Raw genomic sequence first — 72,089 nt, forward strand, 5'->3', positions numbered from 1 at the left:
ATATATATATATATACTCACACTCATTATCTGTACTATATATATATACTCCTCATACACTCATTATCTGTACTATATGTATACTCCTCATACACTCATTATCTGTACTAAATATATATATATACTCCTCATACAGTCATTATCTGTACTATATATACTCCTCATACACTCATTATCTGTACTATATATACTCCTCATACACTCATTATCTGTACTTTATATACTCCTTATAGTCATTATCTGTACTATATATATATATATATATATATATACTCCTCAGTCATTATCTGTACTATATATACTCCTCATACAGTCATTATCTGTACTATATATATACTCCTCATACACTCATTATCTGTACTATATATATATATATACTCCTCATACAGTCATTATCTGTACTATATATATATACTCCTCATACAGTCATTATCTGTACTATATATACTCCTCATACAGTCATTATCTGTACTATATATATACTCCTCATACAGTCATTATCTGTACTATATATATACTCCTCATACAGTCATTATCTGTACTATATATACTCCTCATACAGTCATTATCTGTACTATATATATATACTCCTCTTACAGTCATTATCTGTACTATATATACTCCTCATACAGTCATCTGTACTATATATACTCCTCATACAGTCATTATCTGTACTATATATACTCCTCATACACTCATTATCTGTACTATATATATACTCCTCATACACTCATTATCTGTACTATATATATACTCCTCATACACTCATTATCTGTACTATATATACTCCTCATACAGTCATTATCTGTACTATATATATACTCCTCATACAGTCATTATCTGTACTATATATATACTCCTCATACAGTCATTATCTGTACTATATATATACTCCTCATACAGTCATTATCTGTACTATATATATACTCCTCATACAGTCATTATCTGTACTATATATATACTCCTCATACAGTCATTATCTGTACTATATATATACTCCTCATACAGTCATTATCTGTACTATATATATACTCCTCATACAGTCATTATCTGTACTATATATATACTCCTCATACAGTCATTATCTGTACTATATATACTCCTCATACAGTCATTATCTGTACTATATATATACTCCTCATACAGTCATTATCTGTACTATATATACACTCCTCATACAGTCATCTGTACTATATATATACTCCTCATACAGTCATTATCTGTACTATATATACTCCTCATACACTCATTATCTGTACTATATATATATATATACTCCTCATACACTCATTATCTGTACTATATATATACTCCTCATACAGTCATTATCTGTACTATATATATACTCCTCATACAGTCATTATCTGTACTATATATATACTCCTCATACGGTCTTTATGACCTTTTGTTTTTCTCCAGAAACCAAAGAAGAACGTCTCAGAAAACAACTTGTACGAGAACTTCTGATGGATGACATACAGATGGGGCTCCAGAATCTCTGCTTGCAGTCAGTGAATGGCAGATTTTAACCTTTTATGGGGTAGCATGGGGGGTGTTGTTGGGACAAATAATACCCTTGAGACCTCCATAGTGCCCCACAGTTACGTAGCTTTCTCTGCGCCCCATCTGTATGTCATCTGCCGTGGCAAAACACCTGGGACACGACCCCCCGGTGACCTGTTCTGCCAACTCCGCTGCGAGGGTCACACAGAAGACAAATAATGAAACAGAAGTGCGCCATGTACCCCCACCTCTGTGCCCTGCACGGTGCCCGCTCAGATGGGGGAAATGTGCAGCCGCCTCCTGAATGAGCTTTATGGCTTCAAAATAAAAAAAACTCCTATAAGTGACTCTTCTATAGTGTAAGAGATATATATATATGTGTATTAGGAACGTTATACTCTGCGGACATTGTATGAAGCCAAATATAAAAATAAGACGAGTGTCCACTGCTTGTCCTCTTTATTATCTTCTTTACCCTGGTTGTGTTTGGGGCCGGATGATGGTGGTCCATCACCTCTCCCTGCTTCACCGCTGCCTGCACCTTCACCTCCACCTGCTTCACCGCTGCCTGCACCTTCACCTCCCCCTGCTTCACCGCTGCCATCACCTCACCCTGCTTCACCGCTGCCTGCACCATCACCTCACCCTGCTTCACCGCTGCCTGCACCATCACCTCCCCCTGCTTCACCTCCCCCTGCTTCACCGCTGCCTGCACCATCACCTCTCCCTGCTTCACCGCTGCCTGCACCTTCACCTCCCCCTGCTTCACCGCTGCCTGCACCATCACCTCCCCCTGCTTCACCGCTGCCTGCACCATCACCTCCCCCTGCTTCACCGCTGCCTGCACCTTCACCTCCCCCTGCTTCACCGCTGCCTGCACCTTCACCTCCCCCTGCTTCACCGCTGCCTGCACCTTCACCTCCCCCTGCTTCACCGCTGCCTGCACCATCACCTCCCCCTGCTTCACCGCTGCCTGCACCATCACCTCCCCCTGCTTCACCGCTGCCTGCACCTTCACCTCCCCCTGCTTCACCGCTGCCTGCACCATCACCTCCCCCTGCTTCACCGCTGCCTGCACCATCACCTCTCCCTGCTTCACCGCTGCCTGCACCTTCACCTCCCCCTGCTTCACCGCTGCCTGCACCATCACCTCCCCCTGCTTCACCGCTGCCTGCACCATCACCTCCCCCTGCTTCACCGCTGCCTGCACCTTCACCTCCCCCTGCTTCACCGCTGCCTGCACCATCACCTTCACCGCTGCCTGCACCATCACCTCCCCCTGCTTCACCGCTGCCTGCACCATCACCTCCCCCTGCTTCACCGCTGCCTGCACCATCACCTCCCCCTGCTTCACCGCTGCCTGCACCATCACCTCCCCCTGCTTCACCGCTGCCTGCACCATCACCTCCCCCTGCTTCACCGCTGCCTGCACCATCACCTCCCCCTGCTTCACCGCTGCCTGCACCATCACCTCCCCCTGCTTCACCGCTGCCTGCACCATCACCTCCCCCTGCTTCACCGCTGCCTGCACCATCACCTCCCCCTGCTTCACCGCTGCCTGCACCATCACCTCCCCCTGCTTCACCGCTGCCTGCACCATCACCTCCCCCTGCTTCACCGCTGCCTGCACCATCACCTCCCCCTGCTTCACCGCTGCCTGCACCATCACCTCCCCCTGCTTCACCGCTGCCTGCACCATCACCTCCCCCTGCTTCACCGCTGCCTGCACCATCACCTCTCCCTGCTTCACCGCTGCCTGCACCTTCACCTCCCCCTGCTTCACCGCTGCATGCACCATCACCTCCCCCTGCTTCACCGCTGCCTGCACCATCACCTCCCCCTGCTTCACCGCTGCCTGCACCTTCACCTCCCCCTGCTTCACCGCTGCCTGCACCATCACCTCCCCCTGCTTCACCGCTGCCTGCACCATCACCTCCCCCTGCTTCACCGCTGCCTGCACCATCACCTCCCCCTGCTTCACCGCTGCCTGCACCTTCACCTCCCCCTGCTTCACCGCTGCCTGCACCATCACCTCCCCCTGCTTCACCGCTGCCTGCACCATCACCTCCCCCTGCTTCACCGCTGCCTGCACCATCACCTCCCCCTGCTTCACCGCTGCCTGCACCATCACCTCCCCCTGCTTCACCGCTGCCTGCACCATCACCTCCCCCTGCTTCACCGCTGCCTGCACCATCACCTCCCCCTGCTTCACCGCTGCCTGCACCATCACCTCCCACTGCTTCACCGCTGCCTGCACCATCACCTCCCCCTGCTTCACCGCTGCCTGCACCATCACCTCCCCCTGCTTCACCGCTGCCTGCACCATCACCTAACCCTGCCTGCACCATCACCTCACCCTGCTTCACCGCTGCCTGCACCATCACCTCACCCTGCTTCACCGCTGCCTGCACCATCACCTCTCCCTGCTTCACCGCTGCCTGCACCATCACCTCACCCTGCACCACCGCTACCTGCACCATCACCTCCCCCTGCTTCACCGCTGCCTGCACCATCACCTCCCCCTGCTTCACCGCTGCCTGCACCATCACCTCCCCCTGCTTCACCGCTGCCTGCACCATCACCTCCCCCTGCTTCACCGCTGCCTGCACCATCACCTCCCCCTGCTTCACCGCTGCCTGCACCATCACCTCTCCCTGCTCCACCACTTCCTGCACCATCACCTCTCCCTGCTCCACCACTGCTTACACCATCACCTCTCCCTGCTCCACCACTGCTTACACCATCACCTCTCCCTGCTCTAACCACTGTCTGCACCATCACCTCTCCCTGCTCCACCACTGCTTACACCATCACCTCCCCCTGCTCCACCACTGCTTACACCATCACCTCTCCCTGCTCCACCACTGTCTGCACCATCACCTCTCCCTGCTCCACCACTGCTTACACCATCACCTCCCCCTGCTCCACCACTGCTTACACCATCACCTCTCCCTGCTCCACCACTGTCTGCACCATCACCTCTCCCTGCTCCACCACTGCTTACACCATCACCTCTCCCTCCACCATCCTGCCTCCTAGTTGCCACTCTACACACTGCAGGATCGGACGCGGCTCTGGGAGGAGGTGAAGCCGCCGGATGTGCAGTGAAGGAAACGGGGAGGAGACCGGAAAAGATCGTCCGAGGAGGAGACACCGGGGACTGCGCTGTGTACACAACATATATACTACGGACGGTATATACTCCTCTGCACACTATATACACGGTATATACTCCTCTGCACACTATATACACGGTAATCACTGCTCTGCACACTATATACACTGTATACACGGCGCTGTACCCACCCGGAGCTGAGATGTAATACCCGGAGCCTGCAACACACAACGGTGAGATACAGTATATGCTGGAGCCATTCATCTGTATAATACTCCCCTCTATATACCACCCCTGTATGATCACCCCTCTATATACCACTCCTGTATGATCACCCCTCTATATACCACCCTGTATGATCCCCCCTCTATATACCACCCTGTATGATCACCCCTCTATATACCACCCTGTATGATCCCCCCTCTATATACCACTCCTGTATGATCACCCCTCTATATACCACTCCTGTATGATCCCCCCTCTATATACCACCCTGTATGATCACCCCACTATATACCACTCCTGTATGATCACCCCTCTATATACCACTCCTGTATGATCACCCCTCTATATACCACCCTGTATGATCACCCCTCTATATACCACCCCTGTATGATCACCCCTCTATATACCACCCTGTATGATCACCCCTCTATATACCACCCTGTATGATCACCCCTCTATATACCACCCCTGTATGATCACCCCTCTATATACCACCCTGTATGATCACCCCTCTATATACCACCCTGTATGATCACCCCTCTATATACTGCCCTTCTATATACCACCCCTCTATATACCACCCCTCTATATACCACACCTGTATGATCACCTCTCTATATACCACCCTGTATGATCACCCCTGTATATACCACCCCTGTATGATCACCCCTCTATATACCACCCTGTATGATCACCCCTCTATATACCACCCCTGTATGATCACCCCTCTATATACCACCCTGTATGATCACCCCTCTATATACCACCCTGTATGATCACCCCTCTATATACTGCCCTTCTATATACCACCCCTCTATATACCACACCTGTATGATCACCCCTCTATATACCACCCTGTATGATCACCCCTCTATATACCACCCTGTATGATCACCCCTCTATATACCACACCTGTATGATCACCCCTCTATATACCACTCCTGTATGATCACCCCTCTATATACCACTCCTGTATGATCACCCCTCTATATACCACCCCTGTATGATCACCTCTCTATATACCACCCCTGTATGATCACCCCTCTATATACCACCCTGTATGATCATCCCTCTATATACCACCCTGTATGATCACCCCTCTATATACCACACCTGTATGATCACCCCTCTATATACCACCCCTGTATGATCACCCCTCTATATACCACCCCTGTATGATCACCCCTCTATATACCACCCCTGTATGATCACCCCTCTATATACCACCCTGTATGATCACCCCTCTATATACCACCCTGTATGATCACCCCTCTATATACCACCCTGTATGATCACCCCTCTATATACTGCCCTTCTATATACCACCCCTCTATATACCACACCTGTATGATCACCCCTCTATATACCACCCTGTATGATCACCCCTCTATATACCACCCTGTATGATCACCCCTCTATATACCACCCTGTATAATCACCCCTCTATATACCATCCCTGTATGATCACCCCTCTATATACCACTCCTGTATGATCACCCCTGTATGATCACCCCTCTATATACCACCCTGTATGATCACCCCTCTATATACCACTCCTGTATGATCACCCCTCTTTATACCACCCCTGTATGATCACCCCTCTATATACCACCCTGTATGATCACCCCTCTATATACCACCCTGTATGATCACCCCTCTATATACCACCCCTGTATGATCACCCCTCTATATACCACCCTGTATGATCACCCCTCTATATACCACCCCTGTATGATCACCCCTCTATATACCACTCCTGTATGATCACTCCTCTATATACCACCCTGTATGATCACCCCTCTATATACCACCATGTATGATCACCCCTCTATATACTGCCCTTCTATATACCACCCCTCTATATACCACTCCTGTATGATCACCCCTCTATATACCACCCCTATATGATCACCCCTCTATATACCACCCCTGTATGATCACCCCTCTATATACCACCCTGTATGATCACCCCTCTATATACCACCCCTGTATGATCACTCCTCTATATACCACTCCTGTATGATCACCCCTCTATATACCACCCTGTATGATCACCCCTGTATGATCACCCCTCTATATACCACCCCTGTATGATCACCCCTCTATATACCACCCTGTATGATCACCCCTCTATATACCACCCTGTATGATCACCCCTCTATATACCACTCCTGTATGATCACCCCTCTATATACCACCCCTGTATGATCACCCCTCTATATACCACCCTGTATGATCACCCCTCTATATACCACCCTGTATGATCACCCCTCTATATACCACCCTGTATGATCACCCCTCTATATACCACCCCTGTATGATCACCCCTCTATATACCACCCCTGTATGATCACCTCTCTATATACCACCCTGTATGATCACCCCTCTATATACCACCCTGTATGATCACCCCTCTATATACCACACCTGTATGATCACCCCTCTATATACCACACCTGTATGATCACCCCTCTATATACCACCCCTGTATGATCACCCCTCTATATACCACCCTGTATGATCACCCCTCTATATACCACCCCTGTATGATCACCCCTCTATATACCACCCCTGTATGATCACCTCTCTATATACCACCCTGTATGATCACCCCTCTATATACCACCCTGTATGATCACCCCTCTATATACCACACCTGTATGATCACCCCTCTATATACCACCCCTGTATGATCACCTCTCTATATACCACCCCTGTATGATCACCCCTCTATATACCACCCTGTATGATCACCCCTCTATATACCACCCTGTATGATCACCCTCTATATACTACTCCTGTATGATCACCCCTCTATATACCACCCCTGTATGATCACCCCTCTATATACCACCCCTGTATGATCACCCCTCTATATACCACCCTGTATGATCACCCCTCTATATACCACACCTGTATGATCACCCCTCTATATACCACCCCTGTATGATCACCCCTCTATATACCACCCCTGTATGATCACCCCTCTATATACCACCCCTGTATGATCACCCCTCTATATACCACCCTGTATGATCACCCCTCTATATACCACCCCTGTATGATCACCCCTCTATATACCACCCCTGTATGATCACCCCTCTATATACCACCCTGTATGATCACCCCTCTATATACCACCCCTGTATGATCACCCCTCTATATACCACCCCTGTATGATCACCCCTCTATATACCACCCCTGTATGATCACCCCTCTATATACCACCCCTGTATGATCACCCTTCTATATACCACCCTGTGTGATCACCCCTCTATATACCACCCTGTATGATCACCCCTCTATATACCACCCTGTATGATCACCCCTCTATATACCACCCTGTGTGATCACCCCTCTATATACCACCCCTGTATGATCACCCCTCTATATACCACCCCTGTATGATCACCCCTCTATATACCACCCCTGTATGATCACCCCTCTATATACCACCCTGTATGATCACCCCTCTATATACCACCCTGTATGATCACCCCTCTATATACCACCCTGTATGATCACCCCTCTATATACCACCCCTGTATGATCACCCCTCTATATACCACTCCTGTATGATCACCCCTCTATATACCACCCTGTATGATCACCCCTCTATATACCACCATGTATGATCACCCCTCTATATACTGCCCTTCTATATACCACCCCTCTATATACCACTCCTGTATGATCACCCCTCTATATACCACCCCTATATGATCACCCCTCTATATACCACCCCTGTATGATCACCCCTCTATATACCACCCCTGTATGATCACCCCTCTATATACCACCCTGTATGATCACCCCTCTATATACCACTCCTGTATGATCACCCCTGTATGATCACCCCTCTATATACCACCCCTGTATGATCACCCCTCTATATACCACCCTGTATGATCACCCCTCTATATACCACCCCTGTATGATCACCCCTCTATATACCACCCCTGTATGATCACCCCTCTATATACCACCCCTGTATGATCACCCCTCTATATACCACCCTGTATGATCACCCCTCTATATACCACCCCTGTATGATCACCCCTCTATATACCACCCTGTATGATCACCCCTCTATATACCACCCTGTATGATCACCCCTCTATATACCACACCTGTATGATCACCCCTCTATATACCACTCCTGTATGATCACCCCTCTATATACCACCCTGTATGATCACCCCTCTATATACCACCCCTGTATGATCACCCCTCTATATACCACCCTGTATGATCACTCCTCTATATACCACCCTGTATGATCACCCCTCTATATACCACTCCTGTATGATCACCCCTCTATATACCACCCTGTATGATCACCCCTCTATATACCACCCTGTATGATCACCCCTCTATATACCACCCCTGTATGATCACCCCTCTATATACCACCCTGTATGATCACCCCTCTATATACCACCCTGTATGATCACCCCTCTATATACCACCCTGTATGATCACCCCTCTATATACCACCCTGTATGATCACCCCTCTATATACCACCCTGTATGATCACCCCTCTATATACCACCCTGTATGATCACCCCTCTATATACCACCCTGTATGATCACCCCTCTATATACCACCCTGTATGATCACCCCTCTATATACCACCCCTGTATGATCACCCCTCTATATATCACCCTGTATGATCACCCCTCTATATACCACCCTGTATGATCACCCCTCTATATACCACCCCTGTATGATCACCCTCTATATACCACCCCTCTATGATCACCTCTCTATATACCACCCCTGTATGATCACCCCTCTATATACCACCCCTGTATGATCACCCCTCTATATACCACTCCTGTATGATCACCCCTCTATATACCACCCTGTATGATCACCCCTCTATATACCACCATGTATGATCACCCCTCTATATACTGCCCTTCTATATACCACCCCTCTATATACCACTCCTGTATGATCACCCCTCTATATACCACCCCTATATGATCACCCCTCTATATACCACCCCTGTATGATCACCCCTCTATATACCACCCCTGTATGATCACCCCTCTATATACCACCCTGTATGATCACCCCTCTATATACCACCCCTGTATGATCACCCCTCTATATACCACTCCTGTATGATCACCCCTGTATGATCACCCCTCTATATACCACCCCTGTATGATCACCCCTCTATATACCACCCTGTATGATCACCCCTCTATATACCACCCTGTATGATCACCCCTCTATATACCACCCCTGTATGATCACCCCTCTATATACCACCCTGTATGATCACCCCTCTATATACCACCCCTGTATGATCACCCCTCTATATACCACCCTGTATGATCACCCCTCTATATACCACTCCTGTATGATCACCCCTCTATATACCACCCTGTATGATCACCCCTCTATATACCACCCTGTATGATCACCCCTCTATATACCACACCTGTATGATCACCCCTCTATATACCACTCCTGTATGATCACCCCTCTATATACCACTCCTGTATGATCACCCCTCTATATACCACCCCTGTATGATCACCCCTCTATATACCACCCTGTATGATCACCCCTCTATATACCACCCTGTATGATCACCCCTCTATATACTGCCCTTCTATATACCACCCCTCTATATACCACCCCTCTGTATACCACACCTGTATGATCACCCCTCTATATACCACCCCTGTATGATCACCCCTCTATATACCACCCCTGTATGATCACCCCTCTATATACCACTCCTGTATGATCACCCCTGTATGATCACCCCTCTATATACCACCCCTGTATGATCACCCCTCTATATACCACCCTGTATGATCACCCCTCTATATACCACCCTGTATGATCACCCCTCTATATACCACACCTGTATGATCACCCCTCTATATACCACCCCTGTATGATCACCCCTCTATATACCACCCCTGTATGATCACCCCTCTATATACCACCCCTGTATGATCACCCCTCTATATACCACCCCTGTATGATCACCCCTCTATATACCACCCTGTATGATCACCCCTCTATATACCACCCCTGTATGATCACCCCTCTATATACCACCCTGTATGATCACCCCTCTATATACCACTCCTGTATGATCACCCCTCTATATACCACCCTGTATGATCACCCCTCTATATACCACTCCTGTATGATCACCCCTCTATATACCACTCCTGTATGATCACCCCTCTATATACCACCCCTGTATGATCACCTCTCTATATACCACCCCTGTATGATCACCCCTCTATATACTACTCCTGTATGATCACCCCTCTATATACCACCATTAGATCTCCTCTGTATACTCCTCCTGGTATTAGATCCCCTCTGTATACTCCTCCTGGTATTAGATCCCCTCTTTATTCTCCTCCTGGTATTAGATCCCCTCTGTATACTCCTCCTGGTAATAGATCCCCTCTGTATACTCCTCCTGGTAATAGATCCCCTCTGTATACTCCTCCTGGTAATAGATCCCCTCTGTATACTCCTCCTGGTAATAGATCCCCTCTGTATACTCCTCCTGGTAATAGATCCCCTCTGTATACTCCTCCTGGTAATAGATCCCCTCTGTATACTCCTCCTGGTAATAGATCCCCTCTGTATACTCCTCCTGGTAATAGATCCCCTCTGTATACTCCTCCTGGTATTAGATCCCCTCTGTATACTCCTCCTGGTATTAGATCCCCCTCTGTATACTCCTCCTGGTATTAGATCCCCTCTTTATACTCCTCCTGGTATTAGATCCCCTCTCATGCTCCTCCTGGTAATAGATCCCCTCTGTATACTCCTCCTGGTAATAGATCCACTCTGTATACTCCTCCTGGTATAGATCCCCTCTGTATACTCCTCCTGGTAATAGATCCCCTCTGTATACTCCTCCTGGTATTGGATCCCCTCTTATACTCCTCCTGGTATTAGATCCCCTCCTTTTACTCCTCCTGGTATTAGATTCCCTCTGTATACTCCTCCTGGTATTAGATCCCCTCTGTATACTCCGTCCTGGTATTAGATCCCCTCTGTATACTCCTCCTGGTATTAGATCCCCTCTGTATACTCCTCCTGGTATTAGATCCCCTCTTATACTCTTCCTGGTATTGGATCCCCTCTCATACTCCTCCTGGTAATAGATCCCCCTGTATACTCCTCCTGGTAATAGATCCCCTCTGTATACTCCTCCTGGTAATAGATCCCCTCTGTATACTCCTCCTGGTATTACATCCCCTCTGTATACTCCTCCTTGTATTAGATCCCCTCTTATACTCCTCCTGGTATTAGATCCCCTCCTTTTACTCCTCCTGGTATTAGATTCCCTCTGTATACTCCTCCTGGTATTAGATCCCCTCTGTATACTCCTCCTGGTATTAGATCCCCTCTGTATACTCCTCCTGGTATTAGATCCCCCTCTGTATACTCCTCCTGGTATTAGATCCCCTCTTATACTCTTCCTGGTATTGGATCCCCTCTCATACTCCTCCTGGTAATAGATCCCCCTGTATACTCCTCCTGGTAATAGATCCCCTCTGTATACTCCTCCTGGTAATAGATCCCCTCTGTATACTCCTCCTGGTATTACATCCCCTCTGTATACTCCTCCTTGTATTAGATCCCCCTCTGTATACTCCTACTGGTAATAGATCCCCTCCTTTTACTCCTTTTGGTAATAGATCCCCTCCTTTTACTCCTTTTGGTAATAGATCCCCTCCTTTTACTCCTCTTGGTATTAGATCCCCTCTTATGCTCCTCCTGGTATTAGATCCCCTACTTTTACTCCTCCTGGTATTAGATCCCCTCTGTATACTCCTCCTGGTATTAGATCCCCTCTGTATACTCCTCCTGGTATTGGATCCCCTCTTATACTCCTCCTGGTATTAGATCCCCTCCTTTTACTCCTCCTGGTATTAGATTCCCTCTGTATACTCCTCCTGGTATTAGATCCCCTCTGTATACTCCTCCTGGTATTAGATCCCCTCTGTATACTCCTCCTGGTATTAGATCCCCTCTGTATACTCCTCCTGGTATTAGATCCCCTCTTATACTCTTCCTGGTATCGGATCCCCTCTCATACTCCTCCTGGTAATAGATCCCCCTGTATACTCCTCCTGGTAATAGATCCCCTCTGTATACTCCTCCTGGTAATAGATCCCCTCTGTATACTCCTCCTGGTAATAGATCCCCTCTGTATACTCCTCCTGGTATTGGATCCCCTTTGTATACTCCTCCGGGTAATAGATCCCCTCTGTATACTCCTCCTGGTAATAGATCCCCTCTGTATACTCCTCCTGGTATTAGATCCCCTCTGTATACTCCTCCTGGTATTAGATCCCCTCTGTATACTCCTCCTGGTAATAGATCCCCTCCTTTTACTCCTTTTGGTAATAGATCCCCTCCTTTTACTCCTTTTGGTAATAGATCCCCTCCTTTTACTCCTTTTGGTAATAGATCCCCTCCTTTTACTCCTTTTGGTAATAGATCCCCTCCTTTTACTCCTTTTGGTAATAGATCCCCTCCTTTTACTCCTTTTGGTAATAGATCCCCTCCTTTTACTCCTCTTGGTATTAGATCCCCTCTTATGCTCCTCCTGGTATTAGATCCCCTCTTATGCTCCTCCTGGTATTAGATCCCCTCCTTTTACTCCTCCTGGTATTAGATCCCCTCCTTTTACTCCTCCTGGTATTAGATCCCCTCTGTATACTCCTCCTGGTATTGGATCCCCTCTGTATACTCCTCCTGGTATTAGATCCCCTCCTTTTACTCCTCCTGGTATTAGATTCCCTCTGTATACTCCTCCTGGTATTAGATCCCCTCTGTATACTCCTCCTGGTATTAGATCCCCTCTGTATACTCCTCCTGGTATTAGATCCCCTCTTATACTCTTCCTGGTATTGGATCCCCTCTCATACTCCTCCTGGTAATAGATCCCCCTGTATACTCCTCCTGGTAATAGATCCCCTCTGTATACTCCTTCTGGTAATAGATCCCCTCTGTATACTCCTCCTGGTATTAGATCCCCTCTGTATACTCCTGGTAATAGATCCCCTCTGTATATTCCTCCTGGTAATAGATCCCCTCTGTATACTCCTCCTGGTATTGGATCCCCTCTGTATACTCCTCCGGGTAATTGATCCCCTCTTATACTCCTCATGGTAATAGATCCCCTCTGTACACTCCTCCTGGTAATAGATCCCCTCTGCATACTCCTCCTGGTAATTGATCCCCTCTGTATACTCCTCCTGGTAATTGATCCCCTCTGTATACTCCTCCTGGTAATAGATCCCCTCTGTACACTCCTCCTGGTAATAGATCCCCTCTGTATACTCCTCCTGGTAATTGATCCCCTCTGTATACTCCTCCTGGTAATAGATCCCCTCTGTATACTCCTCCTGGTAATTGATCCCCTCTGTATACTCCTCCTGGTAATTGATCCCCTCTGTATACTCCTCCTGGTATTAGATCCCCTCTGTATACTCCTCCTGGTATTAGATCCCCTCTGTATACTCTTCCTGGTATTGGATCCCCTCTCATACTCCTCCTGGTAATAGATCCCCCTGTATACTCCTCCTGGTAATAGATCCCCTCTGTATACTCCTTCTGGTAATAGATCCCCTCTGTATACTCCTCCTGGTATTAGATCCCCTCTGTATACTCCTCCTGGTAATAGATCCCCTCTGTATACTCCTCCTGGTAATAGATCCCCTCTGTATACTCCTCCTGGTATTGGATCCCCTCTGTATACTCCTCCGGGTAATAGATCCCCCAGTATACTCCTCCTGGTAATAGATCCCCGCTTATACTCCTCATGGTAATAGATCCCCTCTGTACACTCCTCCTGGTAATAGATCCCCTCTGTATACTCCTCCTGGTAATTGATCCCCTCTGTATACTCCTCCTGGTAATTGATCCCCTCTGTATACTCCTCCTGGTAATAGATCCCCTCTGTATACTCCTCCTGGTAATAGATCCCCTCTGTACACTCCTCCTGGTAATAGATCCCCTCTGTATACTCCTCCTGGTAATTGATCCCCTCTGTATACTCCTCCTGGTAATAGATCCCCTCTGTATACTCCTCCTGGTAATTGATCCCCTCTGTATACTCCTCCTGGTATTAGATCCCCTCTGTATACTCCTCCTGGTATTAGATCCCCTCTGTATACTCTTCCTGGTATTGGATCCCCTCTCATACTCCTCCTGGTAATAGATCCCCCTGTATACTCCTCCTGGTAATAGATCCCCTCTGTATACTCCTTCTGGTAATAGATCCCCTCTGTATACTCCTCCTGGTATTAGATCCCCTCTGTATACTCCTCCTGGTAATAGATCCCCTCTGTATACTCCTCCTGGTAATAGATCCCCTCTGTATACTCCTCCTGGTATTGGATCCCCTCTGTATACTCCTCCGGTAATAGATCCCCCAGTATACTCCTCCTGGTAATAGATCCCCGCTTATACTCCTCATGGTAATAGATCCCCTCTGTACACTCCTCCTGGTAATAGATCCCCTCTGTATACTCCTCCTGGTAATTGATCCCCTCTGTATACTCCTCCTGGTAATTGATCCCCTCTGTATACTCCTCCTGGTAATAGATCCCCTCTGTATACTCCTCCTGGTAATAGATCCCCTCTGTACACTCCTCCTGGTAATAGATCCCCTCTGTATACTCCTCCTGGTAATTGATCCCCTCTGTATACTCCTTCTGGTAATAGATCCCCTCTGTATACTCCTCCTGGTATTAGATCCCCTCTGTATACTCCTCCTGGTAATAGATCCCCTCTGTATACTCCTCCTGGTAATAGATCCCCTCTGTATACTCCTCCTGGTATTGGATCCCCTCTGTATACTCCTCCGGGTAATAGATCCCCCAGTATACTCCTCCTGGTAATAGATCCCCGCTTATACTCCTCATGGTAATAGATCCCCTCTGTACACTCCTCCTGGTAATAGATCCCCTCTGTATACTCCTCCTGGTAATTGATCCCCTCTGTATACTCCTCCTGGTAATTGATCCCCTCTGTATACTCCTCCTGGTAATAGATCCCCTCTGTATACTCCTCCTGGTAATAGATCCCCTCTGTACACTCCTCCTGTAATAGATCCCCTCTGTATACTCCTCCTGGTAATTGATCCCCTCTGTATACTCCTCCTGGTAATAGATCCCCTCTGTATACTCCTCCTGGTAATTGATCCCCTCTGTATACTCCTCCTGGTATTAGATCCCCTCTGTATACTCCTCCTGGTATTAGATCCCCTCTGTATACTCTTCCTGGTATTGGATCCCCTCTCAATACTCCTCCTGGTAATAGATCCCCCTGTATACTCCTCCTGGTAATAGATCCCCTCTGTATACTCCTCCTCCATTATACAGTATTACATTATTTATTTCTATCTTATAGGGAGACAATATGTGGCCCCCGCAGCGTCTCCTCCTGGGATCCTTCCTATTACTTCTCTGCTGGGCCGCAGTATCTGAGGCCAGGATTTATGCGGTAAGAGGATGATATATGGGGGGGGCGGGGTCTCATGATATATGGGGGGGGCAGGGTCTCATGATATATGGGGGGGGAGGGTCTCATGATATATGGGGGGGGGGAGGGTCTCATGATATATGGGGGGGGCAGGGTCTCATGATATATGGGGGGGCAGGGTCTCATGATATATGGGGGGGGGGAGGGTCTCATGATATATGGGGGGGGAGGGTCTCATGATATATGGGGGGGCAGGGTTTCATGATATATGGGGGGGGGCAGGGTCTCATGATATATGGGGGGGCCGGGTCTCATGATATATGGGGGTGGGCAGGGTCTCATGATATATGGGGGGGGGCAGGGTCTCATGATATATGGGGGGGGCAGGGTCTCATGATATATGGGGGGGGGGGCAGGGTCTCATGATATATGGGGGGGCAGGGTCTCATGATATATGGGGGGGGGGCAGGGTCTCATGATATATGGGGGGGGGCAGGGTCTCATGATATATGGGGGGGGGCAGGGTCTCATGATATATGGGGGGGGCAGGGTCTCATGATATATGGAGGGGGGGAGGGTCTCATGATATATGGGGGGGGAGGGTCTCATGATATATGGGGGGGGCAGGGTCTCATGATATATGGGGGGGGGCAGGGTCTCATGATATATGGGGGGGCAGGGTCTCATGATATATGGGGGGGGCAGGGTCTCATGATATATGGGGGGGGCAGGGTCTCATGATATATGGGGGGGGGAGGGTCTCATGATATGGGGGGGGCAGGGTCTCATGATATATGGGGGGGGCAGGGTCTCAGGGTCTCATGATATATGGGGGGGGCAGGGTCTCATGATATATGGGGGGGCAGGGTCTCATGATATATGGGGGGGGGGGGGCAGGGTCTCATGATATATGGGGGGGGCAGGGTCTCATGATATATGGGGGGGGCAGGGTCTCATGATATATGGGGGGGGCAGGGTCTCATGATATATGGGGGGGCAGGGTCTCATGATATATGGGGGGGCAGGGTCTCATGATATATGGGGGGGGGCAGGGTCTCATGATATATGGGGGGGGGGCAGGGTCTCATGATATATGGGGGGGGGCAGGGTCTCATGATATATGGGGGGGGGGCAGGGTCTCATGATATATGGGGGGGCGGGGTCTCATGATATATGGGGGGGCGGGGTCTCATGATATATGGGGGGGCGGGGTCTCATGATATATGGGGGGGGCGGGGTCTCATGATATATGGGGGGCAGGGTCTCATGATATATGGGGGGGGCAGGGTCTCATGATATATGGGGGGGCAGGGTCTCATGATATATGGGGGGGCAGGGTCTCATGATATATGGGGGGGCAGGGTCTCATGATATATGAGGGGGGCAGGGTCTCATGATATTTGAGGGGGGCAGGGTCTCATGATATGAGGGGGGCAGGGTCTCATGATATATGAGGGGGGCGGGGTCTCAGGATATATGGGGGGGCGGGGTCTCATGATATATGGGGGGGGGCAGGGTCTCATGATATATGGGGGGGGCGGGGTCTCATGATATATGGTGGGGCGGGGTCTCATGATATATGGGGGGGGCGGGGTCTCAGGATATATGGGGGGGCGGGGTCTCATGATATATGGGGGGGCGGGGTCTCATGATACATGGAGGGGGCGGGGTCTCATGATATATGGAGGGGGCGGGGTCTCATGATATATGGGGGGGCGGGGTCTCATGATATATGGAGGGGGCGGGGTCTCATGATATATGGAGGGGGCGGGGTCTCGTGATATATGGAGGGGGCGGGGTCTCGTGATATATGGGGGGGGCGGGGTCTCGGGATATATGGGGGGCGGGGTCTCGGGATATATGGGGGGGCGGGGTCTCGGGATATAGGGGGGGCGGGGTCTCGGGATATAGGGGGGGCGGGGTCTCGGGATATATGGGGGGGCGGGGTCTCGGGATATATGGGGGGGCGGGGTCTCGGGATATATGGGGGGGCGGGGTCTCGGGATATATGGGGGGGCGGGGTCTCGGGATATATGGGGGGACGGGGTCTCGGGATATATGGGGGGGGCGGGGTCTCGGGATATATGGGGGGGCGGGGTCTCGGGATATATGGGGGGGCGGGGTCTCGGGATATATGGGGGGGCGGGGTCTCGGGATATATGGGGGGGCGGGGTCTCGGGATATATTGTGGCGGGGGGTGTGTGTGTAGATATATACATACAGACATGGCTGTAAATGTTGTCCCCCCTGAAATGTTTCTTTATAATGAAGTATTTCTCACAGGAAAGGATTGCAGTAACACAGGTTTATTCCCTTTGTGTATATATATATATATCTCCTCTCCTCTGTATATATATAGATCTCCTCTCCTCTGTATATATATATATATATATATATATATAGATCTCCTCTCCTCTGTATATATATATATATATATATATATATATATATATAGATCTCCTCTCCTCTGTATATATATATAGATCTCCTCTCCTCTGTATATATATATAGATCTCCTCTCCTCTGTATGTATATATATATTGCAGTAACACAGGTTTTGCTATACACATGTTTATTCCCTTTGTGTATATATATATATAGATCTCCTCTCCTCTGTATATATATATATATAGATCTCCTCTCCTCTGTATATATATATATATATATATATATATAGATCTCCTCTCCTCTGTATATATATATATATATATAGATCTCCTCTCCTCTGTATATATATATATAGATCTCCTCTCCTCTGTATATATATATATTGCAGTAACACAGGTTTTGCTATACACATGTTTATTCCCTTTGTGTATATATATATATAGATCTCCTCTCCTCTGTATATATATATATATAGATCTCCTCTCCTCTGTATATATATATATATATATATATATATATAGATCTCCTCTCCTCTGTATATATATATTGCAGTAACACAGGTTTTGCTATACACATGTTTATTCCCTTTGTGTATATATATATATATAGATCTCCTCTCCTCTGTATATATATATATAGATCTCCTCTCCTCTGTGTATATATATATATAGATCTCCTCTCCTCTGTATATATATATATATATAGATCTCCTCTCCTCTGTATATATATATAGATCTCCTCTGTATATATATATATAGATCTCCTCTCCTCTGTATATATATATATATATATAGATCTCCTCTCCTCTGTATATATATATATATATATATATATATATATATAGATCTCCTCTCCTCTGTGTATATATATATATATATAGATCTCCTCTCCTCTGTGTGTATATATATATTGATCTCCTCTCCTCTGTATATATATATATATATATATATATATATATAGATCTCCTCTCCTCTGTATATATATATATATATATATATATATAGATCTCCTCTCCTCTGTATATATATATATAGATCTCCTCTCCTCTGTATATATATATATTGATCTCCTCTCCTCTGTATATATATATATTGATCTCCTCTCCTCTGTATATATATATATATATAGATCTCCTCTCCTCTGTATATATATATATATATATATAGATCTCCTCTCCTCTATATATATATATATATATATATATATATATATATATATATATATATAGATCTCCTCTCCTCTATATATATATATATATATATATATATAGATCTCCTCTCCTCTATATATATATATATATATATATATATATATATATATTGCAGTAACACAGGTTTTGCTATACACATGTTTATTCCCTTTGTCTGTATTGGAACTAAACCAAAAAAGGAGGAAAAAAAGCCAATTGGACATAATGTCACCAAACTCCAAAAATGGTCCGGACACAATTATTGGCCCCTTTCATAATTGTGGATAAATAAGATTGTTTCCAGCATGTGATGTTCCTTTATACTCACCTGGGGCAAGTAACAGGTGTGGGCAATATAAAAATCACACTGAAAGCAGATAAAAAGGAGAGAAGTTCACTTAGTCTTTGCATTGTGTGTCTGTGTGGGCCACACTAAGCATGGACAACAGAAAGAGGAGAAGAGAACTGTCTGAGGACTTGGGAACCAAAATTTTGTAAAAATATCAACAATCTGAAGGTTACAAGTCCATCTCCAGAGATCTAGATTTGTCTTTGTCCTCAGTGCGAAACATTATCAAGAAGTTTACACCCCATGGCCCTGTAGATTATCTCCCTGGGCGTGGACGGAAGAGAAGAACTGATGAAAGGTGTCAGGATAGTCCGGATGGGGGATAAGCAGCCCCAAACAAGTTCCAAAGATATTCAAGCTGTCCTGCAGGCTCAGGGAGCATCAGTGTCAGCGCGAACTATCCGTCCACATTTATATGAAATGAAACGCTATGGCACCAAACTCCTTCTGGGAAAACGTCTTGTGGACAGATGAGGCCAAGATAGAGCTTTTTGGTAAAGCCCATCATTCTACTGTTTACCGAAAACAGAATGAGGCCTACAAAGAAAAGAACACAGTACCTACAGTGACATATGGGGGAGGTCAGTGATGTTTTGGGTTGTTTTGCTGCCTCTGGCACTGGGGGCCTTGAATGTGTACAAGACATCATGAAATCTGAGGATTACCAACGGATTTTGGGTCGCACTGTACAGCCCAGTGTCAGAAAGCTGGGTTTGTGTCCGAGATCTTGGGTCTTCCAGCAGGACAATGACCCCAAACATACGTCAAAAAGCCCCAGAAATGGATGACAACAAAGCGCTGGAGAGTTCTGAAGTGTCAGCAATGAGTCCAGATCTAAATCCCATTGATCACCTGTGGAGGGATCTTATAATTACTGTTGGGAAAAGGCGCCGTCCAATAAGAGACCGGGAGCCGTTTGTAAGGGAAGAGTGGTCCAACATTCCGGCTGAGAGGTGTAAGAAGCTTATTGATGGTTATAGGAAGAGTGGTCCAACATTCCGGCTGAGAGGTGTAAGAAGCTTATTGATGGTTATAGGAAGAGTGGTCCAACATTCCGGCTTAGAGTTGTAAGAAGCTTATTGATGCTTATAGGAAGAGTAGTCCAACATTCCGGCTGAGAGGTGTAAGAAGCTTATTGATGATTATAGGAAGAGTGGTCCAACATTCCGGCCGAGAGGTGTAAGAAGCTTATTGATGCTTATAGGAAGAGTGGTCCAACATTCCGGCTGAGAGGTGTAAGAAGCTTATTGATGCTTATAGGAAGAGTGGTCCAACATTCCGGCTGAGAGATGTAAGAAGCTTATTGATGCTTATAGGAAGAGTGGTCCAACATTCCGGCTGAGAGGTGTAAGAAGCTTATTGATGCTTATAGGAAGAGTGGTCCAACATTCCGGCCGAGAGGTGTAAGAAGCTTATTGATGGTTATAGGAAGAGTGGTCCAACATTCCGGCTGAGAGGTGTAAGAAGCTTATTGATGCTTATAGGAAGAGTGGTCCAACATTCCGGCTGAGAGGTGTAAGAAGCTTATTGATGGTTATAGGAAGAGTGGTCCAACATTCCGGCTGAGAGGTGTAAGAAGCTTATTGATGCTTATAGGAAGACACTGATTTCTCTTATTTTTTCCAAAGGGTGTGCAACCAAATATTAAATTATGGATGGCAATAATTTTGTCCAGCCCATTTTTGGAGTTTGGTGACATTGGCCCTCATTTACTAAGAGTGTCGGTTTAATCTCTGAGTTGTTTTCGCAGCAAAATCTCCATATTTACTAATCTGTTGCCCGACCCTTTTTTTTTTTTTTGGCGCACGGGTTTGGAAATGTGTCGCACGGGTTTCCTGAAAGTGTCGCATGTACTTGGAGTAAAAAAAAAAAAAAAAACCAAAAATCCACTCACACAAAACCCAGTGAGGGAAGAAGACTCAGACCCTTCAGTGCTGTGAGTAATGGATAGAGATGCCATGACGGCATTGTTATATAAACCCCCAATTGTATGTGACATTGTGATTGCAGGCTGTATGTTACATAATGTAGCCCAAAAACATCACATGTCTGACAAGAGACATCACAGCTACTGTAGCTAATCAAGAAGTGGATCAAGCACCTCAGGCTGTATGTTACATAATGTAGCCCAAAAACATCACATGCCTGACGAGAGAGATCACAGCTACTGTAGCTAATCAAGAAGTGGATCAAGCACCTCAGGCTGTATGTTACATAATGTAGCCCAAAAACATCACATGTCTGACAAGAGACATCACAGCTACTGTAGCTAATCAAGAAGTGGATCAAGCACCTCAGGCTGTACGGCAGCAAAGAGCGCAAACCTTTTTTGGATAATAGAAAAATGAAGTAGGCCAAAATGTTTGGGGGAAAAAAAAGGTCAAACATGGTCTAGTGCAGTGGTCCCCAAACTGTGGCCCTCCAGATGTTGCAAAACTACAATTCCCAGCATGCCTGGACAGCCGTTGGCTGTCCAGGCATGCTGGGAGTTGTAGTTTTGCAACATCTGGAGGGACACAGTTTGAGGACCACTGGTCTGGTGGGTTAAATTTTTGGACAATACTAAAGTTTGTCATTGATTTTTTTTGGTTAAAATAAAAATAATTATTTAAAGGGGTACTCCGCCCCTGGCATCTTATCCCCTATCCAAAGGACCCCGGGGATCACTGCTGCAGCACCCCGCTATCATTACTGCACAGAGCGAGATCGCTCCGCACGTAATGACGGGCGATGCGGGGGACGGAGCTGTGTGACATCATGGCTCCGCCCCTCATGACATCACAGCCCGTCCCCTTAATGCAAGTCTATGGCAGGGGGCGTGACGACCGCCACGCCCCCCTCCCATATACTTGTATTGACGGGGACGGGCCGTGACGTCACGAGGGGGCGGAGCCGTGACGTAACAATGCTCCGGCCCCTGTATTGCCCGTCATTACGTGCGGAGCGATCTCGCTCTGTGCAGTAATGATAGCAGGGTGCCGCAGCAGCGATCCCCGGGAGTCCCCAGCAGCAGGACCGCGGTGATCTGACATCTTATCCCCTATCCTTTTGGATAGGGGATAAGATGTCTAGGGGCGGAGTACCCCTTTAATAGCAAAAAATAAAAATAAATGTGGAGAAAACATTTTGATATTGCAATAATTTAACAACAGAACAGCAAATGGCTGACAAAGTGTTAATAGGGAGCCTTGTGACATGATGAAATGTAATGCTCTTCATAACTTACCTGTTTTCAAAAATTGTTAAAGGGGTCCTCCGGTGCTTACACATCTTATCCCCTATCCATAGGATAGGGGATAAGATGCCTGATCGCGGGAGTCCCGCAGCTGGGGACCCCCGTGATCATGCACGCGGCCCCCCCGTTTGTAATCAGTGCCCGGAGCGTGATCGCTCCGGGACTGATTACCGGCGACTACGGGAGGGGGCGTGATAGGCTTGCATTGAGGGGCGGAGGCGTGACGTCACACGGGGGCGAAGGCGTGACGTCACACGCCGGCGGCCCTGTAGTCGCCCGTAATCAGACCCGGACCGAACACGCTCCGGGGACTGTTTACTAACGGGGTGCCGCGTGCAAGATAACGGGGGTCCCCAGCGGCGGGACTCCTGCGATCAGGCATCTTATCCTCTATCCTTTGGATAAGGGGATAAGATGTCTAAGCACCGGAGGACCCCTTTAACAAGTGCTTGAGGGCCAGTCAGTATATGGCCTTTGCCAAATATAAAATATTTGTTTAATGTGAAATCTGTTTGAGCAACATAGAAGTAAAGATATAAAGAAGTCTTCTAGGCCTCAGATTTATCAAACTGTGTGAGAGGAAAAGTGGAGGGATATTTCCACGGCAACCAATCACAGCTCAGCTAAAGAGCTCTGGTAAAGTGAAAGCTGAGCTGTGATTGGTTGCTGCGGGGAAATCCCTCCACTTTTCCTCTCACACAGTTTGATAAATCTGAGGCCTATATAAAGTGTACAACATATGTCATAACTATACATAAAAAATAAAAAAGAGCAAAAAAAGGTTTAAAAAGATGAAAGCAATGCAGGAGAACATCCAAAGAAACAAAACCCTGCACTATCTCACCTTTCCCGACCGCTCTGAGGTGTAGGGGTTTTTTGTCCACAAAATCTCCACTTTCCTGGAGAGATATTTCACAAACTCGGAGTGTTTTTTTTTTTTTTCCTTTTGTCGGGACCACGCCCCTTTTTCTGGCAAACACGGCCATTTTGTAGGTTTGAAAAAACACTCCGAGTGAAGATTGATTTTGTCGGGGTTTTCCTGCAGCCGGAAGTGTCGCACGTGCCGCGCGACACAAATTTGGGCGCACGAGCCGACAAAAACTGTCGGATTCACTTTAGTAAATGAGCGCCATTATGTCCGATTTGCTTTTTTTCCTCCTTTTTTGGTTTAGTTCCAATACACAAAGGGAATAAACATGTGTATAGCAAAACCTGTGTTACTGCAATATATATATATATATATATATATACAGAGGAGAGGAGATCTATATATATATATACAGAGGAGAGGAGATCTATATATATATATACAGAGGAGAGGAGATCTATATATATATATATACACAAAGGGAATAAACATGTGTATAGCAAAACCTGTGTTACTGCAATATATATATATACAGAGGAGAGGAGATCTCTCTCTATATATATATATATATATATATATATATATACACAGAGGAGAGGAGATTTATATATATATACAGAGGAGAGGAGATCTATATATATATATATACAGAGGAGAGGAGATCTATATATATATATATACAGAGGAGAGGAGATTTATATATATATACACAGAGGAGAGGAGATCTATATCTATATATATATATATATATATATATACAGAGGAGAGGAGATCTATATATATATATACAGAGGAGAGGAGATCTATATATATATACAGAGGAGAGGAGATTTATATATATAGAAAGAGGAGAGGAGATCTATATCTATCTATCTATCTATATATATATATATATATATATATACAGAGGAGAGGAGATCTATATATATATATATACAGAGGAGAGGAGATCTATATATATATATATACAGAGGAGAGGAGATTTATATATATACACAGAGGAGAGGAGATCTATATCTATATATATATATATATATATACAGAGGAGAGGAGATCTATATCTATCTATATATATATATATATATATATATATATATAGGGAATAAACATGTGTATAGCAAAACATGTGTTACTGCAATCCTTTCCTGTGAGAAATACTTCATTTTATGGAAAAAATGTCAGGGGCGCCAACATTTACGGCCATGACTGTATATATTAGTGTGTCTGTAGTTATATAATATATAAATACAGACACACTAGCAGGGACTAGCAGTTTTGGGCGCCGGGCAGGTGAATTTGTCCGGCCCTTATCCCGGCTTCGGGCAAGCAGGGCCGGACCTGACAAGTGCGGCGGCGACCTGCAGTCTGTATGGAGCGGCTCCCGACTCCTGCCCGCTCCGTACTCTGCAGCCTGTGTCCTCCGAAGCAGGGGAGATGAGAAGCTGTGTATGTGTCTTCTCTCCCCTGCTCTGCAGACGTGCGGGGGAGATGAGGGGCGTGGCTTCTTGCTCTGCAGACGTGCGGGGGAGATGAGGGGGCGTGGCTTCTTGCTCTGCAGACGTGCGGGGGAGATGAGGGGGCGTGGCTTCTTGCTCTGCAGACGTGCGGGGGAGATGAGGGGGCGTGGCTTCTTGCTCTGCAGACGTGCGGGGGAGATGAGGGGGCGTGGCTTCTTGCTCTGCAGACGTGCGGGGGAGATGAGGGGGCGTGGCTTCTTGCTCTGCAGACGTGCGGGGGAGATGAGGGGGCGTGGCTTCTTGCTCTGCAGACGTGCGGGGGAGATGAGGGGGGGTCCGTGCAGACGTGCGGGGAGCGAAGACAGAGGACGCAGGTCTGCACGGGGAGACTGTATGCGGCGCTCACAGGGGAGTATGGAGCGGGCTCCGGACTCCTGCCCGCTCCATACTCTGCAGCCCCCGGCTGTTCTCAGTAGCCGGAAGCCGCCGCTAATAGCCAGCATGCGGCGATCGCCGCGGCTGGCTATTAACCCTTTAGATCGCCGCTGTCAAAGCTGATAGCGGCGTCTAAAGGGAGATGTGAACGCTCCCTGGTGGGCTAGTGGGGTGGATCGCCCCCCCCCCCAACACTCCCCCCCCCCCCCCCCCCCCCAACACTCCCCCCCCCCCCCCCCCAACACTCCCCCCCCCCCCCCCCCCGCAGCGTGATCGCAGGGGGGCGATCCACTATAGAGGTAGCCGGAGGACTTACCTCTGCTTCCTCCTGTCCCGCTCTGACATTGATAGATCCTGGCTGGACCAGGCTCTATCAATGGATCACAGAGCGCACAGATCAATGGAGTTCAATAGAATCTATTCATCTGTCTGAGGAATCGAATGATTCCTCCTATAAGTGTAATAAAGTGTAAAAAAAAATAAAAAAAAGTTTTAATAAAAGTTTGAAAGACACACATTAACCCAGAGGTCTTCAAACTGTGCCCCTCCAGATGTTACAAAACTACAATTCCCAGCATGCCAGGACAGCCGTTGGCTGTCCGGGCATGCTGGGAGTTGTAGTTTTGCAACATCTGGAGGGCCACAGTTTGAAGACCGCTGCATTAAAGAGAACCAATCATCAGATTTTACCTATATAACGCTTGGCAAAGCGTTTATATAGGGTAAAATCTTTATTTTCCCCATTCCCGGGGGACGCTCCTGCCCCCAGAGATGGTGAAGATATGAAGTTATAAACTAGTCACCTCCGCCGCTGCCGTAAGTAGTCACCTGGGCGGGAGCTCTTCTCATCTACTCCCGTTCTTCGTCCGGCAGCGACGCCCCCTCCGCTTGATTGATGGGCCGCGTCATCGTTCTGCTCCATCTGTTCAGTGAGCGGAACAATGACGCTGCCCATCAATCAAGCGGAGGGGGCGTCGCTGCCGGACGAAGAACGGGAGTAGATGAGAAGAGCTCCCGCCCAGGTGACTACTTACAGTGGCGGAGGTGACTGGTTTATAACTTCATATCTTCACCATCTCTGGGGGCAGGAGCGTCCCCCGGGAATGGGGAAAATAAAGATTTTACCCTATATAACTCTTTGCCAAGCATTATATAGGGTAAAATCTGATGATTGGTTCCCTTTAACCTCTTCCATGTAAAAAGTTCAAATCACCCCCCTTTTCCTATATAAAAACACGTAAACATAATAAAAATAAACATATTCGTTATCGCTTCGTGCGTAATTGTACAACCTATTAAAATATAACATTATGTATCCCGTACGGTAAATGTAAAAAAAATACCAAATCACAGAATTGCAATTTTTATAATATCCCAGAAAAAAAAGTTAAAAAGCGATTAAAAAGTCAGATCAATACCAAAATGTTACCGATACAAAAAACAGATTATGGCGCAAAAAATGAGCCCTCATACAGCCTGGTATGCGGAAAAAAATAAAGCTACAGGGGTTAAAAAAATGGCAATTAAAAAAATTAGTAAAACGTGACGTAAACGATACAAATCTGGTATCGCTGTAATCAGGCGCCTAAAGTATAAAACTAACATGTTATCTGACCACAAGGTAAATGGCGCAGAAAAGAAAAACCACCAAATCTGCTAAATTATCTTTTACTATTTCAATTTCACTTCCCTTAATATATATATATAAATTATTTTTTTGGGTTCGGAGAATATCCTTATAGTAGGTAGTTATGGCTTTAATAGGGCGAGGGGGAAAAAACGTAACATATTTGTAAATTACTTCTATTAAAAAATCTTAATCCTCCCAGGACTTATTAGCTGCTGAATGCTACAGATGAAATTCCTTTCTTTTTGGAACACTGATGACATCACGAGCACAGTGCTCTCTGCTGACATCTCTGTCCATTTTAGCAACCGTGCATAGCAGATGTATGCTAAGGGCAGCATGGTGGCTCAGTGGTTAGCACTGCTGCCTTGCAATGCTGGTGACTTGGGTTCAAATCCCACTAAGGACAACAATAAATAAAGTGTTATTATTATAATAACGTCAGCAGAGAGAACTGTGGTCGTGATGTCATCAGAGAGCATTCCAAAGAGAAAAGAATTTCCTCTGTAGTATTCAGCTAATAAATACTGGAAGGATTAAGATTTTTTAATAGAAATAATTTACAAATATGTTTAACTTTCTGGCACCAGTTGATTTTCCACCGGAGTACCCCTTTAACATCTCTGACATCTCACTATTTATACAGTAATACAGTCAATCATATATTAAACATTTCCTGCAGCGCAGAGTATTTCAGCTGCATGTTGCTCACTTGTTTTCCTGACCGGTATTTATCACAGCTGACATTCGGCACTTTGTATCGGTCGTTGGACTCTTCCTCCACACATCATATAATATATCCTTGGGCTGCGCAGTGATCTCTGGGGTCCGCTCCATCCCGCCATGTTATAATAGACTTGGTCTCCATTTAAAAGATCTCTGCTTGCTGTCAGTTTGTTGTGCTGCTAATATGAATACCTCCTAATGGATTCTTCAGATTATAACAAACCCTCAGCGCAGATACTGTGGCAGTGTTTTCCAAAGAGGGGGCCTCCAGCTGTTGAAAAACTACAACTCCCAGCCTTTGGCTGTCTGGGCATACTGGGAGTTGTAGTTTTGCAACAGCTGGAGGCTCTCTGGTAGAGAGAGACTATTCTATAGTATACAGGTTGTGGGGATACATTATAATGTTATTACAGCTCTGTGTCTTCTCTCAGTACTCAGATATAAATAGGACGGAGATGGAGGACTTCCCGGACCTTCCTGCCCAGTTCGGTTTTCCATTGTCCCTGGATGGACTGAGGGTAAGTGCTGCGCTGTACACCAGATACGTGGCGTCCTCGGCGGGAGGAGTGGCGTCCTCGGCGGGAGGAGTGGCGTCCTCGGCGGGAGGAGTGGCGTCCTCGGCGGGAGGAGTGGCGTCCTCGGCGGGAGCTGTAATGGCAGCGCCCAGATTAATCACCAACAAATAGAATTTCATGGACTTTATTTCTCCCTCAGGGTCATATCATCCACGCTCAACCAGAGACCGCCTGCTCACCCATCGCCCCTCCACCCGTAAGAGACAACTCCACCCTCTTCATCGCTCTCATTCGCAGATTTGAATGCAACTTTGATATCAAGGTGAGTCGGCCCCGCCCCCTTCAGGGTAAAACAGGAGCTATGAGCCTGCCCCCCCTCCTGCAGGGTGATACAGATAGGAGGAGCTATGAACCTGCCCCTCCTCCTGCAGGGTGATACAGATGGGAGGAGCTATGAGCCTGCCCCTCCTCCTGCAGGGTGATACAGATGGGAGGAGCTATGAGCCTGCCCCTCCTCCTGCAGGGTGATACAGATGGGAGGAGCTATGAGCCTGCCCCTCCTCCTGCAGGGTGATACAGATAGGAGGAGCTATGAGCCTGCCCCACCCTCTGCAGGGTGATACAGATAGGAGGAGCTATGAGCCGGCCCCTCCTCCTGCAGGGTGATACAGATAGGAGGAGCTATGAGCCGGCCCCTCCTCCTGCAGGATGATACAGATAGGAGGAGCTATGAGCCTGCCCCACCCTCTGCAGGGTGATACAGATAGGAGGAGCTATGAGCCGGCCCCTCCTCCTGCAGGGGGATACAGATAGGAGGAGCTATGAGCCGGCCCCTCCTCCTGCAGGGGGATACAGATAGGAGGAGCTATGAGCCTGCCCCTCCTCCTGCAGGGTGATACAGATAGGAGGAGCTATGAGCCTGCCCCTCCTCCTGCAGGGTGATACAGATAGGAGGAGCTATGAGCCTGCCCCTCCTCCTGCAGGGTGATACAGATAGGAGGAGCTATGAGCCTGCCCCTCCTCCTGCAGGGAGATAATGTTTTTCTTGTTCTCCAGGTCCTACATGCTCAGCAGTCGGGATATGACGCTGTTATAGTTTATAATGTGGATTCGGATGCATTGTTGAATATGGCCTGGAACGATGGTGAGTGAAAGGTCTCCTCCTCACTCCTCTGTCTCCTCCTCACTCCTCCTCACTCCTCTGTCTCCTCCTCACTCCTCTGTCTCCTCCTCACTCCTCCTCACTCCTCTGTCTCCTCCTCACTCCTCTGTCTCCTCCTCACTCCTCTGTCTCCTCCTCTCTCCTCTGTCTCCTCCTCACTCCCTCTCTCCTCTGTCTCCTGAGGTTCCTCACTCCCTCTCTCCTCCGTCTCCTCTGTCTCCTGAGGTTCCTCACTCCCTCTCTCCTCTGTCTCCTGAGGTTCCTCACTCCCTCTCTCCTCTGTCTCCTAAGGTTCCTCACTCCCTCTCTCCTCTGTCTCCTAAGGTTCCTCACTCCCTCTCTCCTCTGTCTCCTGAGGTTCCTCACTCCCTCTCTCCTCTGTCTCCTGAGGTTCCTCACTCCCTCTCTCCTCTGTCTCCTCAGGTTCCTCACTCCCTCTCTCCTCTGTCTCCTGAGGTTCCTCACTCCCTCTCTCCTCTGGTTCCTCACTCCCTCTCTCATCTGTCTCCTTTGGTTCCTCACTCTCTCTCTCCTCTGTCTCCTGAGGATCCTCACTCCCTCTCTCCTCTGTCTCCTGAGGTTCCTCACTCCCTCTCTCCTCTGTCTCCAGAGGTTCCTCACTCCCTCTCTCCTCACTCCCTCTCTTTTCTGTCTCCTAAGGTTCCTCACTCCCTCTCTTCTCTGTCTCCTCAGGTTCCTCACTCCCTCTCTCCTCTGTCTCCTCAGGTTCCTCACTCCCTCTCTCCTCTGGTTCCTGAGGTTCCTCACTCCCTCTCTCCTCTGGTTCCTGAGGTTCCTCACTCCCTCTCTCCTCTGGTTCCTGAGGTTCCTCACTCCCTCTCTCCTCTGGTTCCTGAGGTTCCTCACTCCCTCTCTCCTCTGTCTCCTGAGGTTCCTCACTCCCTCTCTCCTCTGTCTCCTCAGGTTCCTCACTCCCTCTCTCCTCTGTCTCCTCAGGTTCCTCACTCCCTCTCTCCTCTGTGTCTTCTAGTTCCCCACTCCCTCTCTCCTCTGTCTCCTGAGGTTCCTCACTCCCTCTCTCCTCTGGTTCCTCTCTCCTCTGGTTCCTCGCTCCCTCTCTCCTGAGGTTCCTCACTCCCTCTCTCCTCTGTCTCCTGAGGTTCCTCACTCCCTCTCTCCTCTGTCTCCTGAGGTTCCTCACTCCCTCTCTCCTATGGTTCCTCTCTCCTCTGGTTCCTCGCTCCCTCTCTCCTGAGGTTCCTCACTCCCTCTCTCCTCTGTCTCCTGAGGTTCCTCACTCCCTCTCTCCTCTGTCTCCTGAGGTTCCTCGCTCCCTCTCTCCTCTGGTTCCTCACTCCCTCTCTCCTCTGTCTCCTGAGGTTCCTCACTCCCTCTCTCCTCTGGTTCCTCACTCCCTCTCTCCTCTGGTTCCTCACTCCCTCTCTCCTCTGTCTCCTGAGGTTCCTCTCTCCCTCTCTCCTCTGTCTCCTGAGGTTCCTCACTCCCTCTCTCCTCTGTCTCCTCTGGTTCCTCACTCCCTTTCTCCTCTGTCTCCTGAGGTTCCTCACTCCCTCTCTCCTCTCTCTCCTGAGGTACCTCACTCCCTCTCTCCTCTGTCTCCTGAGGTTCCTCACTCCCTCTCTCCTCTGTCTCCTGAGGTTCCTCTCTCCCTCTCTCCTCTGTCTCCTGAGGTTCCTCACTCCCTCTCTCCTCTGTCTCCTGAGGTTCCTCTCTCCCTCTCTCCTCTGTCTCCTGAGGTTCCTCACTCCCTCTCTTCTCTGTCTCCTCTGGTTCCTCACTCCCTTTCTCCTCTCTCTCCTGAGGTACCTCACTCCCTCTCTCCTCTGTCTCCTGAGGTTCCTCACTCCCTCTCTCCTCTGTCTCCTGAGGTTCCTCTCTCCCTCTCTCCTCTGTCTCCTGAGGTTCCTCACTCCCTCTCTCCTCTGTCTCCTGAGGTTCCTCTCTCCCTTTCTCCTCTGTCTCCTGAGGTACCTCACTCCCTCTCTCCTCTCTCTCCTGAGGTTCCTCTCTCCCTCTCTCCTCTGTCTCCTGAGGTTCCTCACTCCCTTTCTCCTCCGTCTCCTCTCTCTCCTGAGGTTCCTCTCTCCCTCTCTCCTCTGTCTCCTGAGGTCCCTCACTCCCTCTCTCCTCTGTCTCCTGAGGTTCCTCACTCCCTCTCTCCTCCGTCTCCTCTGTCTCCTGAGGTTCCTCACTACCTCTCTCCTCTGTCTCCTGAGGTCCCTCTCTCCTCTCTCTCTCCCCTGAGGTCCCTCTCTCCTCTCTCTCCTGAGGTTCCTCACTCTCCTCTTCTCTGTGTCCTCCTCCGCAGTGCACATCCGCGATGAGATCATCATTCCCTCAGTGTTCACAGGAGCGAGCTCTGGAAAGAATCTGTCAGAGAAGTTCACCTTTTATAACAAGTAAGTCTTGGTGCCCGGGTGGGGTTGTCCTCTCCGGCCCCCGGTCTGACTCTTCTCCCTCTCTCTGCAGCACTCATGTCTTACTGCTCCCGGAATATCCCTTTAATATCGGTTATTACTTCATCCCTTTCATCATTGTGGTGGTGATTATCATCATCGTCATGTGCACCGTAATGGTGAGTACTCTGGTGCTCCCCCCCCGTGTTCAGTATAGTATAGTCTGGTGCTCCCCCCCCCGTGTTCAGTATAGTATAGTCTGGTGCTCCCCTATGTTCAGTATAGTATAGTCTGGTGCTCCCCTATGTTCAGTATAGTATAGTCTGGTGCTCCCCCTGTGTTCAGTATAGTATAGTCTGGTGCTGCCCCCTGTGTTCAGTATAGTATAGTCTGGTGCTCCCTGTGTTCAGTATAGTATAGTCTGTTGCTCCCCTGTGTTCAGTATAGTATAGTCTGGTGCTCCCCCTGTGTTCAGTATAGTATAGTCTGGTGCTCCCCTATGTTCAGTATAGTATAGTCTGGTGCTCCCCTATGTTCAGTATAGTATAGTCTGGTGCTCCCTGTGTTCAGTATAGTATAGTCTGGTGCTCCCCCTGTGTTCAGTATAGTATAGTCTGGTGCTCCCCTGTGTTCAGTATAGTATAGTCTGGTGCTCCCCCTGTGTTCAGTATAGTATAGTCTGGTGCTCACCCCTGTGTTCAGTATAGTATAGTCTGGTGCTCCCCCTGTGTTCAGTATAGTATAGTCTGGTGCTCTCCTGTGTTCAGTATAGTATAGTCTGGTGCTCCCCTGTGTTCAGTATAGTATAGTCTGGTGCTCCCTGTGTTCAGTATAGTATAGTCTGGTGCTCCCCTGTGTTCAGTATAGTATAGTCTGGTGCTCCCCCTATGTTCAGTATAGTATAGTCTGGTGCTCCCCCTATGTTCAGTATAGTATAGTCTGGTGCTCCCCTCGTGGTTCAGTATAGTATAGTCTGGTGCTCCCCCTGTGTTCAGTATAGTATAGTCTGGTGCTCCCCCTTGTGTTCAGTATAGTATAGTCTGGTGCTCCCCTGTGTTCAGTATAGTATAGTCTGGTGCTCCCCTATGTTCAGTATAGTATAGTCTGGTGCTCCCCTATGTTCAGTATAGTATAGTCTGGTGCTCCCCCTGTGTTCAGTATAGTATAGTCTGGTGCTCCCCCTGTGTTCAGTATAGTATAGTCTGGTGCTCCCCTATGTTCAGTATAGTATAGTCTGGTGCTCCCCCTGTGTTCAGTATAGTATAGTCTGGTGCTTCCCCCCCGTCTTCAGTATAGTATAGTCTGGTGCTCCCCTGTGTTCAGTATAGTATAGTCTGGTGCTGCCCCTGTGTTCAGTATAGTATAGTCTGGTGCTCCCCTGTGTTCAGTATAGTATAGTCTGGTGCTCCCCCTGTGTTCAGTATAGTATAGTCTGGTGCTCCCCCTGTGTTCAGTATAGTATAGTCTGGTGCTGCCCCTGTGTTCAGTATAGTATAGTCTGGTGCTCCCCCTGTGTTCAGTATAGTATAGTCTGGTGCTCCCCCTGTGTTCAGTATAGTATAGTCTGGTGCTCCCCCTGTGTTCAGTATAGTATAGTCTGGTGCTCCATGTGTTCAGTATAGTATAGTCTGGTGCTCCCCTGTGTTCAGTATAGTATAGGTCTGGTGCTCCCCTGTGTTCAGTATAGTATAGTCTTGGTGCTCCCCCCCTGTGTTCAGTATAGTATAGTCTGGTGCTCCCCCTGTGTTCAGTATAGTATAGTCTGGTGCTCCATGTGTTCAGTATAGTATAGTCTGGTGCTCCCCTGTGTTCAGTATAGTATAGTCTGGTGCTCCCCTGTGTTCAGTATAGTATAGTCTGGTGCTCCCCTGTGTTCAGTATAGTATAGACTGGTGCTCCCTGTGTTCAGTATAGTATAGTCTGGTGCTCCCCCTGTGTTCAGTATAGTATAGTCTGGTGCTCCCCTGTGTTCAGTATAGTATAGTCTGGTGCTCCCCTGTGTTCAGTATAGTATAGTCTGGTGCTCCCCTGTGTTCAGTATAGTATAGTCTGGTGCTCCCCCTGTGTTCAGTATAGTATAGTCTGGTGCTCCCCCTGTGTTCAGTATAGTATAGTCTGGTGCTCCATGTGTTCAGTATAGTATAGTCTGGTGCTCCCCTGTGTTCAGTATAGTATAGTCTGGTGCTCCCCTGTGTTCAGTATAGTATAGTCTGGTGCTCCCCTGTGTTCAGTATAGTATAGACTGGTGCTCCTGTGTTCAGTATAGTATAGTCTGGTGCTCCCCCTGTGTTCAGTATAGTATAGTCTGGTGCTCCCCTGTGTTCAGTATAGTATAGTCTGGTGCTCCCCCCTGTGTTCAGTATAGTATAGTCTGGTGCTCCCCTGTGTTCAGTATAGTATAGTCTGTTGCTCCCCTGTGTCAGTATAGTAAGTCTGGTGCTCCCCCCTGTGTTCAGTATAGTATAGTCTGGTGCTCCCCTGTGTTCAGTATAGTATAGTCTGGTGCTCCCCCTGTGTTCAGTATAGTATAGTCTGGTGCTCCCCCTGTGTTCAGTATAGTATAGTCTGTTGCTCCCCTGTGTTCAGTATAGTATAGTCTGGTGCTCCCCCTGTGTTCAGTATAGTATAGTCTGGTGCTCCCTGTGTTCAGTATAGTATAGTCTGGTGCTCCCCCTGTGTTCAGTATAGTATAGTCTGGTGCTCCCCTGTGTTCAGTATAGTATAGTCTGGTGCTCCCCCTGTGTTCAGTATAGTATAGTCTGGTGCTCCCCCTGTGTTCAGTATAGTATAGTCTGGTGCTGCCCCGTGTTCAGTATTGAATAGTCTGGTGCTCCCCTGTGTTCAGTATAGTATAGTCTGGTGCTCCCCTGTGTTCAGTATAGTATAGTCTGGTGCTCCCCTATGTTCAGTATAGTATAGTCTGGTGCTCCCCTGTGTTCAGTATAGTATAGTCTGGTGCTCCCCTGTGTTCAGTATAGTATAGTCTGGTGCTCCCCTATGTTCAGTATAGTATAGTCTGGTGCTCCCCCTGTGTTCAGTATAGTATAGTCTGGTGCTGCCCCTATGTTCAGTATAGTATAGTCTGGTGCTCCCCTGTGTTCAGTATAGTATAGTCTGGTGCTCCCCCTGTGTTCAGTATAGTATAGTCTGGTGCTCCCCCTGTGTTCAGTATAGTATAGTCTGGTGCTCCCCCTGTGTTCAGTATAGTATAGTCTGGTGCTCCCCTGTGTTCAGTATAGTATAGTCTGGTGCTGCCCCCTGTGTTCAGTATAGTATAGTCTGGTGCTCCCCCTGTGTTCAGTATAGTATAGTCTGGTGCTCCCCCTGTGTTCAGTATAGTATAGTCTGGTGCTCCCCCTGTGTTCAGTATAGTATAGTCTGGTGCTCCCCCCGTGTTCAGTATAGTATAGTCTGGTGCTGCCCCCGTGTTCAGTATAGTATAGTCTGGTGCTCCCCCTGTGTTCAGTATAGTATAGTCTGGTGCTCCCCCTGTGTTCAGTATAGTATAGTCTGGTGCTCCCCTGTGTTCAGTATAGTATAGTCTGGTGCTCCCCCTGTGTTCAGTATAGTATAGTCTGGTGCTCCCCTGTGTTCAGTATAGTATAGTCTGGTGCTCCCCCTGTGTTCAGTATAGTATAGTCTGGTGCTCCCCTGTGTTCAGTATAGTATATTCTGGTGCTCCCCTGTGTTCAGTATAGTATAGTCTGGTGCTCCCCTGTGTTCAGTATTGTATAGTCTGGTGCTCCCCCTGTGTTCAGTATAGTATAGTCTGGTGCTCCCCTGTGTTCAGTATTGTATAGTCTGGTGCTCCCCCTGTGTTCAGTATAGTATAGTCTGGTGCTCCCCCTGTGTTCAGTATAGTATAGTCTGGTGCTCCCCCTGTGTTCAGTATAGTATAGTCTGGTGCTCCCCCTGTGTTCAGTATAGTATAGTCTGGTGCTCCCCCTGTGTTCAGTATAGTATAGTCTGGTGCTGCCCCGTGTTCAGTATTGTATAGTCTGGTGCTCCCCTGTGTTCAGTATAGTATAGTCTGGTGCTCCCCTGTGTTCAGTATAGTATAGTCTGGTGCTCCCCCCGTGTTCAGTATAGTATAGTCTGGTGCTGCCCCTGTGTTCAGTATAGTATAGTCTGGTGCTCCCCTGTGTTCAGTATAGTATAGTCTGGTGCTGCCCCCGTGTTCAGTATTGTATAGTCTGGTGCTCCCCCTGTGTTCAGTATAGTATAGTCTGGTGCTCCCCCTGTGTTCAGTATAGTATAGTCTGGTGCTCCCCCTGTGTTCAGTATAGTATAGTCTGGTGCTCCCCCTGTGTTCAGTATAGTATAGTCTGGTGCTCCCCCTGTGTTCAGTATAGTATAGTCTGGTGCTCCCCCCGTGTTCAGTATAGTATAGTCTGGTGCTCCCCTATGTTCAGTATAGTATAGTCTGGTGCTCCCCTATGTTCAGTATAGTATAGTCTGGTGCTCCCCCTGTGTTCAGTATAGTATAGTCTGGTGCTCCCCTGTGTTCAGTATAGTATAGTCTGGTGCTCCCCCGTGTTCAGTATAGTATAGTCTGGTGCTGCCCCTGTGTTCAGTATAGTATAGTCTGGTGCTGCCCCCTGTGTTCAGTATAGTATAGTCTGGTGCTGCCCCCTGTGTTCAGTATAGTATAGTCTGGTGCTCCCCTGTGTTCAGTATAGTATAGTCTGGTGCTCCCCTGTGTTCAGTATAGTATAGTCTGGTGCTGCCCCCTGTGTTCAGTATAGTATAGTCTGGTGCTGCCCCCTGTGTTCAGTATAGTATAGTCTGGTGCTGCCCCCTGTGTTCAGTATAGTATAGTCTGGTGCTCCCCCTGTGTTCAGTATAGTATAGTCTGGTGCTCCATGTGTTCAGTATAGTATAGTCTGGTGCTCCCCTGTGTTCAGTATAGTATAGTCTGGTGCTCCCCCTGTGTTCAGTATAGTATAGTCTGGTGCTCCCCCCGTGTTCAGTATAGTATAGTCTGGTGCTCCCCTATGTTCAGTATAGTATAGTCTGGTGCTCCCCCTGTGTTCAGTATAGTATAGTCTGGTGCTCCCCCTGTGTTCAGTATAGTATAGTCTGGTGCTCCCCCCGTGTTCAGTATAGTATAGTCTGGTGCTGCCCCCTGTGTTCAGTATAGTATAGTCTGGTGCTGCCCCCTGTGTTCAGTATAGTATAGTCTGGTGCTCCCCCTGTGTTCAGTATAGTATAGTCTGGTGCTCCCCTGTGTTCAGTATAGTATAGTCTGGTGCTCCCCTGTGTTCAGTATAGTATAGTCTGGTGCTCCCCTGTGTTCAGTATAGTATAGTCTGGTGCTGCCCCCTGTGTTCAGTATAGTATAGTCTGGTGCTCCCCTATGTTCAGTATAGTATAGTCTGGTGCTCCCCCTGTGTTCAGTATAGTATAGTCTGGTGCTCCCCCTGTGTTCAGTATAGTATAGTCTGGTGCTCCCCCCCCCCCGTCTTCAGTATAGTATATTTTGTGGTTTCGGACAGTCTGGCTCTGCCTTTTAGTATATTTTGTGGTTTCGGACAGTCTGGCGCTGCCTTTGGATAGGGGTAACATCTTTTTTGCCAGGAGAGCCCCTATAAATCTTGGCCCAGGCTGGGGCAGATAATGTCACATAATTCAGTCTCCGCCCATATCATGTGACTTGTGTCTGCGCATGTCTGATGTTTAGCGATTGACTCTTTATTATTTCTTTGTTGAGCAGTGGAATTGTCTATAAGGATGATCTCTGTCCATAAGGTGGGGGATTGCTGTGACTTGTAGTCCCTCTGATTCATGTTGCATTGCTCCGCCCCTTTCCTTACAGATCATTCGCTGTGTGCAGCACAGAAAGAAGCTGCGGAAGAACCGTCTGACTAAGGATCAGCTGAAGAAAATCCCCATCCACAAGTTCAAGAAGGGTGAGTGTGCGGAGAGGGTGGTCGCTGACTACAGGGCGAGGTCACCTGATATACCGTCCTGTTGTACGTGGCGGGGGATGGGTGGCGTCTCGAGGTAGATGGCCAGATCCTTATCTCAGGTATTTTCTGCTCTTCGCTCTGTGAGCTCCATGTTTAGTCAGTGACCAGGGCCGACCAACAGATGGCGCTCACTGCACAATCTTATAATAATGCATGGTGAGTCATGTGATGCAGTGATGTCATTTATATCTGCCGACATTTTATAACACAATATATCTTACACATCGGCAGGTGACGAGTACGACGTGTGCGCCATCTGTCTGGAGGAGTACGAGGAGGGCGACAAGCTGCGCGTTCTTCCCTGTTCACATGGTGAGTCTGTGAGGAGTCTGCTGCACTGCATTGTGGGAGATGTAGGGTGTACATGATGGGTCTGCTGCACTGCATTGTGGGAGATGTAGGGTGTACATGATGGGTCTGCTGCACTGCATTGTGGGAGATGTAGGGTGTACATGATGGGTCTGCTGCACTGTATTGTGGGAGATGTAGGGTGTACATGACGGGTCTGCTGCACTGCATTGTGGGAGATGTAGGGTGTACATGATGGGTCTGCTGCACTGTATTGTGGGAGATGTAGGGTGTACATGATGGGTCTGCTGCACTGTATTGTGGGAGATGTAGGGTGTACATGATGGGTCTGCTGCACTGCATTGTGGGAGATGTAGGGTGTACATGATGGGTCTGCTGCACTGCATTGTGGGAGATGTAGGGTGTACATGATGGGTCTGCTGCACTGTATTGTGGGAGATGTAGGGTGTACATGACGGGTCTGCTGCACTGCATTGTGGGAGATGTAGGGTGTACATGACGGGTCTGCTGCACTGCATTGTGGGAGATGTAGGGTGTGCATGATGGGCCTGCTGCACTGCATTGTGGGAGATGTAGGGTGTGCATGATGAGTCTGCTGCACTGCATTGTGGGAGATGTAGGGTGTGCATGATGGGTCTGCTGCACTGTATTGTGGGAGATGTAGGGTGTGCATGATGGGTCTGCTGCACTGTATTGTGGGAGATGTAGGGTGTACATGATGGGTCTGCTGCACTGCATTGTGGGAGATGTAGGGTGTACATGATGGGTCTGCTGCACTGTATTGTGGGAGATGTAGGGTGTACATGATGGGTCTGCTGCACTGTATTGTGGGAGATGTAGGGTGTACATGATGGGTCTGCTGCACTGCATTGTGGGAGATGTAGGGTGTAAATGATGGGTCTGCTGCACTGTATTGTGGGAGATGTAGGGTGTACATGATGGGTCTGCTGCACTGTATTGTGGGATATGTAGAGTGTACATGATGGGTCTGATGCACTGCATTGTGGGAGATGTAGGGTGTACATGATGGGTCTGCTGCACTGCATTGTGGGAGATGTAGGGTGTACATGATGGGTCTGCTGCACTGCATTGTGGGAGATGTAGGGTGTACATGATGGGTCTGCTGCACTGCATTGTGGGAGATGTAGGGTGTACATGATGGGTCTGCTGCACTGCATTGTGGGAGATGTAGGGTGTACATGATGGGTCTGCTGCACTGCATTGTGGGAGATGTAGGGTGTACATGATGGGTCTGCTGCACTGTATTGTGGGAGATGTAGGGTGTACATGATGGGTCTGCTGCACTGCATTGTGGGAGATGTAGGGTGTACATGATGGGTCTGCTGCACTGCATTGTGGGAGATGTAGGGTGTACATGATGGGTCTGCTGCACTGCATTGTGGGAGATGTAGGGTGTACATGATGGGTCTGCTGCACTGTATTGTGGGAGATGTAGGGTGTACATGATGGGTCTGCTGCACTGCATTGTGGGAGATGTAGGGTGTACATGATGGGTCTGCTGCACTGCATTGTGGGAGATGTAGGGTGTACATGATGGGTCTGCTGCACTGCATTGTGGGAGATGTAGGGTGTACATGATGGGTCTGCTGCACTGTATTGTGGGAGATGTAGGGTGTACATGATGGGTCTGCTGCACTGTATTGTGGGAGATGTAGGGTGTACATGATGGGTCTGCTGCACTGTATTGTGGGAGATGTAGGGTGTACATGATGGGTCTGCTGCACTGCATTGTGGGAGATGTAGGGTGTACATGATGGGTCTGCTGCACTGCATTGTGGGAGATGTAGGGTGTACACGATGGGTCTTCTGCACTGCATTGTGGGAGATGTAGGGTGTACACGATGGGTCTGCTGCCCTGTATTGTGGGAGATGTAGGGTGTACATGATGGGTCTGCTGCATTGTATTGTGGGAGATGTAGGGTGTACATGATGGGTCTGCTGCACTGCATTGTGGGAGATGTAGAGTGTACATGACGGGTCTGCTGCACTGTATTGTGGGAGATGTAGGGTGTACATGACGGGTCTGCTGCACTGTATTGTGGAAGATGTAGGGTGTACATGACGGGTCTGCTGCACTGTATTGTGGGAGATGTAGGGTGTACATGACGGGTCTGCTGCACTGCATTGTGGGAGATGTAGGGTGTGCATGATGGGCCTGCTGCACTGCATTGTGGGAGATGTAGGGTGTGCATGATGAGTCTGCTGCACTGCATTGTGGGAGATGTAGGGTGTGCATGATGGGTCTGCTGCACTGTATTGTGGGAGATGTAGGGTGTGCATGATGGGTCTGCTGCACTGTATTGTGGGAGATGTAGGGTGTACATGATGGGTCTGCTGCACTGCATTGTGGGAGATGTAGGGTGTACATGATGGGTCTGCTGCACTGCATTGTGGGAGATGTAGGGTGTACATGATGGGTCTGCTGCACTGTATTGTGGGAGATGTAGGGTGTACATGATGGGTCTGCTGCACTGTATTGTGGGAGATGTAGGGTGTACATGATGGGTCTGCTGCACTGCATTGTGGGAGATGTAGGGTGTACATGATGGGTCTGCTGCACTGTATTGTGGGATATGTAGGGTGTACATGATGGGTCTGATGCACTGCATTGTGGGAGATGTAGGGTGTACATGATGGGTCTGCTGCACTGCATTGTGGGAGATGTAGGGTGTACATGATGGGTCTGCTGCACTGCATTGTGGGAGATGTAGGGTGTACATGATGGGTCTGCTGCACTGTATTGTGGGAGATGTAGGGTGTACATGATGGGTCTGCTGCACTGCATTGTGGGAGATGTAGGGTGTACATGATGGGTCTGCTGCACTGCATTGTGGGAGATGTAGGGTGTACATGATGGGTCTGCTGCACTGCATTGTGGGAGATGTAGTGGTGGACGATGTGTGTGGGGTTCCCTGGTGGGCGGTGTGTGTGGGGGTCCCTGGTGGGCGGTGTGTGTGGGGGTCCCTGGTGGGCGGTGTGTGTGTGGGGGTCCCTCGTGGGCGGTGTGTGTGTGGGGGTCCCTCGTGGGCGGTGTGTGTGTGGGGGTCCCTCGTGGGCGGTGTGTGTGTGGGGGTCCCTGGTGGGCGGTGTGTGTGTGGGGGTCCCTGGTGGGCGGTGTGTGTGGAGGTCCCTGGTGAGCGGTGTGTGTGGGAGTCCCTGGTGAGCGGTGTGTGTGGGGGTCCCTGGTGGGCGGTGTGTGTGGGGGTCCCTGGTTGGGCGATGTGTGTGGGGGTCCCTGGTGGGCGGTGGGTGGGGGTCCCTGGTGGGCGGTGGGTGGTAGTCCCTGGTGGGCGGTGGGTGGTAGTCCCTGGTGGGTGGTAGTCCCTGGTGGGCGGTGTGGGTGGTAGTCCCTGGTGGGCGGTGTGTGTGGGGGTCCCTGGTGGGCGGTGTGTGTGGGGGTCCCTGGTGGGCGGTGGGTGTGGGGGTCCCTGGTGGGCGGTGGGTGTGGGGGTCCCTGGTGGGCGGTGGGTGGTAATCCCTGGTGGGCGGTGTTCTCACCTTGTCTCTCCCGGCAGCCTATCACTGCGGCTGTATCGATCCCTGGCTGACAAAGACCAAGCGGAGTTGCCCGATCTGTAAGCACCGCGTCCTGCGCACTGAAGACGACTCTGACTCCGATGATGGCGGACGGGAGGCGGGGGACAGTGAGCGCGGCGGGGAGGAGGAGAGTGACAACGAGCGGACGCCCCTCCTGAGACCGTCTTCGACGTTTGGAAGCATGGAGGATTCCCCTCCCCCGATGACACAGGAGACAACTACCACCACTGCGGTTGTGGTGTGAGGTCACATGACCAGTACCCATAATCCACTGCTCTGACTGACACACTACACCCCTCCTCTTAATATTCTGTGTGATGATGATGGTGGTTGTTGTCTCCCTCACCCCTTTTGCGGTGTGTGATTCAGTGTTTTTTCCCATCAGCCATTGCTGGCGGCCATCTTTGGATGTTAATGACAGGATGAGGCCCCTCCCCCTCTGTAATTAATCTTTCTCTAATTATCCTGTACAGGTTTTATATAAATGAGATTTCCTAATGATCTGTGTATCGGCTGCTTTTGTCTCGAACGCGTCATGTGACCACAAATCAACATGGCCGCCCCTGGCTGCTCCTCAGGGCTGATCTCCAGGAGATCCTCAGTGTGTGACAACCAGGGCCGAGCCGAGACTGAGTCACCGCCGTAATATCAGGCGTCCGCACCCGGAATAATAACAGTCTCCTCACACCGCACCTACTCGTGTCTACTACTCCAGTCACCACCAGAGCCGCCCCAACACTGTCATATCATGGGTCCCCTCACACCGCACCTACTCGTGTCTACTACTCCAGTCACCACCACAGCCGCCCCAACACTGTCACCTCATGAGTCTCCTCACACCGCACCTACTCGTGTCTACTACTCCAGTCACCACCAGAGCCGCCCCAACACTGTCATATCATGGGTCCCCTCACACCGCACCTACTCGTGTCTACTACTCCAGTCACCACCACAGCCGCCCCAACACTGTCACCTCATGTGTCTCCTCACACCGCACCTACTCGTGTCTACTACTCCAGTCACCACCACAGCCGCCCCAACACTGTCACCTCATGTGTCTCCTCACACCGCACCTACTCGTGTCTACTACTCCAGTCACCACCAGAGCCGCCCCAACACTGTCACCTCATGTCTCCTCACACTGCACCTACTCGTGTCTACTACTCCAGTCACCACCAGAGCCGCCCCAACACTGTCATATCATGGGTCCCCTCACACCGCACCTACTCGTACTGCTACTCCAGTCACCACCACAGCCGCCCCAACACTGTCATATCATGGGTCTCCTCACACCGCACCTACTCGTGTCTACTACTCCAGTCACCACCAGAGCCGCCCCAACACTGTCATATCATGGGTCCCCTCACACCGCACCTACTCGTGTCTACTACTCCAGTCACCACCACAGCCGCCCCAACACTGTCACCTCATGAGTCTCCTCACACCGCACCTACTCGTGTCTACTACTCCAGTCACCACCACAGCCGCCCCAACACTGTCACCTCATGTGTCTCCTCACACCGCACCTACTCGTGTCTACTACTCCAGTCACCACCAGAGCCGCCCCAACACTGTCATATCATGGGTCCCCTCACACCGCACCTACTCGTACTGCTACTCCAGTCACCACCACAGCCGCCCCAACACTGTCATATCATGGGTCCCCTCACACCGCACCTACTCGTGTCTACTACTCCAGTCACCACCACAGCCGCCCCAACACTGTCACCTCATGTGTCTCCTCACACCGCACCTACTCGTGTCTACTACTCCAGTCACCACCAGAGCCGCCCCAACACTGTCACCTCATGTGTCTCCTCACACCGCACCTACTCGTGTCTACTACTCCAGTCACCACCAGAGCCGCCCCAACACTGTCACCTCATGTGTCTCCTCACACCGCACCTACTCGTGTCTACTACTCCAGTCACCACCAGAGCCGCCCCAACACTGTCACCTCATGTGTCTCCTCACACTGCACCTACTCGTGTCTACTACTCCAGTCACCACCAGAGCCGCCCCAACACTGTCACCTCATGGTCTCCTCACACCGCACCTACTCGTGTCTACTACTCCAGTCACCACCACAGCCGCCCCAACACTGTCACCTCATGTGTCTCCTCACACCGCACCTACTCGTGTCTACTACTCCAGTCACCACCAGAGCCGCCCCAACACTGTCATATCATGAGTCTCCTCACACCGCACCTACTCGTGTCTACTACTCCAGTCACCACCAGAGCCGCCCCAACACTGTCACCTCATGTGTCTCCTCACACTGCACCTACTCGTGTCTACTACTCCAGTCACAACCACAGCCGCCCCAACACTGTCACCTCATGTGTCCCCTCACACCGCACCTACTCGTGTCTACTACTCCAGTCACCACCACAGCCGCCCCAACACTGTCACCTCATGAGTCTCCTCACACCGCACCTACTCGTGTCTACTACTCCAGTCACCACCACAGCCGCCCCAACACTGTCACCTCATGTGTCTCCTCACACCGCACCTACTCGTGTCTACTACTCCAGTCACCACCACAGCCGCCCCAACACTGTCACCTCATGGGTCTCCTCACACTGCACCTACTCGTGTCTACTACTCCAGTCACCACCACAGCCGCCCCAATACTGTCACCTCATGGGTCTCCTCACACTGCACCTACTCGTGTCTACTACTCCAGTCACCACCAGAGCCGCCCCAACACTGTCACCTCATGTGTCTCCTCACACCGCACCTACTCGTGTCTACTACTCCAGTCACCACCAGAGCCGCCCCAACACTGTCACCTCATGTGTCTCCTCACACTGCACCTACTCGTGTCTACTACTCCAGTCACCACCACAGCCGCCCCAACACTGTCACCTCATGGGTCTCCTCACACTGCACCTACTCGTGTCTACTACTCCAGTCACCACCAGAGCCGCCCCAACACTGTCATATCATGTGTCTCCTCACACCGCACCTACTCGTGTCTACTACTCCAGTCACCACCACAGCCGCCCCAACACTGTCACCTCATGTGTCTCCTCACACTGCACCTACTCGTGTCTACTACTCCAGTCACCACCACAGCCGCCCCAACACTGTCACCTCATGAGTCTCCTCACACCGCACCTACTCGTGTCTACTACTCCAGTCACCACCACAGCCGCCCCAACACTGTCACCTCATGAGTCTCCTCACACCGCACCTACTCGTGTCTACTACTCCAGTCACCACCAGAGCCGCCCCAACACTGTCATATCATGGGTCCCCTCACACCGCACCTACTCATGTCTACTACTCCAGTCACCACCAGAGCCGCCCCAACACTGTCACCTCATGTGTCTCCTCACACCGCACCTACTCGTGTCTACTACTCCAGTCACCACCAGAGCCGCCCCAACACTGTCACCTCATGGTCTCCTCACACCGCACCTACTCGTGTCTACTACTCCAGTCACCACCACAGCCGCCCCAACACTGTCACCTCATGTGTCTCCTCACACCGCACCTACTCGTGTCTACTACTCCAGTCACCACCAGAGCCGCCCCAACACTGTCACCTCATGTGTCTCCTCACACCGCACCTACTCGTGTCTACTACTCCAGTCACCACCAGAGCCGCCCCAACACTGTCACCTCATGTGTCTCCTCACACCGCACCTACTCGTACTGCTACTCCAGTCACCACCAGAGCCGCCCCAACACTGTCACCTCATGTGTCTCCTCACACCGCACCTACTCATGTCTACTACTCCAGTCACCACCAGAGCCGCCCCAACACTGTCACCTCATGTGTCTCCTCACACCGCACCTACTCGTGTCTACTACTCCAGTCACCACCACAACCGCCCCAACACTGTCACCTCATGGTCTCCTCACACCGCACCTACTCGTGTCTACTACTCCAGTCACCACCACAGCCGCCCCAACACTGTCACCTCATGTGTCTCCTCACACTGCACCTACTCGTGTCTACTACTCCAGTCACCACCACAGCTGCCCCAACACTGTCACCTCATGTGTCTCCTCACACCGCACCTACTCGTGTCTACTACTCCAGTCACCACCAGAGCCGCCCCAACACTGTCACCTCATGTGTCTCCTCACACTGCACCTACTCGTGTCTACTACTCCAGTCACCACCACAGCCGCCCCAACACTGTCATATCATGGGTCCCCTCACACCGCACCTACTCATGTCTACTACTCCAGTCACCACCACAGCCGCCCCAACACTGTCACCTCATGTGTCTCCTCACACTGCACCTACTCGTGTCTACTACTCCAGTCACCACCAGAGCCGCCCCAACACTGTCACCTCATGTGTCTCCTCACACCGCACCTACTCGTGTCTACTACTCCAGTCACCACCACAGCCGCCCCAACACTGTCACCTCATGAGTCTCCTCACACCGCACCTACTCGTGTCTACTACTCCAGTCACCACCACAGCCGCCCCCAACACTGTCACCTCATGGGTCTCCTCACACCGCACCTACTCATGTCTACTACTCCAGTCACCACCACAGCCGCCCCAACACTGTCACCTCATGTGTCTCCTCACACTGCACCTACTCGTGTCTACTACTCCAGTCACCACCACAGCCGCCCCAACACTGTCACCTCATGAGTCTCCTCACACCGCACCTACTCGTGTCTACTACTCCAGTCACCACCAGAGCCGCCCCAACACTGTCACCTCATGTGTCTCCTCACACCGCACCTACTCGTGTCTACTACTCCAGTCACCACCAGAGCCGCCCCAACACTGTCACCTCATGGTCTCCTCACACCGCACCTACTCGTGTCTACTACTCCAGTCACCACCAGAGCCGCCCCAACACTGTCACCTCATGAGTCTCCTCACACCGCACCTACTCGTGTCTACTACTCCAGTCACCACCAGAGCCGCCCCAACACAGTCACCTCATGTGTCTCCTCACACCGCACCTACTCATGTCTACTACTCCAGTCACCACCAGAGCCGCCCCAACACTGTCACCTCATGTGTCTCCTCACACCGCACCTACTCGTGTCTACTACTCCAGTCACCACCACAGCCGCCCCAACACTGTCACCTCATGGTCTCCTCACACCGCACCTACTCGTGTCTACTACTCCAGTCACCACCACAGCCGCCCCAACACTGTCACCTCATGTGTCTCCTCACACTGCACCTACTCGTGTCTACTACTCCAGTCACCACCAGAGCCGCCCCAACACTGTCACCTCATGGTCTCCTCACACCGCACCTACTCGTGTCTACTACTCCAGTCACCACCAGAGCCGCCCCAACACTGTCACCTCATGAGTCTCCTCACACCGCACTTACTCGTGTCTACTACTCCAGACACCACCAGAGCCGCCCCAACACTGTCACCTTATGTGTCTCCTCACACCGCACCTACTCGTGTCTACTACTCCAGTCACCACCAGAGCCGCCCCAACACTGTCACCTCATGTGTCTCCTCACACTGCACCTACTCGTGTCTACTACTCCAGTCACCACCAGAGCCGCCCCAACACTGTCACCTCATGAGTCTCCTCACACCGCACCTACTCGTGTCTACTACTCCAGTCACCACCAGAGCCGCCCCAACACTGTCACCTCATGTGTCTCCTCACACTGCACCTACTCGTGTCTACTACTCCAGTCACCACCAGAGCCGCCCCAACACTGTCACCTCATGTGTCTCCTCACACCGCACCTACTCGTGTCTACTACTCCAGTCACCACCAGAGCCGCCCCAACACTGTCACCTCATGGTCTCCTCACACCGCACCTACTCATGTCTACTACTCCAGTCACCACCACAGCCGCCCCAACACTGTCACCTCATGTGTCTCCTCACACCGCACCTACTCGTGTCTACTACTCCAGTCACCACCACAGCTGCCCCAACACTGTCACCTCATGTGTCTCCTCACACCGCACCTACTCGTGTCTACTACTCCAGTCACCACCAGAGCCGCCCCAACACTGTCATATCATGGGTCCCCTCACACCGCACCTACTCATGTCTACTACTCCAGTCACCACCAGAGCCGCCCCAACACTGTCACCTCATGTGTCTCCTCACACCGCACCTACTCGTGTCTACTACTCCAGTCACCACCAGAGCCGCCCCAACACTGTCATATCATGGGTCCCCTCACACCGCACCTACTCATGTCTACTACTCCAGTCACCACCACAGCCGCCCCAACACTGTCACCTCATGTGTCTCCTCACACTGCACCTACTCGTGTCTACTACTCCAGTCACCACCACAGCCGCCACAACACTGTCACCTCATGGTCTCCTCACACCGCACCTACTCGTGTCTACTACTCCAGTCACCACCACAGCCGCCCCAACACTGTCACCTCATGAGTCTCCTCACACCGCACCTACTCGTGTCTACTACTCCAGTCACCACCAGAGCCGCCCCAACACTGTCACCTCATGTGTCTCCTCACACCGCACCTACTCGTGTCTACTACTCCAGTCACCACCAGAGCCGCCCCAACACTGTCACCTCATGGTCTCCTCACACCGCACCTACTCGTGTCTACTACTCCAGTCACCACCACAGCCGCCCCAACACTGTCACCTCATGTGTCTCCTCACACCGCACCTACTCGTGTCTACTACTCCAGTCACCACCAGAGCCGCCCCAACACTGTCACCTCATGTGTCTCCTCACACCGCACCTACTCGTGTCTACTACTCCAGTCACCACCAGAGCCGCCCCAACACTGTCACCTCATGTGTCTCCTCACACCGCACCTACTCATGTCTACTACTCCAGTCACCACCAGAGCCGCCCCAACACTGTCACCTCATGTGTCTCCTCACACCGCACCTACTCGTGTCTACTACTCCAGTCACCACCACAGCCGCCCCAACACTGTCACCTCATGGTCTCCTCACACCGCACCTACTCGTGTCTACTACTCCAGTCACCACCACAGCCGCCCCAACACTGTCACCTCATGAGTCTCCTCACACCGCACTTACTCGTGTCTACTACTCCAGACACCACCAGAGCCGCCCCAACACTGTCACCTTATGTGTCTCCTCACACCGCACCTACTCGTGTCTACTACTCCAGTCACCACCAGAGCCGCCCCAACACTGTCACCTCATGTGTCTCCTCACACTGCACCTACTCGTGTCTACTACTCCAGTCACCACCAGAGCCGCCCCAACACTGTCACCTCATGAGTCTCCTCACACCGCACCTACTCGTGTCTACTACTCCAGTCACCACCAGAGCCGCCTCAACACTGTCACCTCATGTCTCCTCACACTGCACCTACTCGTGTCTACTACTCCAGTCACCACCAGAGCCGCCCCAACACTGTCACCTCATGTGTCTCCTCACACCGCACCTACTCGTGTCTACTACTCCAGTCACCACCAGAGCCGCCCCAACACTGTCACCTCATGTGTCTCCTCACACCGCACCTACTCGTGTCTACTACTCCAGTCACCACCAGAGCCGCCCCAACACTCACCTCATGAGTCTCCTCACACCGCACCTACTCGTGTCTACTACTCCAGTCACCACCAGAGCCGCCCCAACACTGTCACCTCATGTGTCTCCTCACACCGCACCTACTCGTGTCTACTACTCCAGTCACCACCAGAGCCGCCCCAACACTGTCACCTCATGTGTCTCCTCACACCGCACCTACTCGTGTCTACTACTCCAGTCACCACCAGAGCCGCCCCAACACTGTCACCTCATGTGTCTCCTCACACTGCACCTACTCGTGTCTACTACTCCAGTCACCACCAGAGCCGCCCCAACACTGTCACCTCATGTGTCTCCTCACACCGCACCTACTCGTGTCTACTACTCAAGTCACCACCAGAGCCGCCCCAACACTATCACCTCATGTGTCTCCTCACACTGCACCTACTCGTGTCTACTACTCCAGTCACCACCACAGCCGCCCCAACACTGTCACCTCATGTGTCTCCTCACACTGCACCTACTCGTGTCTACTACTCCAGTCACCACCAGAGCCGCCCCAACACTGTCACCTCATGTGTCTCCTCACACCGCACCTACTCGTGTCTACTACTCCAGTCACCACCACAGCTGCCCCAACACTGTCACCTCATGTGTCTCCTCACACCGCACCTACTCGTGTCTACTACTCCAGTCACCACCAGAGCCGCCCCAACACTGTCACCTCATGTGTCTCCTCACACCGCACCTACTCGTGTCTACTACTCCAGTCACCACCACAGCCGCCCCAACACTGTCACCGTGTCTCCTCACACCGCACCTACTCGTGTCTACTACTCCAGTCACCACCAGAGCCGCCCCAACACTGTCACCTTATGTGTCTCCTCACACCGCACCTACTCGTGTCTACTACTCCAGTCACCACCACAGCCGCCCCAACACTGTCACCTCATGTGTCTCCTCACACCGCACCTACTCGTGTCTACTACTCCAGTCACCACCAGAGCCGCCCCAACACTGTCACATCATGTGTCTCCTCACACCGCACCTACTCGTGTCTACTACTCCAGTCACCACCACAGCCGCCCCAACACTGTCACCTCATGTGTCTCCTCACACCGCACCTACTCGTGTCTACTACTCCAGTCACCACCACAGCCGCCCCAACACTGTCACCTCATGAGTCTCCTCACACCGCACCTACTCGTGTCTACTACTCCAGTCACCACCAGAGCCGCCCCAACACTGTCACCTCATGTGTCTCCTCACACCGCACCTACTCGTGTCTACTACTCCAGTCACCACCAGAGCCGCCCCAACACTGTCACCTCATGTGTCTCCTCACACCGCACCTACTCGTACTGCTACTCCAGTCACCACCAGAGCCGCCCCAACACTGTCACCACACGAGTCTCCTCACACCGCACCTACTCGTGTCTACTACTCCAGTCACCACCACAGCCGCCCCAACACTGTCACCTCATGTGTCTCCTCACACCGCAACTACTCGTACTGCTACTCCAGTCACCACCAGAGCCGCCCCAACACTGTCACCTCATGTCTCCTCACACCACACCTACTCGTGTCTACTACTCCAGTCACCACCACAGCCGCCCCAACACTGTCACATCATGTGTCTCCTCACACTGCCCCTACTCGTGTCTACTACTCCAGTCACCACCAGAGCCGCCCCAACACTGTCACCTCATGTGTCTCCTCACACCGCACCTACTCGTGTCTACTACTCCAGTCACCACCACAGCCGCCCCAACACTGTCACCTCATGTGTCTCCTCACACCGCACCTTCTCGTGTCTACTACTCCAGTCACCACCAGAGCCGCCCCAACACTGTCACCTCGTGTCTCCTCACACCGCACCTACTCGTGTCTACTACTCCAGTCACCACCACAGCCGCCCCAACACTGTCACATCATGTGTCTCCTCACACCGCACCTACTCGTGTCTACTACTCCAGTCACCACCACAGCCGCCCCAACACTCACCTCATGTGTCTCCTCACACCGCACCTACTCGTGTCTACTACTCCAGTCACCACCAGAGCCGCCCCAACACTGTCACCTCATGTGTCTCCTCACACCGCACCTACTCGTGTCTACTACTCCAGTCACCACCACAGCCGCCCCAACACTGTCACCTCATGTGTCTCCTCACACCGCACCTACTCGTGTCTACTACTCCAGTCACCACCAGAGCCGCCCCAACACTGTCACCTCATGTCTCCTCACACTGCACCTACTCGTGTCTACTACTCCAGTCACCACCAGAGCCGCCCCAACACTGTAACCTCATGTGTCTCCTCACACCGCACCTACTCGTGTCTACTACTCCAGTCACCACCAGAGCCGCCCCAACACTGTCACCTCATGAGTCTCCTCACAATGCACCTACTCGTGTCTACTACTCCAGTCACCACCAGAGCCGCCCCAACACTGTCACCTCATGAGTCTCCTCACAATGCACCTACTCGTGTCTACTACTCCAGTCACCACCAGAGCCGCCCCAACACTGTCACCTCATGAGTCTCCTCACACCGCACCTACTCGTGTCTACTTCTCCAGTCACCACCACAGCCGCCCCAACACTGTCACCTCATGTGTCTCCTCACACCGCACCTACTCGTGTCTACTACTCCAGTCACCACCAGAGCCGCCCCAACACTGTCACCTCATGTGTCTCCTCACACCGCACCTACTCGTGTCTACTACTCAAGTCACCACCAGAGCCGCCCCAACACTGTCACCTCATGTGTCTCCTCACACTGCACCTACTCGTGTCTACTACTCCAGTCACCACCACAGCTGCCCCAACACTGTCACCTCATGTGTCTCCTCACACCGCACCTACTCGTGTCTACTACTCCAGTCACCACCAGAGCCGCCCCAACACTGTCACCTCATGTGTCTCCTCACACTGCACCTACTCATGTCTACTACTCCAGTCACCACCAGAGCCGCCCCAACACTGTCACCTCATGTGTCTCCTCACACCGCACCTACTCGTGTCTATTACTCCAGTCACCACCACAGCCGCCCCAACACTGTCACCTCATGTGTCTCCTCACACCGCACCTACTCGTACTGCTACTCCAGTCACCACCACAGCCGCCCCAACACTGTCACCTCATGTGTCTCCTCACACCGCACCTACTCGTGTCTACTACTCCAGTCACCACCAGAGCCGCCCCAACACTGTCACCTCATGTGTCTCCTCACACTGCACCTACTCGTGTCTACTACTCCAGTCACCACCACAGCCGCCCCAACACTGTCACCTCATGTGTCTCCTCACACCGCACCTACTCGTGTCTACTACTCCAGTCACCACCACAGCCGCCCCAACACTGTAGCCTCATGTGTCTCCTCACACCGCACCTACTCGTGTCTACTACTCCAGTCACCACCAGAGCCGCCCCAACACTGTCACCTCATGTGTCTCCTCACACCGCACCTACTCGTGTCTACTACTCCAGTCACCACCAGAGCTGCCCCAACACTGTCACCTCATGTGTCTCCTCACACCGCACCTACTCGTGTCTACTACTCCAGTCACCACCACAGCCGCCCCAACACTGTCACCTCATGTGTCTCCTCACACCGCACCTACTCGTGTCTACTACTCCAGTCACCACCACAGCCGCCCCAACACTGTCACCTCATGAGTCTCCTCACACCGCACCTACTCGTGTCTACTACTCCAGTCACCACCAGAGCCGTCCCAACACTGTCACCTCATGGGTCTCCTCACACTGCACCTACTCATGTCTACTACTCCAGTCACCACCACAGCCGCCCCAACACTGTCACCTCATGTGTCTCCTCACACCGCACCTACTCGTGTCTACTACTCCAGTCACCACCACAGCCGCCCCAACACTCACCTCATGTGTCGCCTCACACCGCACCTACTCGTGTCTACTACTCCAGTCACCACCAGAGCCGCCCCAACACTGTCACCTCATGTGTCTCCTCACACCGCACCTACTCGTGTCTACTACTCCAGCCACCACCAGAGCCGCCCCAACACTGTCACCTCATGTGTCTCCTCACACCGCACCTACTCGTACTGCTACTCCAGTCACCACCAGAGCCGCCCCAACACTGTCACCTCATGTGTCTCCTCACACCGCACCTACTCGTGTCTACTACTCCAGTCACGACCAGAGCCGCCCCAACACTGTCACCTCATGTGTCTCCTCACACCGCACCTACTCGTGTCTACTACTCCAGTCACCACCAGAGCCGCCCCAACACTGTCACCTCATGTGTCTCCTCACACCGCACCTACTCGTGTCTACTACTCCAGTCACCACCACAGCCGCCCCAACACTGTCACCTCATGTGTCTCCTCACACCGCACCTACTCGTGTCTACTACTCCAGTCACCACCAGAGCCGCCCCAACACTGTCACCTCATGTGTCTCCTCACACCGCACCTACTCGTGTCTACTACTCCAGTCACCACCACAGCCGCCCCAACACTGTCACCTCATGAGTCTCCTCACACTGCACCTACTCGTGTCTACTACTCCAGTCACCACCAGAGCCGCCCCAACACTGTCACCTCATGTGTCTCCTCACACCGCACCTACTCGTGTCTACTACTCCAGTCACCACCAGAGCCGCCCCAACACTGTCACCTCATGTGTCTCCTCACACCGCACCTACTCGTGTCTACTACTCCAGTCACCACCAGAGCCGCCCCAACACTGTCACATCATGTGTCTCCTCACACCGCACCTACTCGTGTCTACTTCTCCAGTCACCACCACAGCCGCCCCAACACTGTCACATCATGTGTCTCCTCACACCGCACCTACTCGTACTGCTACTCCAGTCACCACCACAGCCGCCCCAACACTGTCACCTCATGTGTCTCCTCACACCGCACCTACTCGTGTCTACTACTCCAGTCACTACCACAGCCGCCCCAACACTGTCACCTCATGTGTCTCCTCACACCGCACCTACTCGTGCCTACTACTCCAGTCACCACCACAGCCGCCCCAACACTGTCACCTCATGTGTCTCCTCACACCGCACCTACTCGTGCCTACTACTCCAGTCACCACCACAGCCGCCCCAACACTGTCACCTCATGAGTCTCCTCACACTGCACCTACTCGTACTGCTACTCCAGTCACCACCAGAGCCGCCCCAACACTGTCACCTCATGGGTCTCCTCACACCGCACCTACTCGTGTCTACTACTCCAGTCACCACCAGAGCCGCCCCAACACTGTCACCTCATGTGTCTCCTCACACCGCACCTACTCGTGTCTACTACTCCAGTCACCACCACAGCCGCCCCAACACTGTCACCTCATGAGTCTCCTCACACCGCACCTACTCGTGTCTACTACTCCAGTCACCACCACAGCCGCCCCAACACTGTCACCTCATGGGTCTCCTCACACCGCACCTACTCGTGTCTACTACTCCAGTCACCACCACAACCGCCCCAACACTGTCACCTCATGTGTCTCCTCACACCGCACCTACTCGTGTCTACTACTCCAGTCACCACCAGAGCCGCCCCAACACTGTCACCTCATGAGTCTCCTCACACCGCACCTACTCGTGTCTACTACTCCAGTCACCACCACAGCCGCCCCAACACTGTCACCTCATGTGTCTCCTCACACCGCACCTACTCGTGTCTACTACTCCAGTCACCACCACAGCCGCCCCAACACTGTCACCTCATGTGTCTCCTCACACCGCACCTACTCGTGTCTACTACTCCAGTCACCACCACAGCCGCCCCAACACTGTCACCTCATGTGTCTCCTCACACTGCACCTACTCGTGTCTACTACTCCAGTCACCACCAGAGCCGCCCCAACACTGTCACCTCATGAGTCTCCTCACACCGCACCTACTCGTGTCTACTACTCCAGTCACCACCACAGCCGCCCCAACACTGTCACCTTATGTGTCTCCTCACACCGCACCTACTCGTGTCTACTACTCCAGTCACCACCACAGCCGCCCCAACACTGTCACCTCATGTGTCTCCTCACACCGCACCTACTCGTGTCTACTACTCCAGTCACCACCAGAGCCGCCCCAACACTGTCACCTCATGGGTCTCCTCACACCGCACCTACTCGTACTGCTACTCCAGTCACCACCAGAGCCGCCCCAACACTGTCACCTCATGTGTCTCCTCACACCGCACCTACTTGTGTCTACTACTCCAGTCACCACCAGAGCCGCCCCAACACTGTCACCTCATGTCTCCTCACACCGCACCTACTCGTGTCTACTACTCCAGTCACCACCACAGCCGCCCCAACACTGTCACCTCATGTGTCTCCTCACACCGCACCTACTCGTGTCTACTACTCCAGTCACCACCAGAGCCGCCCCAACACTGTCACCTCATGAGTCTCCTCACACTGCACCTACTCGTGTCTACTACTCCAGTCACCACCACAGCCGCCCCAACACTGTCACCTCATGTCTCCTCACACCGCACCTACTCGTGTCTACTACTCCAGTCACCACCACAGCCGCCCCAACACTGTCACCTCATGTGTCTCCTCACACCGCACCTACTCGTGTCTACTACTCCAGTCACCACCACAGCCGCCCCAACACTGTCACCTCATGGGTCTCCTCACACCGCACCTACTCGTACTGCTACTCCAGTCACCACCAGAGCCGCCCCAACACTGTCACCTCATGTGTCTCCTCACACCGCACCTACTCGTGTCTACTACTCCAGTCACCACCAGAGCTGCCCCAACACTGTCACCTCATGTGTCTCCTCACACCGCACCTACTTGTGTCTACTACTCCAGTCACCACCACAGCCGCCCCAACACTGTCACCTCATGGGTCTCCTCACACCGCACCTACTCGTGTCTACTACTCCAGTCACCACCAGAGCCGCCCCAACACTGTCACCTCATGTGTCCTCACACTGCACCTACTCGTGTCTACTACTCCAGTCACCACCAGAGCCGCCCCAACACTGTCACCTCATGTGTCTCCTCACACCGCACCTACTCGTGTCTACTACTCCAGTCACCACCAGAGCCGCCCCAACACTGTCACCTCATGTGTCTCCTCACACCGCACCTACTCGTGTCTACTACTCCAGTCACCACCACAGCCGCCCCAACACTGTCACCTCATGAGTCTCCTCACACCGCACCTACTCGTGTCTACTACTCCAGTCACCACCAGAGCCGCCCCAACACTGTCACCTCATGTGTCTCCTCACACTGCACCTACTCGTGTCTACTACTCCAGTCACCACCACAGCCGCCCCAACACTGTCATACCATGGGTCCCCTCACACCGCACCTACTCGTGTCTACTACTCCAGTCACCACCACAGCTGCCCCAACACTGTCACCTCATGGGTCTCCTCACACCGCACCTACTCGTGTCTACTACTCCAGTCACCACCACAGCCGCCCCAACACTGTCACCTCATGTGTCTCCTCACACCGCACCTACTCGTGTCTACTACTCCAGTCACCACCAGAGCCGCCTCAACACTGTCACCACACGAGTCTCCTCACACCGCACCTACTCGTGTCTACTACTCCAGTCACCACCACAGCCCCCCCAACACTGTCACCTCATGAGTCTCCTCACACTGCACCTACTCGTGTCTACTACTCCAGTCACCACCACAGCCGCCCCAACACTGTCACCTCATGTGTCTCCTCACACCGCACCTACTCGTGTCTACTACTCCAGTCACCACCACAGCCGCCCCAACACTGTCACCTCATGTGTCTCCTCACACCACACCTACTCGTGTCTACTACTCCAGTCACCACCAGAGCCGCCCCAACACTGTCACCTCATGAGTCTCCTCACACCGCACCTACTCGTGTCTACTACTCCAGTCACCACCAGAGCCGCCCCAACACAGTCACCTAATGTGTCTCCTCACACCGCACCTACTCGTGTCTACTACTCCAGTCACCACCACAGCCGCCCCAACACTGTCACCTCATGAGTCTCCTCACACTGCACCTACTCGTGTCTACTACTCCAGTCACCACCACAGCCGCCCCAACACTGTCACCTCATGTCTCCTCACACCGCACCTACTCATGTCTACTACTCCAGTCACCACCACAGCCGCCCCAACACAGTCACCTCATGTGTCTCCTCACACCGCACCTACTCGTGTCTACTACTCCAGTCACCACCACAGCCGCCCCAACACAGTCACCTCATGTGTCTCCTCACACCGCACCTACTCGTGTCTACTACTCCAGTCACCACCACAGCCGCCCCAACACTGTCACCTCATGAGTCTCCTCACACCGCACCTACTCGTGTCTACTACTCCAGTCACCACCAGAGCCGCCCCAACACTGTCACCTCATGTGTCTCCTCACACCGCACCTACTCGTGTCTACTACTCCAGTCACCACCACAGCCGCCCCAACACTGTCACCTCATGTGTCTCCTCACACTGCACCTACTCGTGTCTACTACTCCAGTCACCACCACAGCCGCCACAACACTGTCACCTCATGAGTCTCCTCACACCGCACCTACTCGTGTCTACTACTCCAGTCACCACCAGAGCCGCCCCAACACTGTCACCTCATGTGTCTCCTCACAATGCACCTACTCGTGTCTACTACTCCAGTCACCACCACAGCCGCCCCAACACTGTCACCTCATGTGTCTCCTCACACCGCACCTACTCGTGTCTACTACTCCAGTCACCACCACAGCCGCCCCCAACACTGTCACCTCATGTGTCTCCTCACACCGCACCTACTCGTGTCTACTACTCCAGTCACCACCACAGCCGCCCCAACACTGTCACCTCATGGTCTCCTCACACCGCACCTACTCGTACTGCTACTCCAGTCACCACCAGAGCCGCCCCAACACTGTCACCTCATGTGTCTCCTCACACCGCACCTACTCGTACTGCTACTCCAGTCACCACCAGAGCCACCCCAACACTGTCACCTCATGTGTCTCCTCACACCGCACCTACTCATGTCTACTACTCCAGTCACCACCACAGCCGCCCCAACACTGTCACATCATGTGTCTCCTCACACGGCACCTACTCATGTCTACTACTCCAGTCACCACCAGAGCCGCCCCAACACTGTCACCTCATGTGTCTCCTCACACCGCACCTACTCGTGTCTACTACTCCAGTCACCACCACAGCCGCCCCAACACTGTCACCTCATGTGTCTCCTCACACCGCACCTACTCGTGTCTACTACTCCAGTCACCACCAGAGCCGCCCCAACACTGTCACCTCATGTGTCTCCTCACACCGCACCTACTCGTGTCTACTACTACAGTCACCACCACAGCCGCCCCAACACTCACCTCATGTGTCTCCTCACACCGCACCTACTCGTGTCTACTACTCCAGTCACCACCACAGCCGCCCCAACACTGTCACCTCATGTGTCTCCTCACACTGCACCTACTCGTGTCTACTACTCCAGTCACCACCAGAGCCGCCCCAACACTGTCACCTCATGGGTCTCCTCACACCGCACCTACTCGTGTCTACTACTCCAGTCACCACCACAGCCGCCCCAACACTGTCACCTCATGAGTCTCCTCACACCGCACCTACTCGTACTGCTACTCCAGTCACCACCACAGCCGCCCCAACACTGTCACCTCATGTGTCTCCTCACACCGCACCTACTCGTGTCTACTACTCCAGTCACCACCACAGCCGCCCCAACACTGTCACCTCGTGTCTCCTCACACCGCACCTACTCGTGTCTACTACTCCAGTCACCACCAGAGCCGCCCCAACACTGTCACCTCATGTGTCTCCTCACACTGCACCTACTCATGTCTACTACTCCAGTCGCCACCAGAGCCGCCCCAACACTGTCACCTCATGAGTCTCCTCACACGGCACCTACTCGTGTCTACTACTCCAGTCACCACCACAGCCGCCCCAACACTGTCACCTCATGTGTCTCCTCACACCGCACCTACTCGTGTCTACTACTCCAGTCACCACCACAGCCGCCCCAACACTGTCACCTCATGTGTCTCCTCACACTGCACCTACTCATGTCTACTACTCCAGTCACCACCAGAGCCGCCCCAACACTGTCACCTCATGTGTCTCCTCACACTGCACCTACTCATGTCTACTACTCCAGTCACCACCAGAGCCGCCCCAACACTGTCACCTCATGAGTCTCCTCACACCGCACCTACTCGTGTCTACTACTCCAGTCACCACCACAGCCGCCCCAACACTGTCACCTCATGAGTCTCCTCACACCGCACCTACTCGTGTCTACTACTCCAGTCACGACCAGAGCCGCCCCAACACTGTCACCTCATGTGTCTCCTCACACCGCACCTACTCGTGTCTACTACTCCAGTCACCACCACAGCCGCCCCAACACTGTCACCTCATGTGTCTCCTCACACCGCACCTACTCGTGTCTACTACTCCAGTCACCACCACAGCCGCCCCAACACTGTCACCTCATGAGTCTCCTCACACCGCACCTACTCGTGTCTACTACTCCAGTCACCACCAGAGCCGCCCCAACACTGTCACCTCATGAGTCTCCTCACACTGCACCTACTCGTGTCTACTACTCCAGACACCACCAGAGCCGCCCCAACACTGTCATACCATGGGTCCCCTCACACCGCACCTACTCATGTCTACTACTCCAGTCACCACCACAGCCGCCCCAACACTGTCACCTCATGGGTCTCCTCACACCGCACCTACTCGTGTCTACTACTCCAGTCACCACCAGAGCCGCCCCAACACTGTCACCTCATGTCTCCTCACACTGCACCTACTCGTGTCTACTACTCCAGTCACCACCACAGCCGCCCCAACACTGTCACCTCATGTGTCTCCTCACACCGCACCTACTCGTGTCTACTACTCCAGTCACCACCAGAGCCGCCCCAACACTGTCACCTCATGTGTCTCCTCACACTGCACCTACTCGTGTCTACTACTCCAGTCACCACCAGAGCCGCCCCAACACTGTCACCTCATGTGTCTCCTCACACCGCACCTACTCGTGTCTACTACTCCAGTCACCACCACAGCCGCCCCAACACTGTCACCTCATGTGTCTCCTCACACCGCACCTACTCGTGTCTACTACTCCAGTCACCACCACAGCCGCCCCAACACTGTCACCTCATGTGTCTCCTCACACCGCACCTACTCGTGTCTACTACTCCAGTCACCACCACAGCCGCCCCAACACTCACCTCATGTGTCTCCTCACACCGCACCTACTCGTGTCTACTACTCCAGTCACCACCACAGCCGCCCCAACACTGTCACCTCATGTGTCTCCTCACACCGCACCTACTCGTGTCTACTACTCCAGTCACCACCACAGCCGCCCCAACACTGTCACCTCATGGGTCTCCTCCATTCACTGCCAGAGCCGCCCAAATACAGTATCCTCCCCCCAGGATCAGTGCAGCTCTGAATGTGACTGGAGTATAGAGTGTATTCTATCCTCCTTCCCTTATATAAATGGCGGGTTATACAGCTAGTTTGCACATCCCGCCGTTTATATAAGACATTACGGGAACCTGGCATCGCACGGGTTAACAGGCAGAAGTCCCACTGTTACCGCGGAGACAACTTCTGCCTGACATCCCAGGACCATGTGTGATTGGTCGTGGTCAGCGAGCGCTGTGATTGGTCCCGGTCAGCGAGCTCTGTGTTTGGTCCCGGTCAGCGAGCGCTGTGATTGGTCCCGGTCAGCGAGCCCTTTGGTCCCGGTCAGCGAGCTCTGTGATTGGTCCCGGTCAGCGAGCTCTGTGTTTGGTCCCGGTCAGCGAGCTCTGTGTTTGGTCCCGGTCAGCGAGCTCTGTGTTTGGTCCCGGTCAGCGAGCTCTGTGATTGGTCCCGGTCAGCGAGCTCTGTGATTGGTCCAGGTCAGCGAGCTCTGTGTTTGGTCCCGGTCAGCGAGCTCTGTGATTGGTCCCGGTCAGCGAGCTCTGTGTTTGGTCACGGTCAGCGAGCTCTGTGATTGGTCACGGTCAGCGAGCTCTGTGATTGGTCACGGTCAGCGAGCTCTGTGTTTGGTCCCGGTCAGCGAGCTCTGTGATTGGTCCCGGTCAGCGAGCTCTGTGATTGGTCACGGTCAGCGAGCTCTGTGATTGGTCACGGTCAGGGAGCTCTGTGATTGGTCCCGGTCAGCGAGCTCTGTGATTGGTCCCGGTCAGCGAGCTCTGTGATTGGTCACGGTCAGCGAGCTCTGTGATTGGTCCCGGTCAGCGAGCTCTGTGATTGGTCCCGGTCAGCGAGCTCTGTGATTGGTCCCGGTCAGCGAGCTCTGTGATTGGTCCCGGTCAGCGAGCTCTGTGTTTGGTCCCGGTCAGTGAGCCCTTTGGTCCCGGTCAGCGAGCTCTGTGATTGGTCCCGGTCAGCGAGCCCTTTGGTCCCGGTCAGCGAGCTCTGTGATTGGTCCCGGTCAGCGAGCTCTGTGTTTGGTCCCGGTCAGCGAGCTCTGTGTTTGGTCCCGGTCAGCGAGCTCTGTGTTTGGTCCCGGTCAGCGAGCTCTGTGATTGGTCCCGGTCAGCGAGCTCTGTGATTGGTCACGGTCAGCGAGCTCTGTGATTGGTCCCGGTCAGCGAGCTCTGTGATTGGTCCCGGTCAGCGAGCTCTGTGATTGGTCCCGGTCAGCGAGCTCTGTGATTGGTCCCGGTCAGCGAGCTCTGTGTTTGGTCCCGGTCAGCGAGCTCTGTGATTGGTCACGGTCAGCGAGCTCTGTGATTGGTCACGGTCAGCGAGCTCTGTGATTGGTCCCGGTCAGCGAGCTCTGTGATTGGTCACGGTCAGCGAGCTCTGTGATTGGTCCCGGTCAGCGAGCTCTGTGTTTGGTCCCGGTCAGCGAGCTCTGTGTTTGGTCCCGGTCAGCGAGCTCTGTGATTGGTCACGGTCAGCGAGCTCTGTGATTGGTCACGGTCAGCGAGCTCTGTGATTGGTCCCGGTCAGCGAGCTCTGTGATTGGTCCCGGTCAGCGAGCTCTATGATTGGTCCCGGTCAGCGAGCTCTGTGATTGGTCCCGGTCAGCGAGCTCTGTGATTGGTCCCGGTCAGCGAGCTCTGTGTTTGGTCCCGGTCAGCGAGCTCTGTGATTGGTCCCGGTCAGCGAGCTCTGTGATTGGTCCCGGTCAGCGAGCTCTGTGTTTGGTTCCGGTCAGCGAGCTCTGTGATTGGTCCCGGTCAGCGAGCTCTGTGTTTGGTTCCGGTCAGCGAGCTCTGTGATTGGTCCCGGTCAGCGAGCTCTGTGTTTGGTTCCGGTCAGCGAGCTCTGTGATTGGTCACGGTCAGCGAGCTCTGTGTTTGGTTCCGGTCAGCGAGCTCTGTGATTGGTCCCGGTCAGCGAGCTCTGTGTTTGGTCCCGGTCAGCGAGCTCTGTGATTGGTCCCGGTCAGCGAGCTCTGTGATTGGTCCCGGTCAGCGAGCTCTGTGTTTGGTTCCGGTCAGCGAGCTCTGTGATTGGTCACGGTCAGCGAGCTCTGTGATTGGTCACGGTCAGCGAGCTCTGTGATTGGTCACGGTCAGCGAGCTCTGTGATTGGTCCCGGTCAGCGAGCTCTGTGATTGGTCCGTGTGGACCAATCACAATGTCTCAGCTGCTTTGCTACAGTAAGTCTCTCTGAGTAGTGGTCGGAGTCAGAAGAAAGAAGATTCAAGTTATAAAAGCTAAAGAAAAAGTTATAATAAAGAACTGTGGTGCCCCTTCCCCCGGCTGCTGATCATCCATCCATCCTCCATCCATCCTCCATCCATCCTCCATCCATCCATCATCCTCCATCCATCCATCATCCATCCATCATCCATCCATCCATCATCCTCCATCCATCATCCTCCATCCATCCATCCATCCATCCATCAATCATCCATCCATCCATCCATCCTCCATCCATCCATCCTCCATCCATCCTCCATCCATCCATCCTCCATCCATCCATCCATCCATCCATCCTCCATCCATCCATCCTCCATCCATCCATCATCCATCCATCCATCCTCCCTCCATCCATCATCCATCCATCCATCCATCATCCATCCATCCATCCTCCCTCCATCCATCCTCCATCCATCCATCCATCCATCCATCCTCCATCCATCCATCCTCCATCCATCCATCATCCATCCATCCATCCTCCCTCCATCCATCCATCATCCTCCATCCATCCATCATCCTCCATCCATCATCCTCCATCCATCCATCCATCCATCCATCCATCCATCATCCTCCATCCATCATCCTCCATCCATCATCCTCCCTCCCTCCCTCCCTCCCTCCCTCCATCATCCATCCATCCTCCCTCCATCCTCCCTCCATCCATCCATCCATCCATCCATCCTCCATCCATCCATCCTCCATCCATCCATCATCCATCCATCCATCCTCCCTCCATCCATCCATCATCCTCCATCCATCCATCATCCTCCATCCATCATCCTCCATCCATCCATCCATCCATCATCCTCCATCCATCATCCTCCATCCATCATCCTCCCTCCCTCCCTCCCTCCCTCCCTCCATCATCCATCCATCCTCCCTCCATCCTCCCTCCCTAGTGCTGTAGTCTGTGGATCTGACCGGCTGCATTGTGACTCATTGTGTTACTGCACATAACAGACAGTACAGATATATAAAAAGTTATATAAAAGTGTTACAGTGACAGCAGTGCCCCTCGCCCTCTGGAGGCCGCCCCCTCGCCCTCTGGAGGCCGCCCCCTCCCCCTCTGGAGGCCTCCCCCTCGCCCTCTGGAGGCCGCCCCCTCGCCCTCTGGAGGCCGCCCCCTCGCCCTCTGGAGGCCTCCCCCTCGCCCTCTGGAGGCCTCCCCCTCGCCCTCTGGAGGCCGCCCCCTCGCCCTCTGGAGGCCGCCCCCTCGCCCTCTGGAGGCCTCCCCCTCGCCCTCTGGAGGCCGCCCCCTCGCCCTCTGGAGGCCGCCCCCTCGCCCTCTGAAGGCCTCCCCCTCGCCCTCTGGAGGCCGCCCCCTCGCCCTCTGGAGGCCTCCCCATCGCCCTCTGGAGGCCTCCCCCTCGCCCTCTGGAGGCCGCCCCCTCGCCCTCTGGAGGCCGCCCCCTCGCCCTCTGGAGGCCTCCCCCTCGCCCTCTGGAGGCCGCCCCCTCGCCCTCTGGAGGCCGCCCCCTCGCCCTCTGGAGGCCTCCCCCTCGCCCTCTGGAGGCCGCCCCATCGCCCTCTGGAGGCCTCCCCATCGCCCTCTGGAGGCCGCCCCCTTGCCCTCTTCATTCACCAGCTGCTGCAGCCTGTGATAGACTTAGATTTCTTCACTGTCACCGACCATAACAAATAATAAACATTCTGTCAGCGCCCCTGAAGTGTCTGTCACCACCTCGTACGCCTCCATACTACCCTTTTACGTTTTTATCTGGTCCGTCACTGATTTGTGAGAGTTCACCGCTGGGTTTTCATTTCTAGTGGCGCTAAAGTTTTGCTTTTTGTTTCAGTTTTTCCGTTAGTTACAAAAAAATATAAAAGGAAAGTAAAATAAAAAACATATATAACAACATTACAGTGTCACTGATTTCTCACTGATTTCTCACTGATTTGTCACTGATATGTCACTGATTTCTCACTGATTTCTCACTAATTTCTCACTGATTTTTCACTGATTTGTCACTGATATGTCACTGATATGTCACTGATTTCTCACTGATTTCTCACTGATTTCTCACTAATTTCTCACTGATTTGTCACTGATTTGTCACTGATATGTCACTGATTTGTCACTGATTTGTCACTGATATGTCACTGATTTCTCACTGATTTGTCACTGATATGTCACTGATTTCTCAGATTTGTCACTAATTTCTCACTGATTTGTCACTGATATGTCACTGATTTCTCACTGATTTGTCACTAATTTGTCACTGATTTGTCACTGATTTGTCACTGATATGTCACTGATTTCTCACTGATTTCTCAGATTTGTCACTAATTTCTCACTGATTTGTCACTGATATGTCACTGATTTCTCACTGATTTGTCACTAATTTGTCACTGATTTCTCACTGATTTCTCACTGATTTGTCACTAATTTCTCACTGATTTGTCACTGATATGTCACTGATTTCTCACTGATTTGTCACTGATATGTCACTGATTTCTCACTGATTTGTCACTGATTTCTCACTGATTTCTCACTGATTTCTCACTGATTTGTGATAGTTGTGACCGTCTGCTAGTTTTTTGTTTTTTTCTATACTGGTCTCAGTTTGCCGCTGTTTTGTTGTTTGTTACATGAAAATACAAAACAATATATAGTACTGGTGTTGATCCATCAGAGATACTTTGCCGCTGTTTTTTCTAAACTAAAAGTGTCTTCTGAAAATATGTCAAGGTGTCGCACGTACGACACTGAGGAGGCATGTACCTTCTATCACCTTCCTCCGGTTCAGACAGCGAAGGGTTACTATATTTGCTCTCTTCTTCTTCCTTGCCACCATCTTAGACATAGTACTGACCAAAGTCCTAGTACCATCTGAGTGGGCTCCGGCTTCTAGCTTTATACCCCATTTGCCTGAATTTGTGGCCACTGCAGGAATTCGTGTTAACACCACGGGGTTAAAGGGGTATTCCAGGCCAAAACTTTTTTTTATATATCAACCGGCTCCGGAAAGTTAAACAGATTTGTAAATTACTTCTATTAAAAAATCTTAATCCTTCCAATAGTTATTAGCTTCTGAAGTTGAGTTGCTGTTTTCTGTCTAACTGCTCTCTGATGACTCACGTCCCAGGAGCTGTGCAGTTCCTATGGGGATATTTTCCCATCATGCACAGCTCCCGGGACGTGACATCATCATTGAGCAGTTAGACAGAAAACTTCAGAAGCTAATAACTATTGGAAGGATTAAGATTTTTTAATAGAAGTAATTTCGTGGCAGGCCTTACCAGTGGACGCCAACCAATTCACTGGAGTTAAAAAAATAAAAAATTCGCCCTTTCGCTAAATATGGGCATAATTAACCCCTTAAGGACTCAACGTTTTTCCATTTCTGCATTTTCATCTTTTCCTCATCACCTTCTAAAAATCATAACGCTTTCAATTTTGCACCTAAAATTTCATATGTTGCTCATTTTTTGCGCCCCCAATTCTACTTTGTAATGACAGCAGTCATTTTACCCCCCCCCCAAAAAAAATCTACGGACGAGTCTATTGTGCACTTCAAGGGAAGGTTACACTTTAGGCAATACCCACCTAACAAACCGCCCCGGTATGGGGTAAAACTTTATAAATTGTGCGCAAGTCGAAATTCGACCCCCCCCCCCCCCAAATCATGTGACCCGCCAGCGCTGTCCTCCCCCCCCCCCCCCCCCCCAATTAATGATCAGCCCAGCGGGTACTACTCACAGATGTCACCTTCAAGCACTGCCCTCCTCCTCTTTGTTGGGGGCCGCCGGGCGCTGGAACTCTATACTGTACGCCAGTGGTCTCCAACCTGCAGACCTCCAGATGTTGCAAAACTACAACTCCCAGCATGCCCGGACAGCCGAAAATAAGAAAGAAAATAAACTTGAAACTCACCTGCATCGGCCACACGCTGTTCCTTGGGACTGGAATGTCGGCCAGCCGTCAGCCTATCACTGACCGCAGTGATGTCCCGCCCCCCGGTCAGTGATTGGCTGAGCCCACTGTCATGTATGAAGCCGACCAGAGATCCTTACATGACAGTGCGCTCAGCCTATCACTGGCAGGGGCGGGACATCGTTCCGGCCGGTGATAGGCTGACAGCTGTCCAACGTTCCAGTCCCCAGCGTGAGGCCGATGTAGGTGAGTTTAAAATTTATTTTCTGTATCTTTTGCAACCCGGGCATAGGGATACAGCAGTGGTCTCCAACCTGCGGACCTCCAGCTGTTGCAAAACTACAACTCCCAGCATGCCCGGACAGCCAACGGCTGTCCGGGCATGCTGGGAGTTGTAGTTTTGCAACAGCCGGAAGATAGCAGTTTCTAGAGCTCTGGACTAAAGGATGAGATGAGAAGAAAGCCTTGATTTACCTTTCAGGGACAGTGTGGATCCTCTGGAGGAGGCCGACAGGCACAGCGCTGTCGGGACATGCTGGGAGTTGTAGTTTTGCAACATCTGGAGGTCTGCAGGTTGGAGACCACTGGCGTACAGTATAGAGTTCCAGCGCCCGGCGGCCCCCAACAAAGAGGAGGAGGGCAGTGCTTGCGGGTGACATCTGTGGGTAGTACCCCGCTGGGCTGATCATTAATTGGGGGGGGGGGGGGGGGCAGAACAGCGCTGGGGGGTAACATAGGATTAGTTCCCCGTTGTGGGGACAGCGCAGCGCTGATGATACATTCCCGAGGGGGAGCGGAAAATTCATATCGTGCAGCCCAAAAAATTCGGTATGATAGCGCCCAGCCCTACGCCAAGGGTACTATGGCCCGTGGTACCATTGGGCGAAACCAAAGGGATCTTCCAAAAACATTTGTACGGCAAAAATTGAAGAAGGGGAAAGCCAGGATAACATGATGCTTGTCAAGTGCAGGGACTAACGTGATGTCCTTGTACTTACCACCATACACCCAAGTCCGTGGTACCACAGAGCGAGCCCCTGAACCTGTGCATCCCGGACTATAACAAGTTCACAGGAGGGGGGGAGGGGATCTGTCTGACAGCCGTACACTGCCCTTCACAAAACACGGCCCTGCTAGAAGAAATTGGCGCTGCATCGCCCCCAAATAGTATAATTCATTGGTGTTGAACAAACGTGCAGGAAATACAGGGACATTCCTGCAATTTCTGGAAAATGTTAACCCCTTAAAGGGGTATTCCAGGAAAAAAAAAATTTCCGTTCCTGCACTTTTTTTTTTCTTATCACTTTAAAAAATCATAATTCTTTCAATTTTGCACCTAAAAATCCATATGAGGGCTTATTTTTTGCGCCACCCATTCTACTTTGTAATGACATCAGTCATTTTACCCAAAAATCTACAGCGAAATGGAAAAAAAAAATCATTGTGAGACAAAATTGAAGAAAAAACGCCATTTTGTAACTTTTGGGATCTTCCGTTTCTATGCAGTACATTTTTCGGTAAAAATGACGCCTTATCTTTATTCTATAGGTTCATACAATTAAAATGATCCCCTACTTATATAGGTGATTTTGTCGCACTTCTGGAAAAAATCATAACTACATGCAGGAAAATTAATAGGTTTAAAAATTTTTGCACCGTGATCTGAAGTTTTTAGCGGTACCATTTTTGTACTGATCGGACTTTTTGATCGCTTTTTATAAAAAAAATTAGGATATAAAAAGTGACCAAAAATACCCTATTTTGGAATTTTTTTGCGCGTACACCATTGACCGCGCGGTTTAATTAATTATATATTTTTATAATTCGGACATTTTCGCACGCAGCGATACCACATATGTTTATTTTTATTTACACTGTTTTTTTTTTTATGGGAAAAGGGGGGTGATTAAAACTTTTATTAGGGAAGGGGTTAAATTATCTTTATTCACTTATTTATTTATTTTTTCACTTCTTTTTTTTTTTTTTTTTTTGCAGTGTTATAGCTCCCTCTAGAGGCTATTACACTGCACACACTGATCTCTTATACTGATCATTATTATCCCATAGGGAACTAACTCTGCACACACTGATCTTATACTGATCATTGTTATCCCATAGGGACCTATAACACTGCACACACTGATCTCTTATACTGATCATTATTATCCCATAGGAGACTATAACACTGCACACACTGATCTCTTATACTGATCATTATTATCCCATAGGGACCTATAACACTGTACACACTGATCTCTTATACTGATCATTATTATCCCATAGGGACCTATAACACTGCACACACTGATCTCTTATACTGATCATTATTATCCCATAGGAGACTATAACACTGCACACACTGGTCTCTTATACTGATCATTATTATCCCATAGGAGACTATAACACTGCACACACTGATCTCTTATACTGATCATTATTATCCCATAGGGAACTATAACACTGCAAACACTGATCTTATACTGATCATTGTTATCCCATAGGAGTCTATAACACTGCACACACTGATCTCTTATACTGATCATTATTATCCCATAGGAGACTATAACACTGCACACACTGATCTCTTATACTGATCATTATTATCCCATAGGAGACTATAACACTGCACACACTGATCTCTTATACTGATCATTGTTATCCCATAGGGACCTATAACACTGCACACACTGATCTCTTATACTGATCATTATTATCCCATAGGGACCTATAACACTGCACACACTGATCTCTTATACTGATCAATATTATCCCATAGGAGACTATAACACTGCACACACTGATCTCTTATACTGATCATTGTTATCCCATAGGAGTCTATAACACTGCACACACTGATCATTATTATCCCATAGGGAACTATAACTCTGCACACACTGATCTTATACTGATCATTGTTATCCCATAGGGACCTATAACACTGCACACACTGATCTTGTACATTGACCATTGTTATCCCATAGGATAACATTGATCAATGATTCTGCCACTTGACTGCTCATGTCTGGATCTCAGGCACTGAGCAGTCATTCGGCGATCGGACACCAGGAGGAAGGTAGGGACCCTCCTTGTGTGTTCCAGCTGTTCGAAACGCCGCGATTTTGCCACAGCGGTCCTGAACAGCCGACTGAGCTATCCGGGGGTAGTTTACTTTCACTTTACAGGTGGCGATCCACTTTGAACGCCGCGTCTTAAGGGTTAATAGTGCGCTGCACCGCGATCAGTGCTGCGCGCTATTAGCCACGGGTCCCGGCCATTGTTAGAGGCCGGGCCCGACCCGCTATGATGTTTGGGGACCAGGAAGGGGAGGGAAGCAGCGCCACAGGATCGGAGAGCAGAATAGTACCAGGGCTACATTTTCCTGGAGTGGTTCCCCGTAGAGATTCGGGGAGTAGGCTACAGAAGGTGTCGGGTGTTCTCCAAACGTGACATTAGAAAAGACACCCTACACCACCGCGAGGTGTCCCCACAAGTCCGGTCTGTGCATTCAAGACGGTTACAAAATGTATCACTCGCCCTGATATCTGAATTTGTCCCCTTTAATTATTTTTACAATTACTTTGGATAAAACCCTAAACGCACCCCTGGAATTACATTATTACTTATTAGAGAGCAATTCAGTAAGTTCCCCTTTTTCTCCATTACATTATTTCCAAAATTTCCCAAAATAATTCCCATTATACCCCTAGATCAATACCTTGGCCCGTTGTAGTTTCATATTTTTGTAATGGTGCTGAAAAATATGCGTCCAAATTAGAAATGTCATTTTCACTGCTGAGTCCTACAAACTTTCCTCTAACACCTGTAGGGTCAAAAAACTTGCTACACCCCTAAATGGATTCTATGTGGGGTGTAGTTTCCAAAATGGAGTGCAAAGTGGGAGATTCCCACTGTTCTGGCACCATGGGGGCTTCTTAAATGTGACATGCCCCCCAAAAACTATTTCTCTCTCCAAAAGCCAAATTTGGCTCCTTCCCTTCTGAGCCCTGTAGTTCGCCAGCAGAGCATTTTATGTCTGCAAATAGGGTATTTCCTTACTTGAAAGAAATGGGGCTACAAATCTTGGGGTGATTACCCCTTGCGAAAATGCTAAATTTGGGGTAACACCAGCAATTTAGTGTAAAAAAAAACAACACATTTTTCATTTAAACCTCAAACTTTAACAAAATGTCGTAAAAACCTGTGGGGATTTAGGGCCCAATGGACCCCTTATTACATTCCTTGAAGGGTTTAGTTTCCAAAAATGGAGTGCCATGGTCAGGGGGGGTTCCCGCTGTTCTGGCACCATAGGGGCTTCCTAAAAGCCCTCCAAAAACCATTTCAGCCTCATGTTGCTCCTTCCGTTCTGAGCCGTGTAGTGCGCCCGCAGAGCACTTTACATCCATATATGAGGTATTTTCATACTCCGGAGAAATGGGGTTACAAATTTTGTGGGGCTTTTTCTTTTGTTACCCCTTGTAAAAATGAAAAAAAAAAAAAGGGTCTACAAGAACAGGTTACTGTTAAAAATGAAGATTGAGTTTTCTCCTCCACTTTGCAGCTATTCTTGTGAAACACC

The 72,089-nt window shown here is 50.8% G+C and overlaps 2 protein-coding genes across 4 annotated transcripts in view; both read left to right on the plus strand.

Annotated features, from left to right (window-relative positions):
- Positions 1 to 1,941, plus strand: part of NFAM1 (NFAT activating protein with ITAM motif 1) — a 111,111-nt gene extending 109,170 nt beyond the window's left edge. The window contains exon 8 of one of the 3 annotated variants that reach the window (XM_056552507.1): positions 1,419 to 1,933. In XM_056552507.1, coding sequence (XP_056408482.1) covers positions 1,419 to 1,466 — 48 coding nt within the window. In that variant the 3' untranslated portion in view covers positions 1,467 to 1,933. Of the gene's footprint in view, positions 1 to 1,418 lie in introns of all 3 variants that reach the window. The other 2 variants (XM_056552506.1, XM_056552508.1) reach the window with 2 other exon arrangements.
- A 2,673-nt stretch (positions 1,942 to 4,614) lies between these two features.
- On the plus strand, positions 4,615 to 43,000 carry LOC130311706 (E3 ubiquitin-protein ligase RNF13-like). Its single transcript, XM_056552505.1, has 10 exons — positions 4,615 to 4,850; positions 16,263 to 16,355; positions 29,040 to 29,126; positions 29,323 to 29,445; positions 30,180 to 30,267; positions 32,576 to 32,666; positions 32,737 to 32,842; positions 38,479 to 38,572; positions 38,864 to 38,944; positions 42,478 to 43,000. Exons 2-10 carry the CDS (start codon positions 16,272 to 16,274, stop codon positions 42,741 to 42,743), a joined length of 1,020 nt encoding a protein of 339 aa, XP_056408480.1. The 5' UTR covers positions 4,615 to 4,850; positions 16,263 to 16,271; the 3' UTR covers positions 42,744 to 43,000.
- The last annotated feature ends 29,089 nt before the right edge of the window (positions 43,001 to 72,089 follow it).

This window comes from Hyla sarda, unplaced genomic scaffold (assembly GCF_029499605.1).
Source record: "Hyla sarda isolate aHylSar1 unplaced genomic scaffold, aHylSar1.hap1 scaffold_166, whole genome shotgun sequence".
NCBI lineage: Eukaryota > Metazoa > Chordata > Amphibia > Anura > Hylidae > Hyla > Hyla sarda.

Coding starts and splice junctions, on each gene's coding strand:
- LOC130311706 (XM_056552505.1), top strand. CDS start 16,272: ATGTGGCCCCCGCAGCGTCTCCTCCTGGGATCCTTCCTATTACTTCTC. Junction 32,667..32,736: donor AAGTTCACCTTTTATAACAA/GTAAGTCTTGGT, acceptor CTCTCTCTGCAG/CACTCATGTCTTACTGCTCC. Junction 38,945..42,477: donor CGTTCTTCCCTGTTCACATG/GTGAGTCTGTGA, acceptor CTCTCCCGGCAG/CCTATCACTGCGGCTGTATC.